Here is a 70745-nt window from a genome sequence, read left to right as displayed (position 1 = left end):
CTGCATTCTGTATTTATACTGTGAACTGTGTCCTGCTCAGGGACACAGGAATGCCTTTATATGATTTATTCGTTGTTATTTGCATCTGTATAGACTACCGTGGTGATAAATTCATAATATAATATCCCAGAACGTGATTGTGTTGTGTTTTATTAGGTGAGATGATTAAGGGAAAATATAAATGTAAACTCAGATCAAACCTGCACTCAGGAATGTGAATGAAAAGTGTTTCTTGCTGACAGACTCCCATACTCTTTATTTTCTTTTTTTAAACTTGAAAAGTATCCATAATAAATCTAAATGGGGGAAATAACAGATAGTGAAAGGGAAAAAAAATTCTAGAATGATCTTTATTTACAGTTATTATAAATGTAGAAAGATGTTTGTGGTCTTTTTGTTGTTGAGACCCACAATAAAACAAATTATAACTACAAGGCATATCATAAGATAAATATAAAACTTGTGAGTGACACACTCAACATGAATAATCTGTTCTTTGTCTTCACTCTGTTATGAAACTACAGCATACATTAATACACAGGACAAGATATTACTATCTCTTGTGCCATAATCCTAGGTAGAAACACATTTAGTAGTCCAATTCAGATTAACAACCAGTAACCAACCAAGTGATATTACAATCACTTGCGCACTCAGTGCTGTTGGTTCCGCATGGCATTCCTAGCTAAAACATAACAAGTCCCTCAATGAACTCCCCAGCTAACATGCTTCCTTCTCATCCACATCCACTCACTTCCTTGCTCTGCTGCCTGCGACATGTTTTTAGCTGCCAGTTTCAAGCTCCGTCCACGAATACCCAAGTCGCTTAGCAGAGCAAACACAGACTTTGCAACAAAACCACGAAAGCCGACTTCTACCGGTGGTACACAAGCCCTCCAAGCCCTCTGCTCTGAATCTGCCGCTAGCTCAGAATACCTATTTTTCTTGCACTCGTTGGCTTCCTCAACTCTGTCTTCCAAGGGGACAGTGAGCTCAATAAAGTACACAACCTTCTGTGTATCAGACCACAATAATGAATCTGGTTGTAGCTGGGAGCTAGCAATATGATACGGAATGGTTAGCTGCTCGGTTGAGTCAGCCTTCAAATTCCAGTCCTCTTAGCTGTCCTATCTGCTACTTAATTGAGTTAATTTTCCCTCCCTCACGTACAAATTCAATTTGTCTAACCTCCTTACCAGCAACTGAAGAATTTACTTCTATCTATTTTTCCTCGAGTGCAGCTGCCAAACGTTTCAATGCCTGGTTGTGACGCCAGGTATAACACCCTTGAGAGAGACTAGCCTTACACCCTGACAGTATATGCCTGAGTGTAGACACACTGGAACACAGTGGGCAGGCAGGATCCTCACCCAACCACTGATTTAGGTTTTGCAGAGATGGCAGAACATCATAAGTGGCCCCGAAAATAAATCAAATTCTGCTTGCCTCCATGCTACACAACTCTCTCCACTTCAAAATTCTCTTTTCTACGCTTTCCCAGTTCACCCACTGTCCCTGCTTTGCCTGAGACACTGCCTTAGTACATCTTACTACCTCCTGATGATGTATGTCTTCTACCACCATACCTCTCTTTTCTTTTGCTCTTGCCTTAGCCCACCCAGTTTTCCCAGCACACAGTCCTAGGCCCCCACTGCCATGCTGCACCTGACCCACAATGTCTCTGTGCCTAAGGGCTGCCTGACCCTGCTGCACTGCATCTTTTGGGTTCCATTTCTTCCCCGTTTTAACCGTAGGCCCTGAACCTCTAACCACTGGATCATTTCCAGGCAAACATTAGCACACTTGTACTCCTCTGACAGGCTAGATATTGGCAACTCCAATATACCTTCCCCATACAAGGTTACACTGCTTAGACAGCGTGGGACTCTGAGCCATTTCTAATAAATTAGTTGATGATCCTCTCCAACTTTTCTTTGAAATAGGAACCTCACACACTGTCAGTGGCCACATCAGCCTCGGCAACAACCCAAACTGCAAACACCACAACTTTAACTTTCCTGGGAGCCCTGACTTATCTATGCCTGAAATGCCTTGAATCATTTCCTGTCTCAACTCCTCATATTGGCCCTTATCGCTGAGGCTTGCATAATACCACCTTCCTAAACTTTTAATCGTTTTTTCTGTCACTGTTGGTATTACCTCCCCGTTTATGACAAACTTCTTGTCAACAATCTTCCCTTTAACAACTGAGATATTCCTAGACTTACTTGGTTTCACCTTCATTCTGGCCCACTGTAAATTACTATTTAACTTATCCAACAATCTACTGGTACATGGAGCTGTTGTTGTGATAGTCGTCATATCATCCATATAGGCCCTAATTGGTAGGAGGCGCAGCCCTCCCTGCAGCTTTTCTCCACCCACTACCCACCTTGAGGCTCTAGTAATAACCTCCATTGCCATAGTAAAGGCTCGTGGGGAAATTGTCCATAATGCCTATCTTCAACTGTTGCCAAGCAGTAGTGTACTCTGCTGTCGTAAAAACAGAGTTGCAAATCTACAAAGTAAGCTCTAACTAAACTCTTTATACTATATGGTACTTTAAAGAAATCAAAGACCTACCATATCAGACTATGTGGCATTGACCCGAAAGCATTTGCCAGGTCCAGGAAAACCACATACAGGTCTCTCTTCTCATGCCTAGCTGACTGGATCTGGTGCCATGCTGGTGTGCTCTAAGCACCTGGAGGATCCTGGGATTCCAGCCTTTTGCACCGAAGTGTCAATCAGCCTATTCTTTTCTAGGTAGCTAGACAACCTCTGTGCTACATCACGATAGAAAATCTTCCCCTCAACATTAAGTAGGCTAATAGGTCTAAATTGACTTATCTCTTCAGACTCCCTTTCTTTAGGAATGAAGATTCCCCCTTCTCTACACCATGCCTTAGGTATAACCTGCTTCTTCCACACTATCTTCATCAGCTTCCACAAATACAACAACACATCTGGCACAGACCGGTAGGGGACTCCATTCGGCCCAGGGGCTGAAGAGGCCCTTCCACGCCTTACTATCTCCTGAACGTCTTTCCGTCTTGGTGGGCTAACATCACACTGGCTGTCTATCTCACCAATAGGTGGCATATCAGGGGGGAGTGGTAGCTCTCTAAACCTTTCCTTATCTTTGTGCACTCCCTCCAAATAACCTTCAAGCTCCTACTTAGATGCAAGGCTACCGTTCTCCTTATTAAACAACATCTTCACAAACCTGAATCCCTCAACCAATCTTTGACATCTGCCTGTAAACCAATTTATTCCCTCCTTCTCATCCTCTCTGCCCTTCCTCCACTGCTTCTTAAGCTGTCTCCTCTCCCGAATAAGTCTATCCATCTCTTGTTGGCGCCTGGATTTAAACTACTTCAACCTCATGCTTCTTTCTTTTCTCAAAAGCGTCAAACCTCTCTGCACTATGATCATAGATGACATCTCCCATCTTGTCTAACTTCCTCTCCGTTCCTTTAAGCTTATCTAACACTCTAACCAAGTCACTGCTGATATCTTCCCACTTCTTAGTTTTGGCCACCCGTGGCCACTTAACTCTAGGTTTCTGTGCTCTAATCTTCTCTCTCTTTGGCTGGCTGGCCTCTCTACCCTCCTCAGTGCTAGGACTTACCTCTACACCAGGGGTGCTGATACCCTGCAAGCTATGGGTTCTTTCCTTTCGCTGGATTTCACCCGACTGACTTGACATACTCCTTAAGAAAATCATTTTCAATGCTGGGTCCCAGTGATGTTATGATGTATAAAATCAGTCCGATCAGCTGCAGCGTCTCTTCAATAACGGATATCCAGTCAGGGGGCAGGGTCACCGGTAAAAGACTTCCACAAAGGATGCTCTCCTGAATCCTGTGCATAGCTCCTCCGATATCCCTTCTCCATCCTCCCCTATCCTCATCCTCCCTCCTCCATCCACCCCCCCATCTTCCATCCTCTGTCCTCCATCCTCACTCCTCCATCCTCCAGCGGCAGTCCTGAGGCAGACTCAGAGGTCAGCCCAGAGCCCCACCCTGTCTGGAGGTTTGACTTTGCAATCTTTTCAACAGTTTCACATTGAGGACATCCAGGGGGATGTAGGGTGGTCATGCTGTAGAGGCCCAGCAATCAGGCTGCAGTACAAATCCCCACACACACATTAAGAAAATTCTCAGCCAAAGTAATCTGCCTATGGTGATAAAGCACGCTACATATATAATATATAGTCCTTCCCATTATATTTTTAGACATTTTAAATAAGGTGAACTTGTCAGTGGGGAGCTAACTAGTTCAGTAGTGGGGGCTAACTAGCTCTCTTACCCACTAGGTCTCTGTAGTCAGTCAAAGTTTACTATTTATCCTGTCAACTAATCAGAGGAAATATATTTACTGGTTGTCTACTTGTTATTATATGACTTAGCTTTCTTTATTCTTTTTATTTTTGTTTGACTTTGCTTCCCTGCACAAGTCCTTAGCACTGTAGTTGACATCTGCTGCAAATAAATGCCTCCAATAGCCTAATTATTGATTTACACTGATAAAAGTTATTTGTTTTTGAATACCTGCTTTATGGGGACCAAAAAGGGGCGGTACTGACCATATATGGTAGTGGTGTGTGTGAGAATCAGTACGTGCAGTACCAGCTCGGGACCTGTAGTTGGCGATACTGAGCAATCTGTGTGTGTGTGTCAAGATGGAAAATGGTGAATAATGGGCCAAAGCTAAAAATCACATAGGCACCTTTAGAATGACTCCAGCATTGATTTAAAATAAAAACCCTCATGGGGACCTCTATTTTGGTCCCCATGGTGTCTCAGGTCCCCACGGCGTGACTGTGTAAACAGATGAATGTCCCCACCAGTATAGGAATACAAGCACACACACGCACTCACACACACACACACACACACACACGCACTCACACACACACACGCACTCACACACACGCACTCACACACACGCACTCACACACACACACGCACTCACACACACGCACACACACACACTCACACACACGCACTCACACACACACACACACACTCACACACACACACACACACACACGCACTCACACACACGCACTCACACACACGCACACACACACACACACACTCACACACACGCACTCACACACACACACACACACACTCACACACACACACACACACACACGCACTCACACACACACACACACCTTAGAGTGTCTACTCTAAGGTAACAAATCAAGTTTGACAAGTTTTCTCATTTTGCATTGAAATGAATGGAGCCAAATGCTTCTGCAGCCGTCAGCGCCCCCTGCTGGAGTCTCTGACTGTAATCAATACTAATGTATTAGTGTGTGTGTGTGTGTGTGTGTGTGTGTGTGTGTGTGCAGTGTAACGTGGGCTGGGCTGGTAACGGGAACACGTGTGGACCGGACACGGACATCGACGGATATCCTGACCGCTCGCTGCCCTGCATGGACAACGACAAGCACTGCAAACAGGTGACATCATCGTTACATCATCATTACATCATCATTACATCATCATTACTATTGCATCTTCATCATTACATCATTGGATGTAAACGTCAATCACATGACGTCTGTCTCTGTCCACCAGGACAACTGTGTGTCCACGCCGAACTCTGGACAGGAGGACGCCGACAACGACGGGATCGGAGACCAGTGTGACGAGGACGCCGACGGGGACGGAATCAAGAACGTCGAGGTCAGTCTCTGTGTCCTCATGTGTCCTCTGGTGTCCGTCATGTGTCCTCTGGTGTCCCTATGTGTCCTCTGGTGTCCCTATGTGTCCTCTGGTGTCCCTATGTGTCCTCATGTGTCCTCTGGTGTCCCTATGTGTCCTCTGGTGTCCTCATGTGTCCTCATGTGTCCTCTGGTGTCCGTCATGTGTCCTCTGGTGTCCCTATGTGTCCTCTGGTGTCCCTATGTGTCCTCTGGTGTCCTCATGTGTCCTCTGGTGTCCCTATGTGTCCTCATGTGTCCTCTGGTGTCCCTCAGGATAACTGCCGGTTGGTCCCTAACAAGGACCAGCAGAACTCGGACAGCGACTCGTTCGGGGACGCCTGTGATAACTGTCCCAACGTCCCCAACAGTGACCAGAAGGACACGGACAGCAACGGGCAGGGGGACGCCTGCGACCAGGACATCGACGGGGACGGTGAGAGACCATCACTCTGTCTGTCCTCATGTCCTCATGTCCTGTCAGCACAGACAGAGACACGTGAACCTGGTCAGACCAGGTCTACATGAAGTCTGTCCCCGTGTCTTCAGGTATTCCCAACGTCCTGGACAACTGTCCCAAGGTGCCGAACCCGATGCAGACGGACAGAGACAGGGACGGGGTGGGGGACGCCTGTGACAGCTGTCCTGAGCTCAGTAACCCCATGCAGGTACACAAGAACCTGAGGACAGAACCATCCAGTCCTCTGTCTTCTACTGTCCTCTACTGTTCTCTACTGTCCCATAGTGTCGTCTACTGTCCTCTACTGTCCCCTAGTGTCCTCTACTGTTCTCTACTGTCCTCTAGTGTCCTCTACTGTCCTCAACTGTTCTCTACTGTCCCCTAGTGTCCTCTACTGTTCTCTACTGTCCCATAGTGTCGTCTACTGTCCTCTACTGTCCCCTAGTGTCCTCTACTGTTCTCTACTGTCCTCTAGTGTCCTCTACTGTCCCCTAGTGTCCTCCACTGTCCTCTACTGTCCCCCACTGTCCTCTACTGTCCCCTACTGTCCTCTACTGTCCCCTACTGTCCTCTAGTGTCCTCTACTGTCCCCTAATGTCCTCTACTGTCCCCTAGTGTCCTCCACTGTCCTCTACTGTCCCCTACTGTCCTCTACTGTCCTCTACTGTCCCCCACTGTCCTCTACTGTCAGAGACTCAGGATGTCTTTATGTCTGTCTTTCAGACGGACGTGGACAACGACCTGGTGGGAGACGTGTGTGACACAAACCAGGACACGTATGTCCAACAAACCTCCGTCCTTCAGTTTTATTTATTTTTGTTGTTGTGAGTCTGTCTCAGCCTGCTGGTGTCGTGTCCTCCTGCAGGGACGGGGACGGTCTCCAGGACAGCAGAGACAACTGTCCCGACATCCCCAACAGCTCCCAGCTGGACTCTGACAACGACGGCCTCGGGGACGACTGTGACCACGACGACGACAACGACGGCGTCCTCGACGACTACGACAACTGCCGACTCATCGTCAACCCCAACCAGAAAGACTCCGACAGTAACGATCAACAAACAACAACAATTAACACAAACATAAACACAACAATAAACACAACACTAACAACAATAAACACAACAATAAACATAAACACAACAATAAACCAACACCAACAATCTGACAATACAACCAGAAAGACTCCGACAGTAACGGCCCATAAACAACAACAACAAACACAAACATAAACACAACAATGAACAACAACAAACACAACAATGAACACAACAACAAACCACAACAAACACAACAATAATCACATAAATAAACAACAATAAACAACAACAAACACAACAATACATACAAACATAAACACAACATTAACAATCTGACGCTACAACCAGAAAGACTCGACAGTAACGACCCATAAACAACAACAACAACAAAACACAAACATAAACACAACTATAAACAACAACAAACACAACAATGAACACAACAACAAACACAACAATAAACAACAATGAACACAACAATAAACACAACAAACACAACAATACATACAAACATAAACACAACAATAAAGAACAACAAACACAACAATAAACACAACAATGAACACAACAACAAACACAACAATAATCACATCAATAAACAACAATAAACAACAACAAACACAACAATACATACAAACATAAACACAACACTAACAATCTGACACTACAACCAGAAAGACTCGACATTAACGACCCATAAACAACAACAACAAAACACAAACATAAACACAACAATAAACAACAACAAACACAACAATAAACACAACAATGAACACAACAATACATACAAACATAAACACAACAATAAACACAACACCAACAATCTGACAATACAACCAGAAAGGCTCCAACAGTAATGACTCATAATCAACAACAACAAACACAACAATAATCACAACAACAAACACAACAATAAACACAACAATGAACACAACAACAAACACAAAAATAATCACAACAATAAACATAACAACAAACACAACAATAAACACAACAACAAACACAACAACAAACAAATACAAATATGAGAGACTAACAATATGTCTGTCTCTCTCCGTCTGTCTGTCTGTCTGTCTGTCTGTCTGTCTGTCTGTCTGTCTCTCTCCGTCTGTCTGTCTGTCTGTCTGTCTGTCTGTCTCTCTCCACCTGTCTGTCTGTCTCCACCTGTCTGTCTGTCTGCCTGTCTCCGTCTGTCTGTCTGTCTGTCTGTCTACACCTGTCTGTCTGTCTGTCTATTTGTCTGTCTGTCTCCACCTGTCTGTCTGTCTGCCTGTCTCCGTCTGTCTGTCTGTCTGTCTGTCTGTCTCCACCTGTCTGTCTGTCTGTCTGTCTGTCTGTCTGTCTGTCTGTCTCCACCTGTCTGTCTGTCTGTCTGTCTGTCTCCACCTGTCTATCTGTCTGTCTGTCTGTCTGTCTGTCTGTTTGTTTGTCTGTCTGTCTCCACCTGTCTGTCTGTCTGTCTGTCTGTCTGTCTCCACCTGTCTGTCTGTCTGTCTGTCTGTCTGTCTCCACCTGTCTGTCTGTCTGTCTGTCTGTCTGTCTGTCTCCACCTGTCTGTCTCTCCAGTGAACGGTGTTGGGGACGTCTGTGAGAACGACTTTGATAACGACTCGGTGATGGATTTGATTGACGTGTGTCCAGAGAGCGCTGAGGTCACGCTGACAGACTTCAGAGCCTATCAGACGGTGATCCTGGACCCCGAGGGCGACGCCCAGATCGACCCCACCTGGGTGGTCCTCAACCAGGTGACCTCTGAGGACCACGTGGCTGACGTGGTTGTTGTTGTGTTTGTTGTTGTGTCTGATGTGTTTGTTGTTGTGTCTGATGGTTGTTGTGTTTCCAGGGTATGGAGATCGTCCAGACGATGAACAGTGACCCGGGTCTGGCTGTAGGTACGTGTCGTTGATCTAGTCTCTAGTTTTCCGGGTCTGGCTGTAGGTACGTGTCGTTGATCTAGTCTCTAGTTTTCCGGGTCTGGCTGTAGGTACGTGTCGTTGATCTAGTCTCTAGTTTTCCGGGTCTGGCTGTAGGTACGTGTCGTTGATCTAGTCTCTAGTTTTCCGGGTCTGGCTGTAGGTACGTGTCGTTGATCTAGTCTCTAGTTTTCCGGGTCTGGCTGTAGGTACGTGTCGTTGATCTAGTCTCTAGTTTTCTGGGTCTGGCTGTAGGTACGTGTCGTTGATCTAGTCTCTAGTTTTCCGGGTCTGGCTGTAGGTACGTGTCGTTGATCTAGTCTCTAGTTTTCCGGGTCTGGCTGTAGGTACGTGTCGTTGATCTAGTCTCTAGTTTTCCGGGTCTGGCTGTAGGTACGTGTCGTTGATCTAGTCTCTAGTTTTCCGGGTCTGGCTGTAGGTACGTGTCGTTGATCTAGTCTCTAGTTTTCTGGGTCTGGCTGTAGGTACGTGTCGTTGATCTAGTCTCTAGTTTTCCGGGTCTGGCTGTAGGTACGTGTCGTTGATCTAGTCTCTAGTTTTCTGGGTCTGGCTGTAGGTATGTGTCGTTGATCTAGTCTCTAGTTTTCCGGGTCAGACTCGGTGACCTGAGCGTCTCCGTGTGTCTTCAGGCTACACGGCGTTCAACGGCGTCGACTTCGAGGGAACGTTCCACGTCAACACGGTAACCGACGACGACTACGCCGGATTCATCTTCGGCTACCAGGACTCGTCCAGTTTCTACGTGGTGATGTGGAAACAGACGCAGCAGTCCTACTGGCAGTCTCTGCCCTTCAGTGCCCTGGCCCAGCCCGCCCTGCAGCTCAAGGTCTGTCCCCGAGTGTCCCCTAGTGTCTCCTAGTGTCCCCTAGTGTCCTCTAGTGTCCTCTAGTGTCCCCTAGTGTCCTCTAGTGTCCCCTAGTGTCCTCTAGTGTCCTCTAGTGTCCCCTAGTGTCCTCTAGTGTCCCCTAGTGTCCCCGAGTGTCCCCTAGTGTCCTCTAGTGTCCTCTAGTGTCCTCTAGTGTCTCAGGGTGTCCTCTAGTGTCCTCTAGCGTCCCAGAGTGTCCCCTAGTGTCTCCTAGTGTCCTCTAGTGTCCCCGAGTGTCCCCTAGTGTCCTCTAGTGTCCTCTAGTGTCTCCTAGTGTCCCCTAGTGTCCCCTAGTGTCCTCTAGTGTCCCCGAGTGTCCCCTAGTGTCCCCTAGTGTCTCCTAGTGTCCTCTAGTGTCCTCTAGTGTCCTCTAGTGTCCCAGAGTGTCCTCTAGTGTCCCAGAGTGTCCCCTAGTGTCTCCTAGTGTCCCCTAGTGTCCCCTAGTGTCCCCTAGTGTCCCCTAGTGTCTCCTAGTGTCCTCTAGTGTCCTCTAGTGTCCCAGAGTGTCTCCTAGTGTCCTCTAGTGTCCTCTAGTGTCCCAGAGTGTCCCCTAGTGTCTCCTAGTGTCCCCTAGTGTCTCCTAGTGTCCCCTAGTGTCCCCTAGTGTCCCCTAGTGTCCTCTACTGGTCCAGTCCTGCAGGTGCAGCTGTCTCTGCTTTACTTGAATGAATATTGAATAACATATAAAAATATATATTATGATATATTAAAATGTATTATAATATATTAAAAGTATTATCATATGTTATCATATATTTTAATATATAATAACATCTAATAACCTATAATAATATATAACATATAATAATGCATTTTAATATATAATAACACATAATAATGTATTATAATATGTTATAACATATTAATACATTAGACCCTGCAGTGTGTCTGTGCTGCCACCAGGTGGCAGTGTGTCTATTCAGAGTTCTGTGTTCTGATCAATAATCAATAATAATGTTCTGGTGCTGGTCCTGCAGGCGGTGAAGTCCCGGACCGGACCCGGAGAGTTCCTGAGGAACGCCCTGTGGCACACCGGGGACACGCCCGGGGAGGTGACTCTGCTCTGGAAGGACCCGAGGAACGAAGGCTGGAGGGACAAAACCTCCTACCGCTGGAAGCTCAGCCACCGGCCCCAGGTGGGCTACATCAGGTAGGACCTGGACCAGGATCAGGACCTGGACCTGGACCAGGACCTGGACTAGGACTAAGATCAGGACTAGGACCAGGACTTAGATTAGGACCAGGACCAGGGCCTGGACCTGGACTCTTTCTTTCTTTCTTTCTTTCTTTCTTTCTTTCTTTCTTGTAGAATTTTAGTCTTGTAGACTAGGACTAGGACCTGGACTTAGATTAGGACCAGGGCCAGGGCCTGGACCTGGACCAGGACCTGGACTAGGACTAAGACCAGGACTAGGACCAGGACTTAGATTAGGACCAGGACCAGGGCCTGGACTAGGACTCTTTCTTTCTTTCTTATTTTAGTCTTGTAGTCTTGTAGTCTCAGCTCTGCAGCGTCTCTAAACTCTCTAACCCCCCCCTCTGGTTCACTATTGTACTCGTCTCCATGACGACCACAGTTCTGGCAAGAATCTGCCTCGACAACCGTTGATATGCAGATCAGACACACACACACACACACACACTCAGAGGTTACCACGGCAACTTCAGGAGGTTGTCAATGCCGACAGAGGCCACAGGAACACTGAGACAAAGAGATCTTTCCTCTGAGTCACCTGGAGCTCCTTTCAGAATAAAACCAGGAGCTCCTTTCAGAATAAAACCAGGAGCTCCTATCAGAATAAAACCAGGAGCTCCTTTCAGAATAAAACCAGGAGCTCCTTTCAGAATAAAACCAGGAGCTCCTTTCAGAATAAAACCAGGAGCTCCTTTCAGAATAAAACCAGGAGCTCCTATCAGAATAAAACCAGGAGCTCCTTTCAGAATAAAACCAAGAGCTCCTTTCAGAATAAAACCAGGAGCTCCTTTCAGAATAAAACCAGGAGCTCCTTTCAGAATAAAACCAGAGCGTCAGCGTCACAAGGCCTTCCTCAACCTTGTCATGTGATTTTGGTGTTTCTACAGTAAATATTTTCCAGACGTGCAGTTTTAAAACAGGAGTCCGTCCTGGTTCTCTCAGAGAACCTTTGTATTCCAGCCAATGAGAGCAGAGAGAGGAACGTCTCCACTCTGAGAGATGACGTCACACACTCTGATCTCAGAATTTCTCCAGAAATGATCATGGTCATTGAACAGGGATTGATAAAAACTATATGACCTATGGAAACGTGGATTAATACACCGATACACAAGACTTGTGTCTACTGTTTAAAGTTTAAATGGAGTCTCTAGGTGAAATTATGCCGGAGAAGTAGACGTTTAAAAATCTACAATTATTGTTCTTCTTCCCTCATGTTTTAAATAATAATAATAATAATAATAATAATAATAATAATAAAAATAATAAAATGAAGTTGTGTCAGAATCAAACTGGAAAGTTATTTTAAATTCTCTGTCTCCCTACCTGTCTGTCTCCCTACCTGTCTCCCTCCCTACCTGTCTGTCTCCCTCCCTCCCTACCTGTCTCCCTCCCTACCTGTCTCCCTCCCTCCCTACCTGTCTCCCTCCCTACCTGTCTCCCTCCCTACCTGTCCGTCTCCCTACCTGTCTGTCTCCCTGCCTGTCTGTCTCCCTACCTGTCTGTCTCCCTACCTGTCTCCCTCCCTACCTGTCTCCCTCCCTGTCGGTCTCCCTCCCTGTCTCCCTCCCTACCTGTCTCCCTCCCTACCTGTCTGTCTCCCTACCTGTCTGTCTCCCTACCTGTCTCCCTCCCTACCTGTCTGTCTCCCTACCTGTCTGTCTCCCTGCCTGTCTGTCTCCCTACCTGTCTCCCTCCCTACCTGTCTGTCTCCCTACCTGTCTCCCTCCCTACCTGTCTGTCTCCCTACCTGTCTGTCTCCCTACCTGTCTGTCTCCCTACCTGTCTCCCTCCCTACCTGTCTCCCTCCCTACCTGTCTGTCTCCCTACCTGTCTCCCTCCCTACCTGTCTGTCTCCCTACCTGTCTGTCTCCCTGCCTGTCTGTCTCCCTACCTGTCTCCCTCCCTACCTGTCTCCCTCCCTACCTGTCTCCCTCCCTGCCTGTCTGTCTCCCTACCTGTCTCCCTCCCTACCTGTCTCCCTCCCTACCTGTCTGTCTCCTTACCTGTCTCCCTCCCTACCTGTCTCCCTCCCTACCTGTCTGTCTCCCTACCTGGCTGTCTCCCTACCTGTCTGTCTCCCTGCCTGTCTCCCTCCCTGCCTGTCTGTCTCCCTACCTGTCTGTCTCCCTACCTGTCTGTCTCCCTACCTGTCTGCCTCCCTGCCTGTCTGTCTCCTTACCTGTCTCCCTCCCTACCTGTCTCCCTCCCTACCTGTCTGTCTCCCTACCTGGCTCCCTCCCTACCTGTCTGTCTCCTTACCTGTCTCCCTCCCTACCTGTCTGTCTCCCTACCTGTCTGTCTCCCTACCTGTCTGTCTCCCTGTCTGTCTCCCTCCCTACCTGTCTGTCTCCCTACCTGGCTCCCTCCCTACCTGTCTGTCTCCTTACCTGTCTCCCTCCCTACCTGTCTGTCTCCCTACCTGTCTGTCTCCCTACCTGTCTGTCTCCCTGCCTGTCTCCCTCCCTACCTGTCTGTCTCCCTGCCTGTCTGTCTCCCTGCCTGTCTGTCTCCCTACCTGTCTGTCTCCCTACCTGTCTCCCTCCCTACCTGTCTGTCTCCCTACCTGGCTCCCTCCCTACCTGTCTGTCTCCTTACCTGTCTCCCTCCCTACCTGTCTGTCTCCCTACCTGTCTGTCTCCCTGCCTGTCTCCCTCCCTCCCTGTCTGTCTCCCTGCCTGTCTGTCTCCCTGCCTGTCTGTCTCCCTACCTGTCTGTCTCCCTGCCTGTCTGTCTCCCTACCTGTCTGTCTCCCTACCTGTCTGTCTCCTTACCTGTCTCCCTCCCTACCTGTCTCCCTCCCTACCTGTCTCCCTCCCTACCTGTCTCCCTCCTTACCTGTCTCCCTCCCTACCTGTCTCCCTCCCTACCTGTCTGTCTCCCTACCTGTCTCCCTCCCTACCTGTCTCCCTCCCTACCTGTCTCCCTCCCTACCTGTCTGTCTCCCTACCTGTCTGTCTCCCTACCTGTCTGCCTGTCCCAGGGTGCAGCTCTTTGAGGGGACCCGTCTGGTAGCAGACTCTGGTGTGGTGGTGGACACGTCGATGAGAGGAGGACGGCTCGGCGTCTTCTGTTTCTCTCAGGAGAACATCATCTGGTCCAACCTGCGCTACAGGTGTAACGGTACGACCCCTGACCTCTGACCCCTGACCTCTGACCCCTGACACTCTCAACAGGAAATAAACATTTTTTAAGAAGTAGTAGGTTAATAACTGTAATTAACTTCATTATTATTGTTGTTTATTTCAGACACGGTGCCTCAGGACTTCCAGGCTCACCGCAAACAAGTTATGATGCACATCCAGGTGTAAACACACCTGTGTGTGTGTGTGTGTGTGTGTCTGTGTGTGTGTGTGTGTGTGTGTGTGTGTGTGTGAGGTGGATCACTTTAGCTACTAAGCTGCTGATGACGAGATGTCTCAGTGGAATATTCTTCATGTTTCTGTTTTTATTAATGTACAGAATTTTTTTTGTTTGTTTGTTTGAATAAACTCCGTCAGTCACTTTCTGACAACAACAACTTTGTTTGTCCTGATTTCACACAATGTGTGTTACCTCGTCTGTTGGGGGGTCATGACCCCGGGGCCGGGGGGGTCGTGACCCCGGGCCGGGGGGGTCGTGACATTTACATTTACATTTAGTCATTCAGCAAACGCTTTTATCCAAAGAGACTTACAGGAAGAAAAAGCAAACAATGAAGGTCTAGTGGTCTAAGAGGTGTTAGTGAACCAATGAAGGTCTAGAGAGGATCTTTAAGGAGTAGAGTTGTGGTGTATTGTGGGTTTAGCAGGGAGGACCAGCAGGTCAGCTGTTGAGAGGTTCAGCTGGAGGTGATGTTCTTCATCCATGTGTTGATGTCTGAGAGGCTCAGAGACCCGAGCAGAGACCGATGGGTCATCAGGAGGAGATGACAGATAGAGCTGAGTGTCGTCTGCATAGCAGTGGTAGGAAAAGCCATGTGAGCGGATAACCTCACCCAGAGAGGTGGTGTAGATAGAGAATAGCAGGGGTCCCAGCACTGAGCCCTGGGGGACACCAGCACCAAGCCCTGAGGAACCCCAGCACTGAGCCCTGGGGAACCCCAGCACTGAGCCCTGAGGAACCCCAGCACTGAGCCCGGGGGACCCCAGCACTGAGCCCTGGGGGACCCCAGCACTGAGCCCTGGGGGACACCAGCACTGAGCCCTGAGGAACCCCAGCACTGAGCCCTGGGGGACCCCAGCACTGAGCCTTGAGGAACCCCAGCACTGAGCCCTGGGGGACCCCAGCACTGAGCCCTGAGGAACCCCAGCACTGAGCCCTGGGGGACCCCTGTGGAGAGGTGAAGTAGACAACTGTCCATGGCAGGATACACTGAATGAGCGTCCTTTGAGGTAGGAATCAAACCAGGACAGAGCCGAGCCAGAGGGAGTAGAGAGGAGGATGATGGGTAACTGAGTCCAACCAGCTGACAAGTCAAGCAGAATGAGAACTGAGGACTTTGCTGCTGTTCTTGCTTCTTTTAAGGCTTCTGTCACAGACAACAGAGCAGTTTCTGTTGAGTGACCGCTCTAGAAACCAGATTGATTTGGATCAAGAAGATTGTTCTGTAGGAGGAATTCTGAAAGTTGCTTAGCGACCGTGGGGTCGTGACCCGGGGTCGGGGGGGGGGGGGGTCGTGACCCGGGGCCGGGGTGGTCGTGACCCTGGGGTTGGGGGGGGTCGGGCGGGGTCATGACCCCGGGGTCGGGCGGGGTCGTGATTCTGGGTAGGGTCGTGACCCCGGGGTCGGGCGGGGTCGTGACCCTGGGTAGGGTCGTGACCCTGGGGTTGGGGGGGGGTCGTGACCCTGGGTAGGGTCGTGACCCTGGGGTCGGGGGGGGTCGTGACCCTGGGGTTGGGGGGGGGTCGTGACCCTGGGTAGGGTCGTGACCCTGGGGTTGGGGGGGGTCGTGACCCCGGGGTCGGGGGGGGTCGTGACCCTGGGTAGGGTCGTGACCCTGGGGTTGGGTGGGGTCATGACCCTGGGTAGGGTCGTGACCCTGGGGTCGGGGGGGGTCGTGACCCTGGGGTTGGGGGGGGGGTCGTGACCCTGGGTAGGGTCGTGACCCTGGGGTTGGGGGGGGTCGTGACCCCGGGGCCGGGGAGGCCGGGACGAGTGCAATATTGGATATGAGACAGGACAACAGTGCACCACATCCTGGACCTGCCCGACCCCGGGAACAAACAATACACATTCTGAAACACACACAGGAGCAGAGTCAACTACTAACAACACTATAAAACAACAACAACAACACTTTTCTTCATTAATACCAAAAATCTGATAATAATAAATCATATTTGTTCTGTGTTTTCAGACACTTTGTTTGTCACAGAAGTTATGAAAATAAGTTTTTTGATAAATGTTTGTTTCTGAATCGAACATTTTGCAGATTTATTATTCCTAAATACTTTTTGTTGTGTGTGTTGAAGAAACCAAACAGCTCGTGTTCCCGACATCAAGAGATTCTCAGAGATGAAATAAAAAGTTCCTAAACTCTCGAATAACAACTTAAATAAAAAATATACATATTTATATATAAAGAAAGAAGTGCTTTCAGTTTATAAAGAACATTAACAAAAATAAGACAGATATGATTCAGTGTTTTCAGCCTTTTGTTTCAGAAAAACAACAAATGTGTTAAAATTATATTTCTGAATAAAAAAACATAATTATCAGGTGTATTATTTAAACTTCTCCCCTTTTTTTCAGAAATGAAACAACATCAAACTAATAATAATGTAAAAATGTTTCCATAATAATAAAGTTTATTCTGTTACTGACGGATCAAAACAAAAAGTTTCTCAGAAATAAACAGAACTGAACTCACAGAGCAGCAGGTCCTGGTCTAGGTCTGGTCCAGGTCTGGTCCAGGTCTGGTCCTGGTCTGGTCCTGGTCTGGTCCTGGTCCTGGTCCTGGTCTGGTCTGGTCCGGTGGGTTCTGGTCTGTGGAGGGTCTCAGTCCTGTCCCCCTGTAACAAAGGCAGTGATGTGCTCAGCGAGGCGTGTTGGGGCCCCGCGGGGCTCTTAAAGGGCCACAGCACCTTTAAAACTTGATGACTGCAGGATTCAGCAGCTCAGTGCTGCCGCCAGCTGGACGCCTGCAGCTACTACAGCTCAGAGCTGTTAATATTCATATCATTATAGAATATTACTATTACTATTATTATTACTATTATTATTATTATTATTATTACTATTATTATTATTATTATATTATTATTACTATTATTATTATTATTATATTATTACTATTATTATATTATTATTACTATTACTATTATTATTATTATTATTATTATTATTATATTATTACTATTATTATTATTCAATTTATTGCTTTATTTATTATTATTGTTTTGCACACATTATGGCATTCTGTATACTATAATAAATATTTGTTAATTATGACCAAATTATTTGTACGTTATTTATAAAGTTGCAACTGATTATAATAATTTAATAAATAGTTTGTTTTATTATTATTTGTAAGTTTATTTTGATGCTAAAACTTTTTCACTTTTACTTCAGTAAAGATGAAAAAGTTTCAGAATAATAACGTCCATTAAAAAATATAACTTTAATGAAATAATAATCAATCCTTTATACTCATTATCATTTATGATTATTAATTACTTTAATTTATGTCTCATTTGTCTCTTTGTGTTTTTGTTCAACTGAAAGTTTTCAAATAAAGTTTCAACATTCAAGAGACAAAAATAACCTGCAGAGTGTGTGTGTGTGTGTGTGTGTGTGTGTGTGTGTGTGTGTGTGTGTGCAGCAGGTGCTGTGATTTATTTAGACCGTCTGAAGCTCTCAGTCAGCTGGGAACCGCCTCCAGGCCAACACAAGAAGACCAGGAGACCAGTAGACCAGGAGACTAGTAGACCAGGAGACCAGTAGACCAGGACCCAGAGGGGTCAGCTCAGACCTCAGAGTCCTGCAGGTTTTGGAGGTTTTGGGGGTCCTGGATGTGTCCCTGAGGACGGACTGAGGACATGGACAGACTCTGATCGTGGAGGTGAGAGACAAATCTGTTTGTTTGTTTGTTTGTTTGTTTGTTTGTTTGTTGAGAGAGAAACATTAAATCTTGTTCTGATGTTTCTGTGATATTTTGACTCTTTTTTTGCGATTTATTAAGTTTTTTTAAAACCATAAATTTCTTCAGATTATTATTCATAATAAAGTAAAGTTTATAAAAGATGATTTTATTCACTTCTGTGTTTTGTTTTGTTTTATGATTGATCAGGTATTATTGACGTTTTAAACTTTGTGTGAATAAAATCATTGAGTCATATTTACATATTGAGTAAAGATTCTTGTTAACATCTTATTTTGAAAAGCTGACACGTGTTTCCTTCCTGTGACATCACAATCAGCTGATCTCACACAAACATCAGCAACAAAACAAACGTTTGTTTTCTCTTCATCTGGAGAAAACAAACTATACAAATAACAAATTCTTCAAGATTAAAATATTAAGTTGTAAATGTATTTATTTAATTTCTGATAAGTTCTTTGTATTTTTTCTAACAATTATAATTTTTATTTTTTTGCTTGAAAATTTTCCCCAGCTTCATTATTATTATTATGATTATTATTGTTTTTTAATATAGATTTTTTAATTATTATAATTATTTTATTGTTAATTATTGTTTTTATTATTATTATTATTATTGTTGTTGTTTTTACTATTATTATTATTATTATGCTTTTTATTATTTTTATTTATTTCGATTAAAATGAGTATAAAACTCAGGAAGATATAAACACGATAAACATTTTATATATAATATAATCACACAAATAACATGAAATACAGTTGAAACCAGAAGTTTACATACACTATATAAAAAGACACATATGCTTTTTTTCTTTCTTTTCACTTTTCCTGTTTTAGGTCCGTTAGGATTAACAAAATTATTTCTATTTGCTAAATTCCAGAATAATGAGAGATGGATTTTTTTAGACAATTTTTTATTACTTTCTTTAAAGTCAGAAGTTTACATACACTAACATTATTATGCCTTGAAACTATTTGGGAAAGCCCAGATGATGATGTCATGTCTCTGGAAGCTTCTGATTGGTTCATTGACAACATTAGAGTTAATTGGAGACACACCTGTGGATGTATTTTAAGGCACACCTGAAACACACTGCTGCTTTGTGTGACATCATGGGAAAGTCAAAAGATAATTCTGGTAATAATAACGGACCTAAAACAGGAAAAGTGATTCTCTGATTTCATGTCAGACAGTGAGAAAAAAAGCATATGTGTCTTTTTATATAGTGTATGTAAACTTCTGGTTTCAGCTGTGTGTGTGTGTGTGTGTGTGTGTGTGTGTGTGTGTGTGTGTGTGTGTCTAAAGTCTATATTTAAACTCCAGTTGCCCCCCATAATTACACACACACACACACACACACACAGCTGTCGGTCAGCTGACTGCAGCAGCTTCCTGTTTTTTTTAATGTTTTTACATGATGATGTCATCACTCAGCTGATCATAACTTTATAAGAGTGATTGACAGGCTCCGCCTCCTGATGTCAGTAAGCCCCGCCCCCTCCCTGTCAGAGGTTTGTTTGTTTATTTGTTTGTTTTTATCAGGTATTCTAAAAACACAATGAAATCATATTTATTGTTAATACTCGAATAGAATAAGAAGCTCGTATTAAAGGATCTGTTACTGTGACGGTTGGACCAATGACAGAGCAGCTCTGCAGTAAGCCCCGCCCCCACCCCTGTAAGCCCCGCCCCCGCCGCTGTTTGTTGATCAAACAGAATCAGAGTCCAGCAGTCAGTGGCTGCAGCAGCAGGTACGTCTGGTTCTACTGATTATTATTATTATTCTGCTGTCAGGAACGTCTGGAGATCAATCAGCTGATCGATCAGCTGATTGATCAGCTGATTGATCAGCTTCACTCATCATTGATCAGCTGGTTCATTCAAAGCTGAACCAGTAAATCCTGAAACCTGTCTGACTCTCCTCTAGACGTGCTAGTGGATCACTTTGAAGACATTTACAAAGGTGTTCCTCGTTTTAGGACCTCAGAAAATCTAATGTAAATGGGTTCTATGGGTTCTCCAAGTTCTCTGAGTTCCCATGAGTCTCCTCTTTACAGACATGTATGCTGAAAACCAAATAATTATTGTTATTCAGCTCAAATATGTTATTTTCACTGTATTAGAATATTTCTGCACTATAAACACTATAGAACCCTAAACAGTTGAAGAATGGCATAAATAGAGAGAGAGAGAGAGAATAGAGAGAGAGAACGAGAGAGAGAGAGAGAGAGAGAACAAGAGAGAGAGAACAAGAGAGAGAGAGAGAGAGAACGAGAGAGAGAGAGAGAGAGAACGAGAGAGAACGAGAGAGAGAAAGAGAGAACGAGGGAGAGAGAGAACGAGAGAGAGAGAGAGAACGAGAGAGAGAGAACAAGAGAGAGAGAGAGAACGAGAGAGAGAGAGAGAGAACGAGGGAGAGAACGAGAGAGAGAGATAGAGAGAGAGAAGGAGAGAGAGAGCGAGAGATTGAGAGAAGGAGAGAGAGAGAGAACGAGAGAGAGAGAGAGAGAGAACGAGAGAGAGAGAGAGAGAGAGAACGAGAGAGAGAGAGAGAGAGAGAGAGAGAGAACGAGGGAGAGAACAAGAGAGAGAGAGAGAGAGATTTTTTTTTTTTTGATTTTTATAACAATACTTTATTCACATAAAGTTTAAACACATGTTCATTTACACATGTTTAGTAAAAACGGATCAGGAGGTTTGTATAAAAAACGACATCACTCTAAAATAGGTGTAAAAAACAGTTGGTCGTTTTCTATAAAACATAAAATCTTATTAAAACACCAGCACTTATTAAAAGAATCGAAGTCACCAAGATGTTTATAAAAGCGGTACTCCAGCCACAGTCTGGCTCTGACATTGGTTTTAAAAACAGCGATGGCATCGTCTCCATCTCTGTTCTCAACCCTGTTCTTTCGGCTAATGTAAATCGCCATCTTTGCTGCTGCACCGATAAAATTTAAAAGTTGCCATTTGTCTTTTTGTTTTCTATGGTATCCAGCCCCCATTATAAAAATCCCCCTACTGAATACCACGTTAAAAAAACTAAAAACTGTTTTTAAAAAAGTGAAGAGACTGGTCAGTCTCTTGCACTCAGTAAAAACATGATAAATAGTTTCTCTGGTGCAGCAGAAAGGACATTGGTCAGAAACGGTCGGGTTGAGAACAGAGATGAAGGCGTTGCAGGCAATGGCTCCATGTAAAATCCTCCACTGGAGGTCACCAGTCCTTTTCTTTAGGGGAGGCTTGTATAAAATCCTCCACTGTGGGCCGGGTCCATCCAGTCCCAGTTTCTCTGACCACACAGTGGGGGGTCTGTTGCTCAGTCCGGCCTGGTGGATGCTTTTCACACAGTTCTTGTAAAATGTTTCTTTGTTTGCTCTGTGCAGTGTCATTTTTAGTCCATTTGCTGCACAGAGCAAGGGGCCAGACCTATCGCCCAGGCTGGGGGTGAGGACCAGGTCCGGGAAGGGGTCTGAGGTGTCGGGTACAGTTCTTTTGTCGCAATAATCCTTTAGAAGAACTTTCTCCTTCCCGGACAGTCGGCCCTCCAGCGTGTTCAGGATCTGCTGGGCCACTCTTGTTGATCGTAGTCCCAGCAGAGAGCCCAAGGCCTGGGCGTCTCTGAGGTCCGGCCCCACTGCATCCACCAGCTGCTGTAGTCGAACGGTCCCAGACTGCATCAGCGCGGTGCTTAGTCCAGGTGTCCTCTGGCTGCTGACGTCTAGCCTGGCACCGTTGACCAGTGGTTCTTTCAACAGCCAGTGCAGAGAGTTAGCTGTAGGACTTCTGTTGTAATTAAAAAGAGTCCATGATTTAAAAACGCCTTGATAAAACAGAGGAAGCCCCTTTAAATTTAGAATTTTTGTGTCAGTTAAAAACAGAGAATCATCCAACCCCAGGTTATTAGCACGCCTCAGGATGCAGCTGGTCACATCCCTCCACACCGGATCTGCCACACTAGTTAAGTACTTTTGTATAAACTGCAGTCTAAAAGTGGCAGTCCGGCTGGCCAGGTGGATCAGACCTTGTCCCCCCTCCTCCCTGGCTAAAAACAGCACCCCCTGTGGCACCCAGTGTAGACCGTTCCAAAAGAAGTCCACCATTTTCCTCTGGATGTTGGCTAGGAGTCCTGGTGGAGGGTCTACACAGGTTAAGCGGTGCCACAGTTGGGATGCTACTAAGTTATTTAAAACAAGTGTTCTTCCCCGGAAAGACATCCAGGGAAGTAACCACTTCCATTTTAAAATTTTGCTTTCAATTTTTTCAGTGATGGTCTCCCAGTTCTTCTTAACGATACTATCTTTCCCTATATAAATCCCTAAATACTTAAGACCTTCTCTCCCCCACTTCAAATTTTCAGGAAGAACTGGAAGACCACCACACCACTCACCGACAGCGAGGGCTTCACTCTTCCGCCAGTTGACCCTCGCTGCCGATGCTTGATTAAAATCTTTTATAATCTTTACTAAAACGTCTACATCAGCCTGGCCATTAATAAAAACAACTAAGTCGTCTGCGTACGCAGATAAAATAATGTTTCTATTAAAACCAGGTAAAAGCAGGCCGTGCAGCTGTGATCTAATTTTTTGGAGGAGCGGTTCCAAGGAGAGTGCATAGAGCATCCCAGACAGAGCACAGCCCTGCCTGACACCTCTACACACTCTGAAGGGAGCACACAGACTGCCGTTAAACTTCAGCACACTCTCAACATCACTGTACAACACTTTGATCTTGGCTATGAAACCAGCGCTGAACCCAAACTTCTCCATGACGTGCCACAAGAAGCTGTGTTCAACGCGGTCAAAAGCCTTTTCCTGGTCTAATGAAAGCAGACCAGTATCTATGCCCAATGAGCTAGAGAGTTCCAAAACATCACGAATGAGGTGGACATTGTCCACCATTGACCTGCTGGGGACGCAGTAGGTCTGATCCCGGTGGATGACCTGCTCCATAGCTTTTCCCAGCCTGGAAGCCAATACTTTGGACAGGATCTTGTAGTCCACACAGAGCAGCGACACAGGGCGCCAGTTCTTGATGTCCTGCAGGTTTCCTTTTTTTGGGAGCAGCGTGACCACCGCTCTCCTGCAGGACGTTGGCATAGAACCAGAGGCCAGACTTTCATTAAATACCTCCAGGACATCGCGGCCCAGGAGGTCCCAGTAGGTTCTGTAGAACTCTACAGTCAGGCCGTCGATGGCTGGAGCCCTCCTGCTCTGCATGCTCAGCAACGCTGTCTGCAGTTCCTCGAGCAGGAGGGGGGCGTCGAGCTGTGAGTGGGACTCCTCAGCAACCTGTGGCAGTCCGGAGGTGAAGCTGCTGAGGATTTCCTCCTCCTCTACCACCTCACTCATGTACAGTGTACTATAAAAACTCACAGCTCGACCCCTGATCTGGCATGGTTCTGTCAGCTCCTGCCCTGTGTCTGACAGCAGTGTGTGGACTACTTTCCCCTGTCCGTTCTTTTTTTCCAGACTGAAAAAATAGCTAGAGGGAGCATCCATCTCTTTGATGTTCTGCACCCGGGATCTGACCATTGCGCCCTGGGTTTTACAATCCAGCAGGTCGGCTAAAGCCATTTTTTTGATTTTGAGGCTCTCAATATGTCCTCGATTTCCTGTGGACTCGCTAAGTCGCTCTAAGTCCACTATATCAGTCTCTAGGTCTTTAATAGATCTAGTGATGTCACTTGTGACATTGAGAGTATGCTGTTGACATAGCAATCTTATTTGTACTTTGCCGTGGTCCCACCACTGCCTAAGATTGTTAAAATCACCCTTCCTCTGTCTAAAAACATCCCAGAAATAAAACAGGCTCTGTCTAAAACTCTTATCAAAAGTTAAAACAGAATTAAAATGCCAGTATGCACTTCTAGGTAAAACATTTCTAATAAAAACATGAGATAAAACTAGAGCATGATCAGTAAAAGCGACAGGTAAAATAGTGCACTGTTTAAATATATTAAAATGATGCTTAAAACAATAAATACGGTCTAGCCTAGCTGAGGAGACCCTGCTCTCTCTGATGTGGGACCACGTGTACTGACGGCAGTCTGGGTGCAGCCTCCTCCATACGTCCACCATGCCCTGAGAGCGGACCAGCTGCTTTAAGGCGTGCTGAGAGGCTGGATGAGGCTCTGTATGATTGCGATCAATAATGTCATTCTCAGTGCAGTTAAAATCCCCACCCAAGAATAAAAAATCCTCTGTGGCGCAGTCGTTTAAAACATCATTGAGTTTCTCTAAAAACTGCTTCCTCTCTGCACCAGCTGTTGGAGCATAAATGTTAATAAAAACAGCAGCAAAATGGCCGAACTGAGCTTTGACCATGAGAAGCCTCCCTGGGATAAAGTGTTGGACCTCCAGCGAGTTAGGTTTAAAACCCCTGGAGAAGAGGAAGCCCACCCCCCCACTGAGGGAGGTGTTGTGGCTCAGAATGGCTTCCCCTTCCCACTCCATCTTCCATTCACACTCATTGCCTTCATCGCTGTGCGTTTCCTGCATAAAAAGTACTTCAACTTTCTTTGTCTTGGTGACTCCGTATATTAAATGTCTTTTCTTAAAATCCCTCGCACCATTTACATTTAACACACCAATTTTAAAACCATCCATAATAAGTGTTAAAAAGAGGGATAAAGACAAAATAAAAATATGCATAAGATTTTTAAAATAAACTGGTTCCTTTTTCATTCATACTTTGTCGTTTAGCTTTCAGAACCAGTTTTTTCAGTCTAAAAACCTCCTGATCCGTGAGGCCAGACTCCTCTCTTTGACTCATGTGGAGCCTGGCCGACAGAATAAAAGCCCCCAGATCATTAAAATGCTCCTCCAGTTTAACCCTGTGTTGATTTTTTGTTTGTTGTAGGAATATTTTTATCTTTTCAGCATTGATTACTTTCTTTTTCTGGCTGCCAGTAAAGTGAGTGACATCACTGCTGTCAGACAGCCAGTCCTCACTGTCTGTGACGTCACTCACTGTCTTATTTTCTGCGGTCTTCCTGGCTGACCTCCTGCGTTTTTTGTTTTTTGTGTTTACTGTTGCATTGTTTGTTAGTTCCATTTCCTCCTCCTCCTCCTCCACCTGTTCACTCCACGGTTTATTATTATTATTACAGTTTATGTTATCTGTGTTTTCCTCCCTTCTATCCTTCTCTGTGTTTGTACTGTCTGTCTTATCCTCCTGTGTCTGTGTGTCTGTCTGTGTGTCTGTGTGTTCCACCACCACCTCTAAGTGCTCACTGACTTTTTTTAGATTTTTTTCTCCCTCCACCTTTTTTTCAATGTGCTCTCCTCTCCTCTCCCCACATACACTCATGTCATTCACACAAATATCACCCTGTGTCTCCTCCACATTACTCACCCCCGGTGCCGGCTCGGCCATGGACCTGCGCGTAATGACGCGTGGAGCGGCGATCGGCCGCTCGGGGGGGGCGACCACACCGGCGATGACCGCGCCGGTGGCCGTCGCCGAAGCAGCCGCCGCGTCAGCGGCGGCCGCCTCAACGGCGACCGGTGTTACCACCGAGGGGCCGGCCGCTGGAACCGTCCGCCATGCGGAGGTTCCGCGCCGGTCCCGCGGCGCCGGCACCGCCCGCGTAGCCGCCCCAGCCGCCGCCTCTCCCTGGCCAGGCGGAGCAGGGCTCCGTGCCGTCGGGCAGTTCTTCACCGTGTGTCCCTCCTCCCCGCAACCAAAGCACTTCATCACAGATGATGTTGCATAAATCACGTAATCATAATCATCTACTCTGACTTGAAAGCGGAAATCAAAGACTCCGCTTCTGTCATTGAGTATCATAAACAACTGGCGTCTGTGAGACACCACGTGTTTCAGCAGCGGAGACTTACATCCAGACAACATCTTCCTGATGGGGGAAACCACTTTCCCGTGTCTGGACAGCTCCCTACAGAGGAACTCATCTGTGATGAAGGGGGGCACGTTGGACAGGATTACCCTGGTTGCGGGTTTGGACAGGGGCAGAACCTGCAGGAACTGCCCCGACACGGTGAGACCTACCTCGATGACACGGTTCGCCTTCTCCACCTGATCCAGGAAGATGACCACGGCTCCGTTCATCCGAGCGGCCGAGAGCACGCTGCTGTGGCCGACCTTTCCCCCCACAGCGAGGCTGATTTCCTCCACGCTGCAGGGGAAGGTGGCCCCGATCTTAATGCCGTGTTTTCTTGTAATGGTTTTCAGGTCCATGCCGGCCATTGTGGCGAACGCCACACACCACGAGGGTGAGGGGAAATGTGGTTAAAATAAACCAACAAAAACACCCAAGCACTGAAATATAACGTGAGAACAAAATGAAACTTATGAACTAAGTGAAACAAAAACTACGAGAAAAAACAAAAGATAATCAGAAAAAGTAACATAAAACAGTCACTCCTCCAGACGCTCACTCACACACACGCTCTCGCTCAGAGAGAGAGAGAGAGAGAGAGAGAGAGAGAACGAGAGAGAGAGCGAGAGATTGAGAGAACGAGAGAGAGAGAGAACGAGAGAGAGAACGAGAGAGAGAGCGAGAGATTGAGAGAACGAGAGAGAGAGAGAACAAGAGAGAGAGAGAGAGCGAGAGAGAGAGCGAGAGATAATCTAAGGGGGTTAATTTAAATGTAAACGACCTCAGAGCTGAGATCAGCTGATGATGATGTCATGTTCCGTGAGCGTGACATCATCACGTCTGTGTCCTATCAGAGTCCAGGTGATCTCCGTGACTCCGCCCCCTCCAGTCAGCTGATGGCGGCTCGGGCCGTGTCGTTACCATGGAGACGCTGCTTCCACCTGACGCTGCTGCTGGTCCTGATGAGGTCACCTGACACAGGTAAACACCCTTCAAAATAAAAGCCTACCCTTGTTGTTAAACATTTAAAACGAGCTGCAGGATGTAATCTGATTACTGAGAAGTTACTTTAATGTTTGCACTCCGACGACTCGACTCAGACTCTTCTCCACGACTCGGACTTTGACTCGAATGGTTAGAGAGAGAGAACGAGCGAGCGAGAGCAAAAAATTGGGAGAATGAAAGAGCGGGACAGCGAGAGAGAAAGAGAGAGAGTTAGAAAAAAGCAAGAGCGAGAGAGAGAAGGCGGGAGAGAGAGTGAACGAGAGAGCGATAGAGAGAGAGAGGAGAGAGAGAGAGGAGAGAGAAAAAGAGAGAGAAAGTGAGAGAGCGGAAGAGAAAGTGGTAGAGAGAGAGAGATAACGAGAGAGTGAGAGTGTGAGAGAGAGAAAGTGATAGAGCGAGAGAATGAGAAAAAGAGGGTTACATCGTTTCCTGTCTGAACTTCCTCTCTACAGTTTCTTCTTGTCGGATCCTGAAGTGTAACTCTGACTTTGTGGCGGCGACGTTGGACCTCGGCAGCAGCGGAGCAGCAGCAGAAGGAGGAGCAGGAGGAGGAGGAGCAGGAGGAGGAGGAGCAGCAGGAGGAGCAGTAGGAGGAGGAGCTCTGAGCAGGGAGGCGATGAACGCCGGTTACTGCAGTGCGCTGCGGTCGTACGCCATGTGTACGAAGCGGATGGCGCGGGCGTGCCGCGGCGACCTGGCGTACCACTCGGCGGTGCAGGGCATCGAGGACCTGCTGCTGCAGCACCGCTGCCCGCGGGCCGGGCCGACCGCCGGGCCGCGCCCGCTGCCGCAGGGCACGCTGACGGGCGACGCCTGCCTGTACGAGCGCAGCCTCGCCAGGGAGGGCCGCGCCCCCGAGTACCTGCACTGCGGCGTGTTCGGCGACCCGCACGTCCGAACCTTCAGCGACGACTTCCAGACGTGTGACGTGAGGGGGGCGTGGCCTCTCGTGGACAACGAGTACCTGTACATACAGGCCACCAGCTCGCCGGTCAGGGGGGCGGAGCACGCCACCGCGCTCACCAAGGTCAGTCACCACGGCAACCGGTCTGATTCTCTGAAAACAACACAGGAAACAAAACAGTCAAGAAGAGAGAAAATGCAACGACAATGAGAGAGAGAGAGACAGAGTAAGAGAGAGAGCGAGAAAGAGAGAGAGATAAAGGCAGTACGAGCGAGAGAGAGAGAGCAAGAGAGAGACTGAGAAAGTGAGAGAATAAGACAGAAAGTGAGAGAAAGAGCGAGAAAGAGAGCGAGAGAGAGCGAGAGAGCGAGAGAGCAAGAAAGAGAGAGAGAGAGAGAGATAGCAAGAAAGAGAGAGAGAGAGAGAGAATGAGAGCGAGAGAGAGAGAGTGAGAGAGCAAGAAAGAGAGAGAGAGAGAGAGAGAGAGCAAGAAAGAGAGAGAGAGGGAGAGAGAGAGAGAGAGAGAGAGCAAGAAAGAGAGAGGGAGAGAGCGAGAGAGAGAGAGAGGGAGAGAGCAAGAAAGAGAGAGAGAGAGAGATAGCAAGAAAGAGAGAGAGAGGGAGAGAGAGAGAGAGAGAGAAAGAGAGAGAGAGTGAGAGAGAGAGAGAGTTTTTCTTCTGTATAAACATGTTTGTCACTTTTTTCTCTTGTGTGTTAAAATGAATAATCAATAATTTATAATCAATAATCAATAATGTGTGTTTAGATCACGGTGATCTTTAAGAACTGGCGTCAGTGCATCGACCAGCAGCTCTACCAGGCCGAGCTCGACAACGTCCCCGCCGCCTTCGCCGACGGCTCCGTGTCGAGCGGCGAGCGGCGCGGCCACCACAGCCTGACGGTGCGCACGCTGAGCGCCGGGCGCCACGCCGAGATCCGCGCCGCGCACATCGGCACGCTGCTGGTGGTGCGGCAGAGCGGGCGCTCCCTCGGCGTGTCGCTGCGCTCGCCGCGCGGCATCGTGGAGGCGTTCGGCCCCGAGCACGACCTGCAGCTGTGTGTGTGGGGCTGCCCCGCCTCCCAGAGACTCAACAGGCTCCGCCCCCTGCCGCCGGACGCCCCGCCCTCTGCAGCGGCGGCGGCCCGGGCGCACTGCGGCGCGCTGCTTCCTGCCAGAGACGTTTACTACCAGGCCTGCGTGTTCGACCTGATCTCTAGCGGAGACCTGAACTCCAGCGCCGCCGCCGTCAGCGCGCTGCAGGACGCCGCCCACATGATGGCCGACACGCAGGCGGTTCACCTGCTGCCTGCCGCCGCCGCCGCACCGCGCCGGGCGCCGCCGCACCTGCTGCTGCTGCTGCTCGGCATGCTGGGAACTCTGGTCAACGTGGACTGATCCGGATCAGAGACGCTTCACACGGACTCAAACTAAAAGAATGTTTAAAGGTATTTTACAAGAACCTGAGACCAGGACCTGAGACCAGGACCTGAGACCAGGACCTGAGACCAGGACCTGAGACCCAGAACCTGAGAACAGGACCTGAACCAGAACCTGAGACCAGAACCTGAGACCCAGAACCTGAGACTCGGAACCTGAGACTCGGAACCTGAGAACCAGAACCTGAACCAGAACCTGAGAACCAGGACCTGAGACCAGAACCTGAGAACCAGAACCTGAGAACCAGAACCTGAGAACCAGGACCTGAGACCAGAACCTGAGAACCAGAACCTGAGAACAAGGACCTGAGACCAGAACCTGAGACCAGAACCTGAGACCAGAACCTGAGAACCAGGACCTGAGACTGGAACCTGAGAAAGAGAACCTGAGACCAGAACCTGAGACCAGGGGCAGTCCCAGACCTGGATCCACCTGCAGGGAAAGGGGTCCGGGGGGACCCAGAACCAGGACTGTCTGCAGTAACATCAGTTTGTCCTCCAGAATCAGAAACTTCTGTTGGTTCAATAAAAACATTCATGAATGTTTTATAAGAATTAAAGTTTTAATGGAACATTTGTTACAAAATACAAAATGGTTCTTTGGATTCAAGTGTTATTACAGAATTATTTTATAATTATTATATAATTATTATTATAGGGTTATCAAATAATTATTATAGAATTATTAGATAATTATTATAGGATTATTATAGAAATATTATAGAAATATTATAGAGTTATTATTGGAATAAAGAATTATTATATTATTATTACAGGGTTATTAGAGAATTATTTATGGAACTTCAACATAATAAAAGCCTCTAATTGTTCTAATATTTATGCCATATGCTTTACATTACATGACTTTTGTCCAAAGCGACGTACAATAAGTAAGATGGAAGATAAAATGAAATATGAAACCAAAAGTGATTTCATCACAGTGTTTAGGAGAATCGTTTTATTCTGGTGTATTATGAATAATAAGCTCAGCGTGACTTCCTGCGGATGCAGCCGCTCCGTGTTCAGACCTGCAGACGGCTTCAGGTAACGCTGACAGGAAGTCACCTGACTCCTCACCTCCTCCACACGCTGACTCAGCTCGGCCCCCGAGGGCCCCATGAGGACATGTAATGATGAAAGGCTCATTATCTTTAGGATCCTGAGAAAGAGACGATGGAAAACGTGTAGGAAGTTACCAAACGCCAGCTAGAGCAGCAGAGCATCATTTTTTTACATCATCATTTTAGCATAAAATAAATTACTTAAAAAAGAAACAAAATGACCAAAAACAACAACACAGTAAAGTGCCATTCATATAAACTCACATTAAACTTTCATCTCAAGGTGGGGGCCACAAAATATCGTCACGAGGGCCACAATTGGCCCACGGGCCGCCAGTTTGAGACCCCTGCTGTAGACCCGAGTCCTGGACTCCACATGTCCTTGTAGAGACGCTTCACACCGTCTGGGTGAGGAGTTCTAGATGGTTTTATGAAAAGGGTTGATAATAATTAATACCATCCTCCAGCTGGCCCCCTGCAGCTACCGGCTCCAGCACCAGCAGGGCCCAGCTGGTGGAGCTGGCTCCTCCAGGTCCAGGTCCAGGTCCAGGTCCAGGTCCAGGTCCAGGTCCACCAACACGGGTTCCCCACAGGGCGGCATCCTTTGCCCCGCCCGTTTACACCAACAGCTGCAGACGACACCACCCTATATATATATATATATATATATATGTATGTATGGGTGGTGTCGTCTGCAAACTATATATACATAAATGTGTGTGTGTGTGTGTGTGTGTATATATATACACACACACATATATATGTGTGTGAGTATATATATAGATATATATACACACACACACACACATATATATGTGTGTGTGTATATATATATATATATAAATATATATATAAATATGTTTCATGATGTTTGTGAGTGTAACATGGAGTTGATGAGCTGCATCTGTAGGACAGATGTGTAAATTCACTTCCAGTTAACCCACAAACATTCCTGAGTGATGCAGCGATTCCTATCAACCAGTGTGTGTGTGTGTGGGTCGGAAGTGTGTGTGTGTGTGTGTGGGTCGGAAGTGTGTGTGTGTGTGTGTGTGTGTGTGTCGGCAGTGTGTGTGTGTGTGTGTGTGGGTCGGAAGTGTGTGTGTGTGTGTGTGTGTGTGTGTGTCGGCAGTGTGCAGGTTAAAGCTCTGAATCACAGTTCAGCAGAAGAGTGAATAATGAAGCTTCCACACAAACATATCAATAATTCAATCAATGACAATAATAGAATGACTGTCTCCTATAACCACGAGATAATATATGATTTATAATACTTGATATATAATACTTGATATATAATACTTGATATATAATACTTGATATATAATACATCATTTATCACGTAGAGGATTAAGATTTATCCTTTATTAAACCCACAATTGGGGAAATTCAACCTCTGCATCTAAACCATCTTTTACAACAACACAGCATTCTGTGCAGCTGCTGCATATAGTTCCAGTGTTTATATTTCTGTGAAAATAATAAAAATTTCTTCAGTAAAGATTGAAAGAGAAATATATTGTAAATAATAATAATAATAATAATAATAATAATAATAATAATAATAAATATATATATATAGTAATTTTGGGTCTTTTGTGAGGAACTTTTGGGTCATTTTGTGTTGTTTTTTTCCATTTCCTGGTGAAAGTTCTGGTTTGCCAACGCCACCAGTAGCGGATTTCTCAATGGAGACTAGCGCCAACACCACCGTCAACACCCAACACACCGTCAACACCCAACACACCGTCAACACCCAACACACCGTCAACACCCAACACACCGTCAACACCCAACACACCGCCAACGCCAACAACACTACCAACGCCACCAATGCCCAACACTCCGCCAATGGCAACAACACTGTAAACACCAACAACACCGCCAACGCCAACAACACCGCCAACGCCAACAACACCGCCAACGCCAACAACACCGCCAACGCCAACAACACCGCCAACGCCAACAACACCACCAACGCCAACAACACTGCAAACGCAAAAACACCGCCAACGCCACCAATGCCCAACACTTCACCAACACCACCAACACCAGTTGCGGTTTCTTGATGGAGTCTGGTGCCACCGACACTTTGTGTCTTTTATTAGTCATTTTTGGTCATTTTGTGTCCTTTTTGGTCTTTTTGGATAATTTCCTGTCTTTCTTTAGTCATTTTGGGTCTTTTAAAAGAATGTGGGCCATTTTGTCTCTTTTGTGCGTCTCCTGGTGAGGGTTGTGGTGTTTGACCTCCTCCTTCACTGATTCTTGGTGTTTTATACTGTGAGTCACTGCAGACACACTACTATCTCTAGAATAACTAAACTATTTTTGCTTTACATTTTTTTTTACATTAAATTTAAAGTTTCACTGTAAGAAAACAGAAAGTTTCCTTTATTTTACTTTCAGGAACATGAATTTGTTGTAATTTAACATTCAGCAACATAAAACAGTTGAATAATATTGTAAATAAATTTTATGGCATTTGCACTTAATGTAGAATGTTTATGAGTATAAATACATAAAAAATAATGCACTAACTTTCTGTCTGTTCATATTTAAAGTTGTTTGTCTCTTGCATCATGATTTGATGCTAATGATGATGATGATAATGCTGGTTGATGATGAAGGTGCTTGTTCCTGCTGACACACCTTCAGCTGACTCAGCGTTCTCTGCTGGAAAGTCACTGTGCAACAACTGATGTCAAACTTTCTAAGAACTCTGAGTTTCTAAGAAGCACTGCAGGAGCATAAATATGAGCCCAGACCAGGACCAGGAGCACACCAGACCACATCAGACTAGATCAGACCAGGACCAGGAGCACACCAGACCACATCAGACCAGATCAGACCAGGACCAGGAGCACACCAGACCACATCAGACTAGATCAGACCAGGACCAGGAGCACACCAGACCACATCAGACTAGATCAGACCAGGACCAGGAGCACACCAGACCACATCAGACCAGGACCAGGAGCACACCAGACCACATCAGACCAGATCAGACCAGGACCAGGAGCACATCAGACCAGATCAGACCAGGACCAGAATCTTCTTCATCCTTCAGAGACACAAGTGAGTTTTTATCTTGTTCTCTTTCAGGATCAGCTGATTTTATTTTCTCTCCAGTTAAAACTAATAATCAATAATAAAATAAAATCATAAAGCATCAAAGTTTGGACTCATCTGGAATCTTTGGGAGATTTGATGTAAAATTAAAAAAAAGATAAATTAATAAAATAAACGTTTATTTTTTTGTAAATTTTAGTTTAATTTATCAACAATTTTCTCTTTAAATGAAACCTTGAAAATAAAGAAATACGAAATAATAATAAAAAAATACGATATAACATCTGAACAGACTAAAATGCTTATACTTGATCAAACGGCAGAAATAACAATAAATGTTTGTGTATTGAAGCTAACAAACAAACAATTAAACAAACCCTGTCCTCTTGCTGCTGCAGTGCATTGTGGGTACCTGTTCTTCCTGTGGCTGGCGTTGTGGGCGGAGCTTACAGCAGGTCGTCCCACGGCGAGCACCAACCCCGACGTGCAGAGCATCGTCGAGGACCTGCAGAAGGTCCTGCAGCGCTACAACTCCTTCATCAAGCAGAAGGTGAGACGGATGAAATCATACGAGCCCCCAGAACCTGAATATGAATTATTTATATGAATATGAGTTTGGAATCATTTGAATCTCTTAAACTTCTGGAGTCTCTAAAAGCTCCGAATCAGGACTTCATCACACAGCAGCGTCTCTTGAGGGCTTAAAGACGTTTGTCAGGTTTATTGATCCTCCGGCAGGTTTGAGAGGTTCTAAAGACGGTTCCAGTGGTTGTTAAGGGGTTCTAGAGGACTTTAAGAGGTTTAATTGGCTCCTTATTAGGCTCTACAGCAGCTATTCTCAACCTGGGGGTCCCGACCCCAATGGGGGTCACGAGATGATTTCTGGGGGTCGCCAAATCATTTTAGAAGTCAGCTCTGTCTCCACTGTGTTCATGTGTTCATGTGTTTTAGTCTTTTTGGTCATTTCGTGTCTTTTTTTTAAATAATTTTGTGTCATTTTGTGGTCAATTTGATTCTTTTTTGGGTAATTTTGTGTCTTTTCTGACAAATCCCAAAGTATCAAGTTATTACTGTCTTGAAGCTGACTGTTACACACTCAGGAGGTCAGAATGGACCTTTAGACTGATAGCAAAGCACTTAGATTAAAAGAAACAATAAAATATAAAAACATTTATAAATACACAGACAGAGAGATGTTTAAGTTGTTGTCTGCTTCATTATTTGTCCAAAATTCATCGTTTTAACTGAGTTTGTCTGATGTGAACTGTGAGATTGTGTTCAGTGAGACAACATGCTGGTTAAACTGGGGGTCAATGGGGTCAACATGCTGGTTAAACTGGGGGTCAATGGGGTCAACATGCTGGTTAAACTGGGGGTCAATGGGGTCAACATGCTGGTTAAACTGGGGGTCAACATGCTGGTTAAACTGGGGGTCAATGGGGTCAACATGCTGGTTAAACTGGGGGTCAATGGGGTCAACATGCTGGTTAAACTGGGGGTCAACATGCTCGTTAAACTGGGGTCGCCACTCAAAAAGGTTGAGAACTACTGGTCTAGAGGACTAAAAGACATTTATGGGGTTCATGGTGCCTTTATGAGGTTCTAGAGGTTCTAAAAGAGTTTTTTTCTGGGTCTCAGTGAGGCTTTAGGTCCAAAGGAAGTTTAGAGGGTTTCTTGGTTCGAGCAGCTCGGCTGATTCTCTCTTTTAGCTGCCAGCTTCCCTCTAAAGTTCTCAAGTTTCAGTTTGATGACAGAACAAGTAGAACCGGAGATAAGGTCCAATATATTTAGTATAAAATGATAGAACTGGATGTTCTCCTCATTTGACCTCTTCTATCTTATATTTGTAACCAACATTTTTAATTCTTCACTGAGCAGGATTGTGTATTGTGTCTAGTGGCCACCAGGGGGCGCCTCCAAACCTGCAAAAACCAGTCCAGTAGTCTGCTTTGTGTCTTTTATTAGTCATTTTTGGTCATTTTGTGGCATTTTTGGTCTTTCTTGATACATTTCTGTCTTTCTTTAGTCATTTTGTGTCTTTTTAAAGTCATTTTTGGGTCATTTTGTGTCTTTTTAAAGTCATTTTTGGGTCACTTTGGGTCTTTTTTAAGTCATTTTTGGGTCACTTTGGGTCTTTTTAAGGTCCCCTGGTGTCCTGGTGTGTGTTCCTCCCTCACTGACTCTTTGTGTCTGTGAGGTTCTAAGATCGGCCAAAACCCCAGAAGGTTCCCAGACGTGGTTCGTTGGTTCTGACTCTTGTTGTTGTTGGTTTGATGTTTCAGGGCTCCGCCAGCGGGATGCCGACCATGACCTGCAACGAGACCACCGCCGACCCCGACCAGGTACGCCCCTCACCTGCCACTCATTCTGCCTCTTTTTAATCATTCTGTCTCTTTTTAATCATTCTGTGTCTTTTTAAAGTAATTTAGTGTTTTTTCAGTCATTTTGTGTCTTTTTTTAGTAATTCTTTTGGTCGTTTTGATAGTGGCCCCCAGGTAATTAGAGTTTGAGAGCCCTGTGTTAAAGTGTGTTTTGTGTGTTAAAGTGTGTGTTGTGTGTTGTGTGTTGTGTGTTGTGTGTTGTGTGTGTTGTGTTTGAGCAGAAGCCGATTGTGGCCGACCAGCTGAGCCGCTACCAGCGCTGCGCCGACCTGCGCTCCTTCTGTAACGACGGCGCCACCGCCTCCGACTTCTGCGAAGCCGTTCGGCTCAACGGGGACCTGCTGCAGCACCTGGTGAGGGCCTCATTTAAAGCGACAGCGCGCATTTATCTCTTTAAAGCCACTGACACAAACACTCGTTTTATCTGACAAACAAAAAATCACCAGAATAACATCATTTATCATCATTTATCATCATTTATCATCATTTATCATCATTTATCAAACCAACAAACTGTAAAAACAGAAACAATCGTCAGATCTTTACATTCCTGACGCTCCCGCAGACAAAATAACTCAATCGGACTTTATGATGATATTTCATCATAAAGTCTGATTGAAACTGACAGCGTCCTGTCATATAATAACATGTGAAGTGATTTCTAATGTGTCTAAACAGATTTTAGTCAATGAAGAAATGAAACATAATGATTTAGTTTCTAATCACATTAATGTGTTTGTTTGTTTGTTTGTTTGTTTGTTTGTTTGTAGAGAGAATCATCTGAGAGCGTCACAGCCTGCCCCACCTCCCCCTCCCCCTCCTCCTCATTAGACTTTAATGTGATCCGTGACTCCATCCTGTGTGTGGACTGTTGGAGCCTCCAGGTCAAGGCCCTGCGCAGATAACACACACACACACACACACACACACACACATATTTTTTATGACTAATCATGTGTTTGTACATGATAATTAATACATGTTTTTAAATCTGAACGTTCTTTACAATAATGAGACTTTTAGTTTTATACATTGAAACTTTTCAGGAATTATTTTTATTCATTATTTATTGTTATTGTGTTTTTTATGTGTGAAGATGTATTATTCTTATTATTCTTATTTATATCCAAAATAATATCTCTATATTTATATGATATTTGACATATTTCCTGGTCCTGAATGTTTATTTATGATTGACACTGATAATAAATGTTTTTAACAAATGTTTATATTACATGGTTGTCAACATGTTGAATTGTTTTTAATAAAGTTTTATATTTAAAAAAAGAAACTTCAGTGTGATGAATTCAATGTGTGTAATGTCATTCAATTTAAAATACATTTATTTATCCCCAAAATTCAGTTTGTCTGTTAGCTCTTCAACTGAATACACACACACACACACACACACATATACATACACATAAATACATACATACATATATGTACATATGTATGTATGTATTTATGTGTGTATATATATATATATATATATATATATATATATATACACACATAAATACATACGCACACACACATACACACATAGAGAGAGAGAGAGTTTGGTTGGTTGGTTCAGTTTAATCTGATTTATTAACTGAAAACTTCAGCAGTAAAATAATTCATTTCTTCACATATTTGATTTATTCCAGAATTTGAATTTAGACAAAATTAATAGAAATAAAAACTAAACAGATTTAAAAGTTGTAAACTGTAAACTCTTTGTTCTCTTTGATCTCATTAAATGACTCGATGATAAATTTATCAGCCTTCAAATGAAAAATATTAACAATGAATTATAATTCAATAAAATGTGACAAACATTGAGTTTGTTTGCTTCTTTATTTACTTTCCTGTTTATTTATTTATTATGACATTTATTTGTGCATTTGTTTTATAGGGTTAGAATAATAAAAATATAATAATAAAGTAGCAAATTAAAACTAAAACATCACAGACTTGTTAATGGAGTCATTCACTGATTTTATATTTAATCAGCTGTTCTGGTCGCCATGGCGATATGACAGATCGGCGAGGTCGACAGAGTTCTGGTCGTCGTGGCGATACGCTGGATGGGCGGGGTCGTCGTAACCGCCGTCAGGATCCACGAAGCCAAAGTTCTTCTCGCCGTCGTCCTCGTCGCCTCCAGCGCCGCCCGCCGCTTTCTGCAGCGCCGCCATCTGCAGCGCCGCCATCCTGCGGAGCGCTCGGTGCAGCGCCAGCGCCAGCGCCACCTGGACCAGCTGCAACAACAACAACAACAACAACAAACAGTTAATACACACTAAAATACATTAAAAAATAAAATATACATAGTAAATACACTGATGTCACTACTAACCCTAACATAGCATGTGTTAGCTCTACTGCTAATGTTAGCTAACATAGCATGTGTTAGCTCTACTGCTAATGTTAGCTAACATAGCGTGTGTTAGCTCTACTGCTAATGTTAGCTAACATAGCGTGTGTTAGCTCTACTGCTAATGTTAGCTAACATAGCGTGTGTTAGCTCTACTGCTAATGTTAGCTAACATAGCGTGTGTTAGCTCTACTGCTAATGTTAGCTAACATAGCGTGTGTTAGCTAAGGTTTGGTTACCTCGACGACGATGACGGTGAGCTGCATGCCGACGACCGTCAGAGAGTTTTCCATCAGCCAATGAGAGAACTGATTCTGACAGCCCTGAAAACAAACAATAACAACAACAACAACAAAACAAACATTAAAACATCAGAACCAACAACAAGAGACAGAGTCAGAGACTAGGAGACAGTGACTAGGAGTCAGGGACTAGGAGACAGAGTCAGGGACTAGGAGACAGAGTCAGAGACTAGGAGACAGAGTCAGAGACTAGGAGACAGGGACTAGGAGACAGAGTCAGGGACTAGGAGACAGAGTCAGGGACTAGGAGTCAGAGTCAGGGACTAGGAGACAGGGACTAGGAGTCAGGGACTAGGAGACAGGGACTAGGAGTCAGGGACTAGGAGACAGAGTCAATGACTAGGAGACAGAGTCAGGGACTAGGAGACAGAGTCAGTGACTAGGAGACAGAGACTAGGGGTCAGGGACTAGGAGACAGAGTCAGAGACTAGGAGACAGAGTCAGGGACTAGGAGACAGGGACTAGGGGTCAGGGACTAGGAGTCAGTTTGTTTGTACCTGATCGTAGCTGCTTCGTGTCCCTTCGCACCAGGGCGAGTCCCCTCCAGGACTCGTTGACTTGTTGAAGCAGGAGCAGGGCAGCAGGTCCAGGTCCGGGTCTGGGTCGGTCCGGTTCTGGACGTATAAGTTCTTCTGCCAATCAGCAGGCCCCGCCCTCCCACAGCACGCCTCCTTCAACAGGCAGCCAATCAGGTCAGGCCTCTGTGCCATGTTGGTGTGTTGTGTTGTGTTGTTGTGTTGTTGTGTTGTCATGTTGTGTTGTTGTGTTGTTGTGTTGTGTTATCATGTTGTGTCATATTGTTTTGTGTTGTTGTGTTGTCATGTTGTGTTGTTGTGTTGTGTAGTTGTGTTATTGTGTTGTTGTGTTGTCACCTATTGTTGTTGTGTAGTTATGTTGTGTTGTTGTGTTGTGTTGTTGTGTCGCCATGTTGTGTTGTTGTTGTGTTGTTGTTGTGCTGTTATGTTGTTGTGTTGTTGTTGTGGTGTTGTGTTGTGTAGTTGTGTTGTTGTGTTGTCATGTTGTCGTTTTGTGTTGTTGTGTTGTTGTCGTGTTGTGGTGTTGTTGTGTTGTTGTCATGTTGTGTTGTGGTGTTGTTGTGTTGTGGTGTTGTCATGTTGTTGTGGTTGTGAAGGATGTGTGGTGTCTCCTGTCATGGTGGACATGAGGGAGGTGTTGTGTGAACTCAGACTGTAACTGTGATAACACAATGTTAGAGGGGAACGTGTAGTCAGCTCTGTCCTCATGTGATGTATAATATATATTAGGATTGTGCGGTGTATGGGTTAGGATTGTGCGGTGTATGGGTTAGGATTGTGCGGTGTATGGGTTAGGATTGTGCGGTGTATGGGTTAGGATTGTGCGGTGTATGGAATACAGATGTGCTAATAAAACCTGCTGAACAGAGAACAGAGTGCTTTGTGTTTGGACGGCTCACCCAACAACAACACAACATGGTTGTGTTGTTGTTGTGTTGTGTTTTTATGTTGTTGTGTTATTGTGTTGTTGTGTTGCTGTTGTAATGTTGTGTTGTTGTGTTGTTGTTTTGTTGTTTTGTGTTGTTGTGTTTTTGTTGTGTTGTCATGTTGTTGTGTTGTGTAGTTGTGTAGTTGTGTAGACTCACATGTCTCTGTATCTTGTTGTGTAGTTGTGTAGTTGTGTAGACTCACATGTCTCTGTATCTTGTTGTGTAGTTGTGTAGTTGTGTAGACTCACATGTCTCTGTATCTTGTTGTGTAGTTGTGTAGTTGTGTAGACTCACATGTCTCTGTATCTTGTTGTGTAGTTGTGTAGTTGTGTAGACTCACATGTCTCTGTATCTTGTTGTGTAGTTGTGTAGTTGTGTAGACTCACATGTCTCTGTATCTTGTCCATCAGTGAATCTTCTCTGCTGGTTCCTCGATACTGAACGATGATCTGATCTACAGTCAGATCCAGATCACTCTGGACCTGGACACACACACACACACACACACACACACACACACACACATTGTTGTTGTTGTTGTTGTTGTTGTTGTTGTTGTTGTTGTTGTTTTTGTGTTGTGTTCCTGTAGTTTGTTCTTCTGTTTTTGTTGCTTTGTCAAATTTTAAAATGCTAAAAATGGGTCAGTTATAGTCTGTTGGTGCTTGTCGTATTATAGATTGTTAAACATTTTTGAAAAAACACCAGATTATATATTAACACCAGATTATATATTAACACCAGATAATATATTAACACCAGATTATATATTAACACCAGATTATATATTAACACCAGATAATATATCAACACCAGATTATATATTAACACCAGATTATATATTAACACCAGATAATATATCAACACCAGATTATATATTAACACCAGATTATATATTAACACCAGATTATATATTAACACCAGATAATATATCAACACCAGATTATATATTAACACCAGATAATATATCAACACCAGATTATATATTAACACCAGATTATATATTAACACCAGATTATATATCAACACCAGATTATATATTAACACCAGATTATATATTAACACCAGATAATATATTAACACCAGATTATATAGTAACACCATATTATATATTAACACCAGAATATATATTAACACCAGATTATATATTAACACCAGATTATATATTAACACCAGATAATATATTAACACCAGATTATATATCAACACCAGATTATATATTAACACCAGATTATATATTAACACCAGATTATATATTAACACCAGATAATATATCAACACCAGATTATATATTAACACCAGATAATATATCAACACCAGATTATATATTAACACCAGATAATATATCAACACCAGATTATATATTAACACCAGATTATATATTAACACCAGATTATATCTTAACACCAGATAATATATCAACACCAGATTATATATTAACACCAGATTATATATTAACACCAGATAATATATTAACACCAGATTATATAGTAACACCATATTATATATTAACACCAGAATATATATTAACACCAGATTATATATTAACACTAGATTATATATTAACACCAGATTATATATTAACACCAGATTATATATTAACACCAGATTATATATTAACACCAGATTATATATCAACACCAGATTATATATTAACACCAGATAATATATTAACACCAGATTATATAGTAACACCATATTATATATTAACACCAGAATATATATTAACACCAGATTATATATTAACACTAGATTATATATTAACACCAGATTATATATTAACACCAGATTATATAGTAACACCAGATTATATATTAACACCAGATTATATATTAACACCAGATTATATATCAACACCAGATTATATATTAACACCAGATTATATATTAACACCAGATTATATATCAACACCAGATTATATATTAACACCAGATTATATATTAACACCAGATTATGGGATGTCATACTATAGTATGTCGATTTTTGTCAAAAAATGACGATTTCTAAAATGCTTCAAACGGTCAGTTCTAGTCTGTAGATACATGTGGTGTTATAGTGTTATAGTTAGTCCAAAAACAGTGAAAAACACCATGAAATTAAAAACCAGTCATACTGTAGCATGTCGACATTTTTCATGAAAAAGTCCTAAAATGTTTATGTCTTCTGAACACTGGATACAGGCTCTGCCCGCCAAAATAAAAGCCTTTGTCTCACTTTGTCTCTACTCAGCAGCATCAGCAGGATGACGAACAGCTGAGCCAGGATCAGCACGCTGAAGGAGCCCGCGTACTGCAGGACAGGGGTCAGAGGTCAGAGGTCACAGCAGAGCTCACAGCAGAGGTCAGAGGTCACATCACAGAGACTCACCCACGGCAGCACGGAGGGCCGAGCCCCGGGCGCCAGGAGACAAACCACCACCGCCATCAGCACGCCGGTCAGCATCATCACCACGCCCACTGTGACCAGCTCTTCTACACACACACACACACACACACACACAATGCTAATGTTTAGTTAGGTGGTTAGCAGGAGGTTATGCTACAGTTTCCAGTCTTTGTGCTTAGCTAAGCTAACAGTTTCCCTACCCTCCCAGTCTTTGTTCTAAGCTAGGCTAACAGTTTCCCCCTGCTTCCAGTCTTTGTGCTAAGCTAAGCTAACAGTTTCCCTCCCCTCCCAGTCTTTGTTCTAAGCTAGGCTAACAGTTTCCCCCTGCTTCCAGTCTTTGTGCTAAGCTAAGCCAACAGTTTTCCTCTGCTCCCAGTCTTTGTGCTAAGCTAAGCTAACAGTTTCCCTCTGCTGTCAGTCTTTGTGCTAAGCTAAGCTAACAGTTTCCCCCTGCTTCCAGTCTTCGTGCTAAGCTTGGCCAACAGTTTCCCTCTGCTCCCAGTCTTTGTGCTAAGCTAAGCTAACAGTTTCCCTCTGCTCCAAGTCTTTGTGCTAAGCTAGGCTAACAGTTTCCCTCTGCTGCCAGTCTTTGTGCTAAGCTAGGCTAACAGTTTCCCTCTGCTCCCAGTCTTTGTGCTAAGCTAAGCTAACAGTTTTCCTCTGCTCCCAGTCTTTGTGCTAAGCTAAGCTAACAGTTTCCCTCTGCTCCCAGTCTTTGTGCTAAGCTAGGCTAACAGTTTCCCTCTGCTGCCAGTCTTTGTGCTAAGCTAGGCTAACAGTTTCCCTCTGCTCCCAGTCTTTGTGCTAAGCTAGGCTAACAGTTTCCCTCTGCTGCCAGTCTTTGTGCTAAGCTAGGCTAACAGGCTAGCAGTTGTTACTTGATTGGAGGACGGTCATCAGGTTGTCGTCACCAAACAGGATAAAGAGTCCGAAGCCGATTCCAGCCGAACCTGTGAGCTGCAGTCAGAGGTCAAAGGTCAGTTTTTAAAGAAATAAACAAATAAAGTCTCCTGGTTGAAATAAACCGATGACATCATCACTGCTGTCACATGATGTTCATTATAATAAACCATTTCATCGTACAACATCGTTTTCTGTTGTTTGCCCTTAAAAAGACATAGAATCATAAAGAAAGAACAGAACAAGAAACAGATCAAAGAAATGTGCAGGAAAGATTAAAAAACTCCCTCTTCAACCTATAAATAACTCTACTTTACTTAAATTAGATCGCTAGATGAAAATAAAATAATAAAACAATATATAAACAAAACAATAATACAGGTGATTAGAACGTCTGTAGGATATTTGAGTTTGTTCTTTAAAGTATTTAAAGAGGAAATGATTCTAAATATCCAAAATGAATCAAACCAGGAGAACAATAACAGCTGAGTTAAGTTTAAATCAGTGGCGTTACCATAGCAACTATATTTCATTTACTCACACGGGAACAACAGCAGAAAGACTTTCACTGAAGGTTCTCACCAGAAAGAGGCTGTTCAGAACCCCCACCGCGTAGTTCAGGGTCTCCACCTGCACCTCCAGCTTCATCTCAGCTGGTTCTCTGGTTCCCTGGTTCTCTGGTTCTCTGGTTCCCTGGTTCTCTGATTCCCTGGTTCTCTGCTTCTCTGGTTCTCTGATTCCCTGGTTCTCTGATTCCCTGGTTCTCTGCTTCCCTGGTTCTCTGGTTCTCTGTGTTCTCCGGCTGAGACGTCTGTGGTCAGAGTCCACTTCCTTATTGTCTTTAAACATTAAACCATCTGACGTCTTCACAGAAAAACACAGTTTTATTGTTTCCTGAAACAAAGTAGCACCAGACTGAAGAACAATGAATTATTATTATTATTATTATTATTATTATTATTATTGTTATTATTGTTATTATTATTATTAATAATAATAATAATAATAAATTATTGTTATTATTATAATCAATATTATTATTATTCGTATTGTTATTATCACTATTATTATTATTATTTAGCCTAGAGTAAACAAGTAAAACTTTTGTTACTTTAATATTTACCCAATATTTAAATCTTAATGTATACGTCATTTTATTATTAATTTATTTAAAAATTCTTTCCTATTATTTATTTTTATGATTTTTTTTACATTTCTTTATGTATATATATATCTATATCTATATCTATATAGATATAGTTATAGATATAGATATAGTTATAGATAGATAGAGAATAAACATCATTTTAATTAATTATTTATTTCAAGCATTTTATTCTTTGTAATATTAATAATAATACATTTTATTTGGAAGGTGCCTTTCTTGGCACTCAAGGACACTCTACAAAAAAGATAGAAACAGAAACAACAATGAAATACACCGAATGAAAGACAAATATAACATAATATATTGGACAGATGTGATCAGAGGGAGCAGGCCGTTCTAAACAGATGTGTTCTGACTTGTGATTGGGTTCTAGTATTGAGGGAAAAGCTGTCGGTTCTGGATAGAGTGGATTTGGTGCCAATGAGGAGAACCTCTGTTTTATTACTGTTTAATTGAAGGAAGTTTGAGGGGAACATCAGGCCTCATGTTGGGCCCCTGGGGGTCCTCAGGCCTCATGTTGGGCCCCTGGGGGTCCTCAGGCCTCATGTTGGGCCCCTGGGGGTCCTCAGGCCTCATGTTGGGCCCCTGGGGGTCCTCAGGCCTCATGTTGGGGCCCCTGGGGGTCCTCAGGCCTCAGGTTGGGCCCCTGGGGGTCCTCAGGCCTCATGTTTGGCCCCTGGGGGTCCTCAGGCCTCATGTTGGGGCCCCTGGGGGTCCTCAGGCCTCATGTTTGGCCCCTGGGGGTCCTCAGGCCTCATGTTGGGGCCCCTGGGGGTCCTCAGGCCTCATGTTGGGCCCCTGGGGGTCCTCAGGCCTCATGTTGGGCCCCTGGGGGTCCTCAGGCCTCATGTTGGGCCCTGGGGGTCCTCAGGCCTCAGGTTGTGAAACAGGACCCTGTTCCAGATGCAGTGAGTGTCTCAGGGGTCAGAGGTCGCGGCTCGTTCCCACGTCTGTCAGCAGGTTTTACTGTCGGGCAGACGGCCAATCAGACGTCCAGCCTGGTAACCACGGCGACGCCTCAAACACTTCAGTCTACAGCCGTAAAATAAAAATAATTTATATAATACACTCCATACATTAATATTAATACACACACACACACAGACACAGACACACACACAGACACACACACACACACACACACACACAGACACAGACACACACACACACACACACACACACAGACACAGACACAGACACACACACACAGACAGACACACACACACAGACACACACACACACAGACAGACACACACACACAGACAGACACACACACAGACACACAGACACACACACACAGACACAGACACACACACAGACACACACACACAGACACACACACACAGACAGACACACACACACACACAGACACACACACACACAGACACACACACACAGACACACACACACAGACACACACACACACACACACACACACACACAGACACAGACACACACACTCTCTCTGCTTGTCCTGATCTGTTTCTTCTCTTCGTGTCTGAACTGATTTCAGTCTCAGTTTCTCCTGCAGTAGAGTCACTATAATATTTAATAATATATAATAATATTTTAATAATATATAATAATATAATAATATTTAATAATATTTAAATCTGTTATGAAACCTGACACTGATTGTTTCTGCCCTCAGTTGAGTCTGACAGGCTGCAGGTGCAGCTAAAGGGTTAATGTAGCAGCAGATAGAGACACTCCCCCCCTCTGACTGTCTGTCTGACTGTCTGTCTCTGTGTGTCTCAGTCTGTCTCTGTGTGTGTGTCTGTCTCCAGCATGGACGTGCTGCTGTCTCTGTGTCTCTCTCTGATGGTGATGATGTCGTTCTGTGGCGGTGAGTGACCCGCGACCTTTGACCTCTGCACAGTTTTTAATGTGAATAACTTTTAACTCTCAGAAATCAGCGTGAAACTTCTGCACTTTATTCAACTTAACACGTGTTCAAGTTCTTGTATCACAAGTCTTCTGAACATTTTATTATTTAACTTTATTTTATTCTATTTTTATTTCATCTTATTGTATTTTATGGTTTTATTGTCTACTTTTCTGTTTTATTGTTATTTATTTTTATTCTGTGTAAACCTTGTTTACTATAAACAGGACAAGGACTCTGAGATGTTTAAATATGCAAATGAGTCATTAAATATGTATCATTAGCAAATATTTCAATCGGAACACAAAGTTATTATTTTATATGAAAGTTGTTTATTTTTTATCATTTCATAAATCAGAAAATGCTGTCAGAAGTCTTAAAATCAGTTGTTGGTGTTTTTATGAATGAAGGAGTTTCAGTTTGGTGTTTTTAACTGTTTGAAGAGAAAACATTAATTAATTAAAATTTAAGATGTGAATCAGGAGAGTCACTTTACTGAGTTTATGTCAAATAAACAGAAATTATTTTCTTCACGGGAGAAAAAAATCACAAAACCTCAAAACATGTTTCTGTCTGCAGAGTCATTCAACGTTTTTATTAAAATGTTTCTATTAATCTGTGATCCGAGGCTCCGTTTGATGGTTAGAGTTATTTATTTTATTTTCTGACTTCATGAGTTGTATTTTAATATAAAAACTGAAGTGATTTTACTCTGAAAACAGAAACGAAACAAAATGAGGAACAAAGAAAAACTTTCTGTAAATAATTCAAACTGAAGATAAAATCATCAGTTTGTCTTTAGAATGAAAATTATTTACCGACAGCAACAATTGGTTTATTTTATTTATGATTCATATTTACACTTTTAACTGTGAAAACAAATATTATATTTGTTTTTTTGACACAAATATGTGATTTAATGCCATTAGATTATTCCATAATCTAAACAGACTGACTACTAGCTGTTAGCCTAGCTTAGCACAATGACTGGGAACAGAGGGAAACTGTTAGCCTAGCTTAGCACAAAGACCGGATGCAGAGGGAAACTGTCAGCTAACGGTTAGCTTAGCACAAAGACTGGCAGCAGAGGGAAACTGTTATCCTAGCTTAGCACAAAGACTGGAAGCAGAGGGAAAATGTTAGCTTAGCTTAGCATAAAGACTGGAAGCAGGGGGGGACTGTTAGCCTAGCTTAGCATAGAGACTGGAAGCAGAGGGAAAATGTTAGCCTAGCTTAGCACAAAGACTGGAAGCAGAGTAAAAAAATGTTAGCTTAGCTTAGCACAAAGACTGGAAGCAGAGGGAAAATGTTAGCTTAGCTTAGCACAAAGACTGGAAGCAGAGGGAAAATGTTAGCTTAGCACAAAGACTGGGAGCAGAGGGAAACTATTAGCTCAGCTTAGCACAAAGACTGAAAGCAAGGGGAAACTGTTAGCCTAGCTTAGCATAGTTACTGGTCGCAGAAGGAAACTGTTGGCCTAGCTTAGCATAGTTACTGGTCGCAGAAGTAAACTGTTAGCCTAGCTTAGCATAGTTACTGGTCGCAGAAGTAAACTGTTAGCCTAGCTTAGCATCAGTCTGAAATTAATCTAGAGTTGATGAAGGTTTTCTTTGTTCGTCTCCAGAATTCTTTCTGAGTTGAATCATGAAACTTTATCGGCTGGATGAGCTCAGACAGGAAACATGAACCAAGTCTGTCTGTCTGCCTGTCTGTCTGTCTGTCTGTCTGTCTGTCTGCCTGCCTGCCTGCCTGTCTGCCTGTCTGTCTGCCTGCCTGCCTGTCTGTCTGTCTGTCTGTCTGCCTGTCTGTCTCTCTGTCTGTCTGTCTGTCTGCCTGCCTGTCTGTCTGTCTGTCTGTCTGTCTGTCTGCCTGCCTGTCTGTCTGTCTCAGTCTGAGGACAGACAACAGTTCACGTCTTTATTAACCGCTGCAGCTGTCAGCACCACTAACGTTAGCTTAGCATCAGGCTGTCTGTCTCAGCAGAAGTGAACAGTTTAAAGTGTGTTCTGGGATCCCTGAGTTCAGGCTGCAGGCGAGTCCCGACTCGTCCAGGACTCGTCCAGGTGTTTGTGTCTTATCTCTGATCATCTTTCACCGTTATTGTGAAATATCTTGAACCCTCTGAGAGCCAGACAGGAAGTCAGTCTCAGGTTTCATTCTGTCTCTCAGGTTGTTGCAGCGTGTTTCTGCTGAGAAACAGAAAACCTCTAAAACTCTGAAAGGAATCAGTTCAGACACGAAGAGAAGAAACACATCAGGACAAGCAGAGAGAGTGTGTGTGTGTGTGTGTCTGTGTGTGTGTGTGTGTGTCTGTGTCTGTGTGTGTGTGTGTGTGTTTGCACCATAACATTAAAATGTTATTTAAAAACATCTCAAATTTCTGTCTTGTTTCCACAAAAAGAAGAAGACAGAAACAAAATGTTTTGTTTAGCCTAGCTTAGCACAAAGACTGGATGCAAAGTACAACTGTTAGCCTAGCTTAGCATAAAGACTGGAAGCAGAGGAAAACTGTTAGCCTAGCTTAGCACAAAGACTGGAAGCAGAGGAAAACTGTTAGCCTAGCTTAGCACAAAGACTGGATGCAAAGTACAACTGTTAGCCTAGCTTAGCATAAAGACTGGAAGCAGAGGAAAACTGTTAGCCTAGCTTAGCACAAAGACTGGAAGCAGAGGAAAACTGTTAGCCTACCTTAGCACAAAGACTGGAAGCAGAGGAAAACTGTTAGCCTAGCTTAGCACAAAGACTGGAAGCAAAGTACAACTGTTAGCCTAGCTTAACATAAAGACTGGAAGCAGAGGAAAACTGTTAGCTTAGCTTAGCATAAAGACTGGAAGCAGAGGAAAACTGTTAGCCTAGCTTAGCATAAAGACTGGAAGCAGAGGAAAACTGTTAGCCTAGCTTAGCATAAAGACTGGAAGCAGAGGAAAACTGTTAGCTTAGCTTAGCATAAAGACTGGAAGCAGAGGAAAACTGTTAGCCTAGCTTAGCACAAAGACTGGAAGCAAAGTACACCTGTTAGCCTAGCTTAGCATAAAGACTGGAAGCAGAGGAAAACTGTTAGCTTAGCTTAGCATAAAAACTGGAAGCAGAGGGAAACTGTTAGCCTAGCTTAGCATAAAAACTGGCAGCAGAGGGAAACTGTTAGCTTAGCTTAGTATAAAGACTAGAAGCAGAGGGAAACTGTTAGCCTAGCTTAGAATAAAGACTGGAAGCAGAGGGAAACTGTTAGCCTAGCTTAGCACAAAGACTGGATGCAAAGTACAACTGTTAGCCTATCTTAGCATAAAAACTGGCAGCAGAGGGAAACTGTTAGCTTAGCTTAGTATAAAGACTGGAAGCAGAGGGAAACTGTTAGCCTAGCTTAGAATAAAGACTGGAAGCAGAGGGAAACTGTTAGCCTAGCTTAGCACAAAGACTGGATGCAAAGTACAACTGTTAGCCTAGCTTAGCATAAAGACTGGAAGCAGAGAAAAACTGTTAGCCTAGCTTAGCACAAAGAATGGAAGCAAAGTACAACTGTTAGCCTAACTTAGCATAAAGACTGGAAGCAGAGGAAAACTGTTATCTTTGCTTAGCATAAAGACTGGAAGCAGAGGGAAACTGTTAGCCTAGCTTAGCACAAAGACTGGATGCAAAGTACAACTGTTAGCCTAGCTTAGCATAAAGACTGGAAGCAGAGGAAAACTGTTAGCCTAGCTTAGCATAATGACTGGAAGCAGAGGAAAACTGTTAGCCTAGCTTAGCATAAAGACTGGAAGCAGAGGAAAACTGTTAGCTTAGCTTAGCATAAAGACTGGAAGCAGAGGAAAACTGTTAGCCTAGCTTAGCACAAAGACTGGAAACAGAGGAAAACTGTTAGCTTTGCTTAGCATAAAGACTGGAAGCAGAGGAAAACTGTTAGCCTAGCTTAGCATAAAGACTGGAAGCAGAGGAAAACTGTTAGCCTAGCTTAGCATAAAGACTGGAAGCAGAGGAAAACTGTTAGCTTAGCTTAGCATAAAGACTGGAAGCAGAGGAAAACTGTTAGCCTAGCTTAGCACAAAGACTGGAAGCAAAGTACACCTGTTAGCCTAGCTTAGCATAAAGACTGGAAGCAGAGGAAAACTGTTAGCTTAGCTTAGCATAAAAACTGGAAGCAGAGGGAAACTGTTAGCCTAGCTTAGCATAAAAACTGGCAGCAGAGGGAAACTGTTAGCTTAGCTTAGTATAAAGACTGGAAGCAGAGGGAAACTGTTAGCCTAGCTTAGAATAAAGACTGGAAACAGAGGGAAACTGTTAGCCTAGCTTAGCACAAAGACTGGATGCAAAGTACAACTGTTAGCCTATCTTAGCATAAAAACTGGCAGCAGAGGGAAACTGTTAGCTTAGCTTAGTATAAAGACTGGAAGCAGAGGAAAACTGTTAGCTTAGCTTAGCATAAAGACTGGAAGCAGAGGAAAACTGTTAGCCTAGCTTAGCACAAAGACTGGAAGCAAAGTACACCTGTTAGCCTAGCTTAGCATAAAGACTGGAAGCAGAGGAAAACTGTTAGCTTAGCTTAGCATAAAAACTGGAAGCAGAGGGAAACTGTTAGCCTAGCTTAGCATAAAAACTGGCAGCAGAGGGAAACTGTTAGCTTAGCTTAGTATAAAGACTGGAAGCAGAGGGAAACTGTTAGCCTAGCTTAGAATAAAGACTGGAAACAGAGGGAAACTGTTAGCCTAGCTTAGCACAAAGACTGGATGCAAAGTACAACTGTTAGCCTATCTTAGCATAAAAACTGGCAGCAGAGGGAAACTGTTAGCTTAGCTTAGTATAAAGACTGGAAGCAGAGGGAAACTGTTAGCCTAGCTTAGAATAAAGACTGGAAGCAGAGGGAAACTGTTAGCCTAGCTTAGCACAAAGACTGGATGCAAAGTACAACTGTTAGCCTAGCTTAGCATAAAGACTGGAAGCAGAGAAAAACTGTTAGCCTAGCTTAGCACAAAGAATGGAAGCAAAGTACAACTGTTAGCCTAACTTAGCATAAAGACTGGAAGCAGAGGAAAACTGTTATCTTTGCTTAGCATAAAGACTGGAAGCAGAGGGAAACTGTTAGCCTAGCTTAGCACAAAGACTGGATGCAAAGTACAACTGTTAGCCTAGCTTAGCATAAAGACTGGAAGCAGAGGAAAACTGTTAGCCTAGCTTAGCACAAAGACTGGATGCAAAGTACAACTGTTAGCCTAGCTTAGCATAAAGACTGGAAGCAGAGGAAAACTGTTAGCCTAGCTTAGCATAATGACTGGAAGCAGAGGAAAACTGTTAGCCTAGCTTAGCATAAAGACTGGAAGCAGAGGAAAACTGTTAGCTTAGCTTAGCATAAAGACTGGAAGCAGAGGAAAACTGTTAGCCTAGCTTAGCACAAAGACTGGAAACAGAGGAAAACTGTTAGCTTTGCTTAGCATAAAGACTGGAAGCAGAGGAAAACTGTTAGCCTAGCTTAGCACAAAGACTGGAAGCAAAGTACAACTGTTAGCCTAACTTAGCATAAAGACTGGAAGCAGAGGAAAACTGTTAGCCTAGCTTAGCATAAAGACTGGAAGCAGACGGAAACTGTTAGCTTAGCTTAGCACAAAGTGTGGTAGCAGAGGGAAACTGTTAGCCTAGCTTAGCATAAAGACTGGCAGCAGAGGGAAACTCTTAGCTTAGCTTAGTATAAAGACTGGAAGCAGAGGGAAACTGTTAGCCTAGCTTAGAATAAAGACTGGAAGCCGTGGGAAACTGTTAGCCTAGCTTAGCATAAAGACTGGAAGCAGAGGAAAACTGTTAGCTTAGCTTAGTATAAAGACTGGAAGCAGAGGGAAACTGTTAGCCTAGCTTAGAATAAAGACTGGAAGCAGAGGGAAACTGTTAGCCTAGCTTAGCACAAAGACTGGATGCAAAGTACAACTGTTAGCCTAGCTTAGCATAAAGACTGGAAGCAGAGGAAAACTGTTAGCCTAGCTTAGCATGGAGACTGGCAGCAGATTTAAACTGTTAGCCTAGCTTAGCATAGAGACTGGCAGCAGAGGAAAACTGTTAGCCTAGCTTAGCACAAAGACTGGAAGCAGAGGAAAACTGTTAGACTAGCTTAGCATAAAGACTGGAAGCAGAGGAGAACTGTTAGCCTAGCTTAGCACAAAGACTGGAAGCAGAGGGAAACTATTAGCCTAGCTTAGCATAGAGACTGGCAGCAGAGGGAAACTGTTAGCCTAGCTTAGCATAGAGACTGGCAGCAGAGGAAGACTGTTAGCCTAGCTTAGCATAAAGACTGGAAGCAGAGGAAAACTGTTAGCCTAGCTTAGCATAAAGACTGTAAGGAGAGGGAAACTGTTAGCTTAGCTTAGCATTAAGACTGGAAGCAGAGGGAAACTGTTAGCCTAACTTAGCTCAAAGACTGGAAGCAAAGGGAAACTGTTAGCCTAGCTTAGCATTAAGACTGGAAGCAGAGGGAAACTGTTAGCCTAGCTTAGCATAAAGACTGTAAGGAGAGGGAAACTGTTAGCTTAGCTTAGCACAAAGACTGGAAGCAGAGGGAAACTGTTAGCCTAGCTTTGTATAGAGACTGGCAGCACAGGGAAATTGTTAGCCTAGCTAAGACTTAAATCCACCTTTACTCAGGTCTGATCTTCTTCTTCTTCTTTATTTCTGTTGTTAGGAAGCCATGAAGAAGAGTCGACCACCTCTGTGTACGAGGACTACTCAGAAACTCCAACACCAGACTATGACTACAGCGCCACCTTCGACTACTACTTCGGTGAGTACCAGTACTACAGTATCAGTACCAGTACTACAGTACTACTACTACGGTCAGTACCAGTACTACAGTATCAGTACCAGTACTACAATACTACTACTGCGGTCAGTACCAATACTACAGTAGTACTACTACAGTCAGTACCAGTACTACAGTACTACTACTGCGGTCAGTACCAGTACTACAGTATCAGTATCAGTACTACAGTACTACTACTGCGGTCAGTACCAGTACTACAGTATCAGTACTAGTACTACAGTATTACTACTACAGTCAGTACCAGTACTATAGTACCAGTACAACAGTATCAGTACCAGTACCAGTACTACAGTATCAGTATCAGTACCAGTACTACTACTACGGTCAGTACCAGTACTACAGTATCAGTACCAGTACAACAGTACCAGTACCAGTACCAGTACTACAGCATCAGTATCAGTACCAGTACTACAGTATCAGTACCAGTCCCAGTACCAGTACCAGTACTACAGTATCAGTACCAGTACCAGTAATACTACTACGGATGTTCTTGATTTTTTCTGTGAAAAAGGAGATAATATCACTGCAGGAGGAGATTGTGTATAATATAATATAATATTATATTATATATATTTAATATTATATTATATATATATAATATTATATATATAATATAATATTATATATATAATATTATATATATATAATATAATATTATATATATATAAAATAATATTATATATATATAATATAATATTATATATATAATATATTAAATATATAAATTATATAATATTATATATATATATAATATAATATTATATATATAATATATGTATCAGTTGATTAGATCAAAGGAAGACAAAATCAACCTGGAACAATAAAAGTTAAAAGTTCGGCCATCATGTTGTTGTGTACTGTGTGTAGTACTGTGTTGTGTATTATTGTGTGTTGCAGTGACCGGTCTGTATCCTCCTGCTGCTGATGTCAGTAGTACTGTGTGTAGTAATATGTGTTGTTATTGCGTACTGTGTGTAGTATAATGTATTGTTGTGTATTATTGTTTATTGTTGTGTATTGTTGTGTGTTGCAGTGACCGGTCTGTATCCTCCTGCTGCTGCTGATGTCGGCTCGAAGGTAAAAACATTATCATGTTTATTTATTATAAATGATTCAGTGATCAATAACGATTGGCAAGATGTCAAATGATGTAACCACAAAAAATGATCAATATTAAATACTTAATTAGTGGACTTATACATATAATTACTATGTTTTAAAAACATCAAATGTTGTTTTGTTGTTTTGCCATTTCTACATTCACACATTTTGTGAATATTTATGTTTATGGGAAGAAAATGACCCAAATATGTAAAGTATTAAATAATAAAAATGTCTTATTTAAAATAAAATAAAATATAAATATATTTAAACACATAATATAATATAAAATATAACTATATAAATCTCTGATATGAAATATAAAAAATTATAAATATTAATATATTTTAATAAATAATATAAATTAAAATACATGTTTCATGTAACATATATTATATATTTTACCTTATACATTTAATAAAATTTATATTTACTTTACAATTATATATGAATATTGTCCTTTTATGATTATATATTATTAGTAAATGTAAACCATAAAGTTCTGCTTTTTTATGTGAATAAAATATAAATAATTTCTGTTTACTCTGATATTTACTGCAGAATGAAAATAAATACATTCAAGTAAACGTTTATTAAACAGGAGCTGAAATAAAGATTAAAACTTTTAGAGAATACTAAATAATATTAAAGAATATTAAAGAATATTATAAAAATATGAAATAATATAAAACATTCAATAATATTCTCTAATATTATAAAATATTCAATACTAGAAAATATTTTAAAATATTCAATACTATTAGAGAATACTATAAAATATATAAATGTGTAATTTAAAAGAAAATATAACTATATTTAAATACATATAAAAAATAAGTAATATTCAATAATATTATAAAATATTAAATAATATGAAAGAATATTATACAAAATATTCAAGAAAATATTCAATAATATTAGAGAATATTAGAGACTGATCAGTTGGTTTGAACAAAGCAGTGATTTAAACTCTGTGACCTTTGACCTCAACATGAGTCATCGTCGTCTGATTGGTCGGTTTGGTCACGGTGTCTCTTCAAAATAAAGCGTCTCTGTTCTGTTCAGAGACGCCCGAGGGGACAGGAAGTCCATCAGAGACATTCATCACAAAACTAGAACATTTCTAAATAAATCTCTCATCCGTACATTATTAACTGATGAGAACTTTACAGTTTATTATCTCTACCGGCTCTACAGGCTCTGGTAGCCTAGCAACCAGGGCCAGGTGGCAGCAGCCAATCAGAGCAGAGCGATCGACTGAAATCAGCTGCTGCTGTGACATTTGATGCCACTGAGAGAGAAAAACAGCTGAAAGTATTTTAGTCCAAACCGGAGCTCCTATCAGTGATCCCACTTCACTCTGAGCATCCTCACTTCTTCACTCTGAGCATCCTCAGTTCTTCACTCTGAGCATCCTCAGTTCTTCACTCTGAGCATCCTCAGTTCTTCACTTTGAGCATCCTCAGTTCTTCACTTTGAGCATCCTCAGTTCTTCACTCTGAGCATCCTCAGTTCTTCACTCTGAGCATCCTCAGTTCTTCACTCTGAGCATCCTCAGTTCTTCACTTTGAGCATCCTCAGTTCTTCCTCAACGTCTACATGTGTGTTTAGTGAAGAAAAATGAAGAAATAGTTTTTTAGAGCGATCAGAAGAAACTGGTAGCTCTGCTTTCCTCCAGAAATGTTCCCTCTTTTTCCCATGGAGGTCTATGGGGCTGTGGGTGGTGTTGGTGGATCAAACTAGAACTCTGACAGCTTTACCACACCAATGAGAGGGACAAGACTCATTTTACTACGTTTCTATCTATAAATTATTTCTCTAGAGTGGTATCTGAGGCCTCGAGCGCAGTTTCTCTCTCCCTCTGCACTCTAGAGATGATGTCATCACTCTAGCCTCTCCATAGGGGAACATTAGGGGGATTTTTTGCTGTGTTTATGACGAATAATTAGGTTCCTGCACATCTGAGAGATGTCCTTTTGTGTCTTTTTGGGTCATTTTCTGATCATTTTCTGGGAGGGTTTGGTCATTTTGTGTATTTTTTGGTCATTTTGTGTCTTTTTTGGCAACTTGGTGTCATTTTTTGGTCATTTTGTGTATTTTTTGGCAATTTGGTGTCATTTTTTGATCATTTTGTGTATTTTTTGGCAATTTGGTGTCATTTTTTGGTCATTTTGTGTATTTTTGTCTTTTTCTGATGATGTCATCACTCTAGACTCTCCATAGGGTTACATTGGAGAGATTTTTTGCGGTGTTTTTGCCCAATAATTAAAAAAACTGTTTGTCGAAACCCTTAGAAAAGTCAAACAGACCTGTCATGGCCGAGCCACTCTGGGAGTCGACTGAAGAAACATGGAAGAATAATAAAAAGAAGCGAGCTGCAGAGAATATAGTGACAAACAGTCAAATATTAGAAATATTAGAGACGGCTTTGAACAAAGCAGTGATTTAAACTCTGTGACCTTTGACCTCAACATGAGTCATCGTCGTCTGATTGGTCGGTTTGGTCACGGCGACTCTTCAAAATAAAGCGTCTCTGTTCTGTTCAGAGACGCCCCGCGGGGACAGGAAGTCCATCAGAGACATTCATCACACAATAAAAGCCTCTGAACTCTTCTGTCCCAACAGGCCAATCAGGCGGCGCCCTGCCGCTCAGGCCCCGCCCTCCTGCTGGGATTGGCTGTCCACCTGATCTGGACCTGACAGGGGGCGGAGCTAAGACCAGCTGCAGACAGGTGAGAGCCAATCAGGTTCATCCTCCTGATGTCAATCAGATTAAAGACATAAAATATCATTTAATACAATAAAAAAACCTCAGAAATAATGAATCTGTTTGTTAATGATTTATTATCACAGAGCTGATCAGCATGTCAAATATTACAAACACCTGAATATTAATTAGTCCACAACAACAACAACAACAGCAGCAGCATAAACAAACAGCTGTTTGTCTGTTTTTAAAGTCACATGAAACTGAAAGTCAAATTACTAAAGAAAAGAAACTGAACCATCAAATATTAATGTGGATTTCTATAAACAACAACATATTCATTTGAAAAACTGTTGGATAAACATGATCCGTGTAAATATTATAACTTATTATTACTGTCGTTAAAAGGACTTGAAGGATTCGAAACTGTAGGACTTGGACTTGTCGGTCTTGACTTGAGACGAACTTGTGACTTGCAGAACAATGACTTGGTCCATCCTCTGGTAAATGTACTCATGTATATATATAAATATAAATATATATATATATATATATATATATATATATATATATTTATATTTATATATATATATATATATATTCATATATATATATATATATATATGAATATATATATATATATATATATATATATATTTATATATATATTTTTTTTTTTCAGTATATTTGAGTCTTTGTCTCAGTTTGTGAAATAATGAAACAAATGTTGAAGAAGAAAACTTCAGATTATATTAAATATGAATTCAAATTAACTTTCTTCACTTTGTGTCTTCAAGTTGAACAGAAACAGAAACTCTGAGTGTTTATGAATAATAAATAATAATAATAAACGTTGAGCCGTTCAGTTTTACTGTTTCCTGTAGACGTGTAGAAAACCTCCCTGCGGGGACTCGTTGGGACTCTGACCTTTGACCTCCTGCTTCCTGCCTGTTTACGACTTGGAGTTTTCCGTCGAGTCTCAAAGCGACCAAACATTCATGTGAAAACGTTTCAGTCGTTTAAAACAAGTCTGGAAGAAAAAACGTTAACCTGTGAAAAACTAAAGTAGAATTTTGTTTTTAATTCACAGAACGGTGACCTCTGACCTCTGAGCTGCTGACATCACTTCCTGTCCTCAGAGCGCCTGACTGACACGTTAACCTCACTTTGTTTCATGTGTTTTATATTGATGTTATTGATGTTTATTGATGTTTATTGACGAGTCTCTGCTGCCTCCTGCTGGACACTAACTCACTCTCACCATCACACTCTTTATATCATATTTTATATTTTGATATTATAAAAACCTTTCTGCTGTTGAACGACGACTCATTAACTGTCTGCTGATCGTTGAATCTTCTCACTGATGATATGAAATATTAAAGTCTCTGATCCAGTTTGTGATGGATCCTGTTGGTGCCGAGTGTTTCCTCTGGTAGAACACATCGAGTCACTGATGAACCTCTAGTGACTCGATGGACCATCAGCTCACCTGTCAATCATTTCACAACAACACAAACTCATTTCACTCTTTTATTGACTTGAAATCTAGAAAGTCAACAACAGATGCTTTGATTCTAAATATACAGTCATGGAAAATATGATCAGCCCTCCTTGTTTCCTTCAGGTTCTGGTTCATTTTAATGTCTGGTTCAACTGAAGTTCATTAGTTTAGAAAAACATAATAATAACAACAGAAATATCTGATGAGAGTTTAATTATAGAGACATTTAACATGGATTATTCATCATGATTTTGGTTATTATCAAGAATGTTTCCATGACTGTAGATGTAAAAATGACTAAAAAAGACACAAAATGACCAAAAAATACAGTAACAGCTGATATCTAGACATTTAACATGTTTTTCTTGATACTAACTAAAATAATGATGAATAAAACCATGTTAATGTCAGATATCAGCTCTATAATTAAACTCTTATCAGATATTATTGTTGTTATCATTATATTTGTCCAAACAAATGAACCTTTAGTTGAACCAGACATTAAAATGAACAAGAAACTAAAGAAAACAATGTCTAATAATATTTACCATGACTATTTAAATATAACGCAGATAACGGATCATTATAATAAATTAAAGTAAATACTTTCATCACTGAACAACATCAGTCAGCAGGAAACTTCCTTTAATCAAAAAATAGAGTCAGTAAACACAATCCAGACGTCCCACACACGGCGAGGTCAGTGAAGTACACACGGCTCAACACAAACAGGTTCAGGAACAAACAAACAAACAAACATCCAGGTGAACCTGCTTCAACACACCTGGACTCACCTGAGACCTCAACTAAAGTCAGACTCCATCAGTGACCTCCCGCCAAACTAAACCTGCTGGAACCTCGTCAGACGGGAGGGAAGACGGGCGCCGCCGCCGCCTCGCTCCAGGGCGCCGCCGCCTCGCTCCAGGGCGCCGCCGCCTCGCTCCAGGCCGCCGCCGCCTCGATCCAGGGCGCCGCCGGGCTCGTCTGTCCCGCCTTCGCCATGTAGTCGTCCAGCTGGGCGTCCAGGCGGCTGCGGGACATGGACATGTAGTCGTCCAGCTCCGCGTCCAGCTCGCTCCGGGTCGGGACCTGGGCTCTGCTCAGGCCACGCCCCCTGGAGGCAGTGGCCCCGCCCCTCCGCAGGTGCGTCCGTCCTGCAGGAGAAAGACCAAACAGGTAGTTACTGGAACACCTGGACACTGACAGGTGAGTGTGACAAATGAGTCTGCCAGGTGAGTGACAGGTGAGAGTGACAGGTGAGAGTGACAGGTGAGAGTGACAGGTGAGAGTGACAGGTGTGTGTAGTTTAACTGACCTGCAGGAAGTTTCTTGACGTTTCTCTTCCTCACAAATCGCCTCTGAAGGTTACCTCGCCCTGCACAGGAAGTACACAGGTAACTACAGGTACAGGTGTAACTACAGGTACAGGTCCAGGTGTAACTACAGTTTCAGGTGTAACTACAGGTACAGGTGTAACTACATGTACAGGTGTAACTACATGTACAGGTGTAACTACAGGTACAGGTGTAACTACAGGTTCAGGTCCAGGTGTAACTACAGGTTCAGGTGTAACTACATGTACAGGTGTAACTACAGGTACAGGTGTAACTACAGGTACAGGTGTAACTACATGTACAGGTGTAACTACAGGTACAGGTGTAACTACATGTACAGGTGTAACTACAGGTACAGGTGTAACTACATGTACAGCTTCGGGTGTAACTACATGTACAGGTATAACTACAGGTAAATGTACAGGTGTAACTACAGGTACAGGTATAACTACAGGTAAATGTACAGGTGTAACTACATGTACAGGTATTACTACAGGTAAATGTACAGGTGTAACTACATGTACAGGTATAACTACAGGTAAATGTACAGTTGTAACTACATTTACAGGTATAACTACAGGTAAATGTACAGGTGTAACTACATGTACAGGTATAACTACAGGTAAATGTACAGGTGTAACTACATGTACAGGTATAACTACAGGTAAATGTACAGGTGTAACTACATGTACAGGTGTAACTACATGTACAGGTATAACTACAGGTAAATGTACAGGTGTAACTACATGTACAGGTGTAACTACATGTACAGGTATAACTACAGGTAAATGTACAGGTGTAACTACATGTACAGGTATAACTACAGGTAAATGTACAGGTGTAACTACAGGTACAGGTTCAGGTGTAACTACAGGTACAGGTGTAACTACATGTACAGCTTCAGGTGTAACTACGTGTACAGGTATAACTACAGGTAAATGTACAGGTGTAACTACAGGTACAGGTATAACTACAGGTAAATGTACAGGTGTAACTACATGTACAGGTATAACTACAGGTACAGGTATAACTACAGGTAAATGTACAGGTGTAACTACAGGTACAGGTTCAGGTGTAACTACAGGTACAGGTGTAACTACAGGTACAGGTTCAGGTGTAACTACAGGTACAGGTGTAACTACAGGTACAGGTTCAGGTGTAACTACAGGTACAGGTTCAGGTGTAACTACAGGTACAGGTGTAACTACAGGTTCAGGTGTAACTACCGGTTCAGGTGTAACTGCAGGTACAGGTGTAACTACAGGTACAGGTTCAGGTGTAACTACAGGTACAGGTGTAACTACCGGTACAGGTTCAGGTGTAACTGCAGGTACAGGTGTAACTACAGGGACAGGTGTAACTACAGGTACAGGTATAACTACAGGTAAATGTTCAGGTGTAACTACAGGTTCAGGTGTAACTACAGGTACAGGTTTATCTACAGGTAAATGTACAGGTGTAACTACAGGGACAGGTGTAACTACAGGTACTGACCCCGGTAGGTGGAGATGAAGCCTGTTCTCCATCTGTACTTGTTCCTGAAGCTCCAGAAGCCTCGAAGTCTGTAGGTGGAGAAGCGCCGAGTCACCTGCTGCCAGCCGAGTCGAGTCCACACGCTGCGCCTCGTCTTACACTGACACGAGTCACGAGTCTGAAATCGGTGAACCAGGTGAGTTTAGAGGGTGAGCCAGGTGAGTTTAGAGGGTGAACCAGGTGAGTTTAGGAGGTGAACCAGGTGAGTTTAGGAGGTGAACCAGGTGAGTTTAGAGGGTGAGCCAGGTGAGTTTAGAGGGTGAAGCAGGTGAGTTTAGGAGGTGAACCAGGTGAGTTTAGGAGGTGAACCAGGTGAGTTTAGAGGGTGAGCCAGGTGAGTTTAGAGGGTGAACCAGGTGAGTTTAGGAGGTGAACCAGGCGAGTTTAGAGGGTGAACCAGGTGAGTTTAGGAGGTGAACCAGGCGAGTTTAGAGGGTGAACCAGGTGAGTTTAGAGGGTGAAGCAGGTGAGTTTAGGAGGTGAACCAGGTGAGTTTAGCGAGTGAACCAGGTGAGTTTAGGAGGTGAACCAGGTGAGTTTAGAGGGTGAGCCAGGTGAGTTTAGGAGGTGAACCAGGTGAGTTTAGGAGGTGAACCAGATGAGTTTAGCGAGTGAACCAGGTGAGTTTAGGAGGTGAACCAGGTGAGTTTAGAGGGTGAGCCAGGTGAGTTTAGAGGGTGAGCCAGGTGAGTTTAGGAGGTGGACCAGGTGAGTTTAGGAGGTGGACCAGGTGAGTTTAGAGGGTGAAGCAGGTGAGTTTAGAGGGTGAGCCAGGTGAGTTTAGGAGGTGGACCAGGTGAGTTTAGGAGGTGAAGCAGGTGAGTTTAGGAGGTGGACCAGGTGAGTTTAGAGGGTGAAGCAGGTGAGTTTAGGAGGTGAAGCAGGTGAGTTTAGGAGGTGGACCAGGTGAGTTTAGGAGGTGAACCAGGTGAGTTTAGAGGGTGAGCCAGGTGAGTTTAGGAGGTGGACCAGGTGAGTTTAGGAGGTGAACCAGGTGAGTTTAGAGGGTGAGCCAGGTGAGTTTAGGAGGTGGACCAGGTGAGTTTAGGAGGTGGACCAGGTGAGTTTAGGAGGTGGACCAGGTGAGTTTAGAGGGTGAAGCAGGTGAGTTTAGCGAGTCCGTCTGTGACTCACCAGCAGAAGCACCGCAGAGGAGCCACGCCCCCTCCTGGACCTGGTCCGCTGGTCCACCAGCACCTGAGAGAAGCTTCAGACAGACAGATGGAGAGAGAGACAGACAGACAGACAGACAGACAGACAGACAGACAGATGGAGAGAGAGAAAGACAGACAGACAGACAGACAGACAGACAGATGGAGAGAGAGAGAGACAGACAGACAGACAGACAGATGGAGAGAGAGAGAGACAGACAGACAGACAGACAGACAGACAGATGGAGAGAGAGAGAGACAGACAGACAGACAGACAGACAGACAGATGGAGAGAGAGACAGACAGACAGACAGACAGACAGATGGAGAGAGAGAGAGAGACAGACAGAGAGACAGACAGACAGACAGATGGAGAGAGAGACAGACAGACAGACAGACAGACAGACAGATGGAGAGAGAGAGAGACAGACAGACAGACAGACAGATGGAGAGAGAGAGAGAGAGACAGACAGACAGACAGATGGAGAGAGAGACAGACAGACAGACAGACAGACAGACAGACAGATGGAGAGAGAGAGACAGACAGACAGACAGACAGACAGACAGACAGATGGAGAGAGAGAGAGACAGACAGACAGACAGTATTGTATATTTAGTGTTTCTGGATGAACTGATGACATCATTAGTTGTTTTGATCCTCTTTGTGGTGATTCATGACAAAGAAAGAAACTAAAAATAAAATTCATGTGAAGTGAATTAAATGTGAATTAAAACTTGTTTTCCCAGATGTGATGACCTGTCTGTCTGCCTGCCTGTCTGTCTGTCTGTCTGTCTGTCTGTCTGTCTGTCTGTCTGCCTGTCTGTCTGTCTGTCTGCCTGTCTGTCTGTCTGTCTGCCTGCCTGCCTGTCTGCCTGCCTGCCTGTCTGCCTGCCTGCCTGCCTGTCTGTCTGCCTGTCTGTCTGTCTGTCTGTCTGTCTGTCTGTCTGTCTGTCTGCCTGTCTGTCTGCCTGTCTGTCTGTCTGTCTGTCTGTCTGCCTGTCTGTCTGTCTGTCTGTCTGCCTGCCTGTCTGTCTGTCTGCCTGCCTGTCTGTCTGCCTGTCTGTCTGTCTGTCTGCCTGCCTGTCTGTCTGCCTGCCTGTCTGTCTGTCTGTCTGCCTGTCTGTCTGCCCGTCTGTCTCTCTGTCTGCCTGTCTGTCTGCCTGTCTCACCGCTGGTTGAGGGACACAGTGGAGGTGCTTCTCAGGAACAAGGAGCCTGCTGCTGATGAATCCATCTTCCTCATCATCTCACGAAAACACGGCTGGAAAAACACGCAGCTGGTGGATCTGGTGGATCTAGTGGGTCTGGTGGATCTAGTGGATCAGGTGGATCTAGTGGGTCTGGTGGGTCTGGTGGATCTAGTGGATCTGGTAGATCTGGTGGGTCTGGTGGATCTAGTGGATCTGGTAGATCTGGTGGGTCTGGTGGATCTAGTGGATCTGCTCACCTGCGGCTGATTACCAGACAACCCTCCAGCTGATCTCCGACAGACAGACAGACAGGCAGCAGAAACACCGTTGAAAGTGGTTTTAAAGTGAATACCAGAAGCTTCTCTGATGTTTAAATCAGAGCCGAGTTTAACAGCAGACCTCAGAGTCTCAGGTGGGATGCGGATTTACCTGTAAAGTGTTTTATTTTGGCTGTTTGACTTTAAAGTTTCACTGCTTTAAAAGGGATTCGCCGCAACGCGTGGAAACACGGGCCGGTTACAGCCTCCAGACTGTCTATAAGAAGGTTTAAAGTGAATATTAGAGCTGATCTGTGTTCAAATCAGAGCCGAACTTAAGAGAAGACCTCAGAGTCTCAGGTGGGATGTTCCTGTTTCTATAAAGTCTTTTATTTTGGCTGTTTGACGGTGAAATATCAAAGTTTCACCGTTTTTAAAGGGGATTCGCCGCAACTCACATGTATAGCATTAGCTTAAAACACTGCCTCCTGTTAGCTTCATGTTTACAGTTTATAGTTCGTTACTTCACTAATGTTGTCAGAACTTCTTCATGAAGGCTAAAAAAACTAACTTTACACAAGAGAAACGTTAATTAATCACAAGTTTAAGCGAAGGCTAATGTTAAATTAGCAGCTAATGTGGCTAACTGCCGTTAGCATGTCTCACCTGTAGCTGATTGTTGTTCACACTGAAACTATGACGTCAAAAATACTTTGAATGTTCTCAAATGTCAAAACTCAAAATGTCCAAAAATGTCCCAATAAAACCAATAAAACCAATAAAACCAATAAAACCAAACAGTTCCATCCAACAGCAGCTACAGCATCACATCAGTGTCTGGACCTGCTTATAGATTATATATGTTTATATGATATATATGTTTATATATATTTGTTTATATGATATATATGTTTATATATATTTGTTTATATGATATATATGTTTATATATATTTGTTTATATGATATATATGTTTATATATATTTGTTTATATGATATATATGTTTATATATATTTGTTTATATGATATATATGTTTATAGATTATATTTGTTTATATGATATGTTTATATATTATATATGTTTATATGATATGTTTATATATTATATTTGTTTATATGATATGTTTATATATTATATATGTTTATATGATATGTTTATATATTATATTTGTTTATATGATATGTTTATATATTATATTTGTTTATATGATATATATGTTTATATATATTTGTTTATATGACATATATGTTTATATATATTTGTTTATATGATATATATGTTTATAGCTTATATTTGTTTATATCATATATATGTTTATATATATTTGTTTATATGATATATATGTTTATAGATTATATTTGTTTATATGATATGTTTATATATTATATATGTTTATATGATATGTTTATAATTATATTTGTTTATATGATATGTTTATATATTATATTTGTTTATATGATATGTTTATATGATATGTTTATATATTATATTTGTTTATATGATATGTTCATATATTATATATGTTTATATGATATGTTTATGTATATATTCTAGATGTTTCTATATTCTACATGTTGCTGCAGTCAAAGGTTTTGAATGTTGGTGAGCTTCAGTGTATCCGTGTTGAATGATCCTGATCCTCCAGTCATAAACCATATTACTGTCATTATGAGACATGCTGAGTGTTATTGTTATGACATACAGGTGCATCTCAATCATAATGATTGTGGTTATTATTTTATTTTGACAGTGTTTATTTGATATGGACATAGTTCCATTAGACAGTATTGTGCTGATTCACAACATTTGTCCATAGAGCAATAAAATAATAACAATAACAACAGGAAGACAGACAGGAAGAGAACAAAAGGAAGAGATCTTCAATAAGGAACATGAAAAGACAACAGAGCAAACAGAACGGTTCTATGAAGAACTCTTCATGTGTTCAGTGTTGATGAGACTTTGTTCAGAGCTTCTGCTGGTCCGTGATGGTTTCTGCCTGATGTCTATGGAGACCTCAGGTCCTCAGGTCCTCAGGTCCTCAGGTCCTCAGGTCCACAGGTCCACAGGTCCTCAGGTCCTCAGGTCCACAGGTCCACAGGTCCACAGGTCCTCAGGTCCACAGGTCCACAGGTCCTCAGGTCCTCAGGTCCTCAGGTCCACAGGTCCTCAGGTCCTCAGGTCCTCAGGTCCTCAGGTCCTCAGGTCCACAGGTCCACAGGTCCTCAGGTCCTCAGGTCCACAGGTCCACAGGTCCACAGGTCCTCAGGTCCACAGGTCCACAGGTCCTCAGGTCCTCAGGTCCTCAGGTCCTCAGGTCCTCAGGTCCACAGGTCCTCAGGTCCTCAGGTCCACAGGTCCTCAGGTCCTCAGGTCCTCAGGTCCTCAGGTCCTCAGGTCCACAGGTCCACAGGTCCTCAGGTCCTCAGGTCCACAGGTCCTCAGGTCCACAGGTCCACAGGTCCTCAGGTCCTCAGGTCCACAGGTCCTCAGGTCCTCAGGTCCACAGGTCCACAGGTCCTCAGGTCCACAGGTCCTCAGGTCCACAGGTCCACAGGTCCTCAGGTCCTCAGGTCCTCAGGTCCACAGGTCCTCAGGTCCTCAGGTCCTCAGATCCTCAGGTCCTCAGGTCCACAGGTCCTCAGGTCCTCAGGTCCTCAGGTCCTCAGGTCCACAGGTCCTCAGGTCCTCAGATCCACAGGTCCTCAGGTCCTCAGGTCCACAGGTCCACAGGTCCTCAGGTCCTCAGGTCCACAGGTCCACAGGTCCTCAGGTCCTCAGGTCCACAGGTCCTCAGGTCCTCAGGTCCACAGATCCTCAGGTCCACAGGTCCACAGGTCCTCAGGTCCTCAGGTCCTCAGGTCCACAGGTCCTCAGGTCCACAGGTCCTCAGGTCCTCAGGTCCACAGGTCCACAGGTCCTCAGGTCCTCAGGTCCACAGATCCACAGGTCCTCAGGTCCTCAGGTCCTCAGGTCCACAGATCCTCAGGTCCACAGGTCCACAGGTCCTCAGGTCCTCAGGTCCACAGGTCCTCAGGTCCTCAGGTCCACAGGTCCCCAGGTCCTCAGGTCCTCAGGTCCACAGGTCCTCAGGTCCTCAGGTCCCCAGGTCCCCAGGTCCCCAGGTCCCCAGGTCCTCAGGTCCTCAGGTCCACAGGTCCTCAGGTCCTCAGGTCCTCAGGTCCACAGGTCCTCAGGTCCTCAGGTCCTCAGGTCCACAGGTCCTCAGGTCCTCAGGTCCTCAGGTCCTCAGGTCCCCAGGTCCTCAGGTCCTCAGGTCCTCAGGTCCTCAGGTCCTCAGCCGTAGGATCAATGAGAAGTGGAGGTGTGCAGCTTGGTGTGACAGCTTCCTTCTGATAAAACAAACAGTTCAGATTTGGTATTATCAATAAAACCATGTTCAGATATTGATGTCATTATATTTATCCAAACAATTGAACCTTTAGTTGAACGAGACATTAAAATGAACAAGAAACTGAAGAAAACAAGGGATTAATCATTATTTCCATGACTGTATGTATCAGAATAATATTGTTTTTTTAATTGATATTTTATTCTTGTTTAAGCAATATTTTTGACACATTCTTTTATTTCTTTTTTTAACCTTTTTCTTATTTCTGATGTGGTTATATGTTAATTGGGTGAAATCATATTTGATGCTCATGATCTATGTGTTATGATGATATTACAGTGTTTCTGGGTGTAACGTGTCTCCGCCAGCAGATGGCGCTAAGCCCCGCCCCCTCCTCCTCCAGCTGCCAATCACCGGGGCAACCACACAGGCGAGCAGCTGATTGGCTGCCTCGCACGCTCAACAGGAGTCACGCGCACAAACAAACTTTGTAAAAAGAAAAAAGAAAAAGTTCAGAAAGCGGCGGAAACCCGGGACCTCCAAAATAAAAGCTTTACAAGGGCACAGAACTGAATGAGAGGAGGATGTGAAGTTTATTTTTATTTAATTTATTTGTTGAGTGTGGACGTCTGAAAGTATTTAGCAGGGTTTATAGATTATTACTATTATTAGATGTTTTCAGTGAAGTACCGCAGAAATAGTACTAATAGCACCGTGTATAAATACTCTGTTATAAGAAGTATTGGAAATATTACTCAAATTATGATCAGCAGGATTGTCAAAATATGAGTAAAAGTATCCGGAGTGAAGCAGTTATTGTGCATAATAATAATAATAATTATTATTATTAGTCTCACTTTTATTGTGATAAAGCGTCCAGGTGGCTGACTTCCTGTTATGTCTGGCTGTCTGGTGACCCCCCCCCCCCCCCCCCCCCCCCCGGGCTGACTCTGAGTCCAGGACTCAGTCAGTCTGGAGGAGGACACACACACACACACACACACACACACAGGCAGACAGACAGGCGGACAGACAGGCAGGAGCCGGTCTCACCGCTACAGGCAGCTGATCACAGCCGAGCGGAGAGAGCCGAGACCCGGGGAGGAGGAGAGGAGAGACCCGGGGAGGAGGAGAGGAGAGACCCGGGGAGGAGAGCCGAGACCCGGGGAGGAGGAGAGGAGAGACCCGGGGAGGAGGAGAGGAGAGACCCGGGGAGGAGGAGAGGAGAGACCCGGGGAGGAGAGCCGAGACCCGGGGAGGAGGAGAGGAGAGACCCGGGGAGGAGAGCCGAGACCCGGGGAGGAGGAGAGGAGAGACCCGGGGAGGAGAGCCGAGACCCGGGCAGGTGAGGAGAGAGGAGCCGCTGAGGCTCCGGAGCCCCGAGAGACTGGAGGTAAGACTGTCTGTCTGCCTGTCTGTCTGTCTGTCTGACTGACTGATTGTCTGTCTGTCTGATTGTCTGACTGATTGTCTGTCTGTCTGACTGATTGTCTGTCTGTCTGACTGATTGTCTGTCTGTCTGTCTGTCTGTCTGACTGATTGTCTGTCTGTCTGTCTGTCTGTCTGTCTGTCTGACTGATTGTCTGTCTGTCTGCCTGTCTGTCTGACTGATTGTCTGCCTGTCTGACTGATTGTCTGTCTGCCTGTCTGCCTGTCTGTCTGTCTGACTGATTGTCTGTCTGTCTGTCTATCTGACTGTCTGCCTGCCTATCTGTCTGTCTCAGATTTTGATGACATCACTGAACCCTAATATTTCACTGTGACGTCATTAAACTGAATAATAATAATAATAATAGTGATCAGTGTGTGTATTGATCACTGATCAGCTGTTCCTCTCTCTTATTAATATGATCATATTTTTATCATCAGACATCACGTTCTGTTGTAAAGACTTCTGTTGACTCCTCCCCCTCCAGGTGAGCATGTCGGGGCTAGGCTCCGCCCCCAGCAGCGGCGACGCCTGCCTCAGCATCGTCCACAGCCTGATGTGTCACCGTCAGGGCGGCGAGAACGAGGGCTTCGCCAAGCGCGCCATCGAGAGCCTGGTGAAGAAGCTGAAGGAGAAGAAGGAGGAGCTGGACTCGCTCATCACCGCCGTCACCTCCTCCGGCCTCCACCCCAGCAGCTGCGTCACCATCCAGAGGACGCTGGACGGACGGCTGCAGGTAGGACGCCACGCTCGCCACCGCACACGCTCAGACCGCCACCATCACATGACACAAACACCTGGAGCTGCAGCTGGTTCAGATCTCACTAGAACCACATTATTAGGAATCAGCTGATTCACTGGGGGGACATGAGTCATTAGCTGCAGATATTTTGAAGCTCAAAATGTGCATTTTTGGCCGTCGACATCTTGGTTTTTTGAAACCAGAAGTGACCATATATGGACAGGAGGGCAGAGCGATAAGCTAAACGCTAAGTTATCAGCTAACCTCACTTTAACTGTGATATCAACCATTCAGAGAGCTCCGAGTCCAGCAGGAGTCTGACTGCATAGAAGTCTATGAGGAAATCATCATGAGTTCCAGTCAGTTATTATAAAGATCAAGAACCTTCTGTTAAAAGTTTTCAGGTTAAATTTTGTCGTTGATGTTCTCTGGTGTTCTCTGATGGTCTCTGTGTTCTCTTGTGTTCTCTAATTTTCTCTGATGTTCTTTGTATTCTCTGTGTTCTCTTGTGTTCTCTGTGTTCTCTGTGTTCTCTCATGTTATCTCATGTTCTCTGTGTTCTCTGTATTCTCTCGTGTTCTCTTGTGTTCTCTGTATTCTCTCGTGTTCTCTTGTGTTCTCTGTGTTCTATGTGTTCTCTCGTGTTCTCTGTGTTCTCTGTGTTCTATGTATTCTCTCGTGTTCTCTGTGTTCTCTCATGTTATCTCATGTTCTCTGTGTTCTCTGGAGTTCTCTTGTGTTCTCTGTGTTCTCTGTGTTCTCTGTGTTCTCTCGTGTTCTCTGTGTTCTCTGTGTTCTCTGACGTGGAACCAGCAGCAGACTGGGTGTGTCTCAGTGTCAGACAGTAATTATCAGACTGAACGTGTCAATATGAGTTCAGCTTCTCATCTCATTCATGACTCATCTAGAACCCACAGAACCTGCTTCACTCCAGAGAACCTTCAAACTGCTCATACACCTTCCTGAAGAACCTCTGACGGTTCTCACAGAACCTCAGTGAACAGTTGAACTCTCTGGGCGAAAACAAACAGAGAGTGAGTTTATTAGAGTGATGAGAGGAGAACCGACTCCAGATCAGCTTCAGTTTAACCTCTTAAAGTGACGCTACGTTTCTTTATTCACTGTTTGAATGTTTCACATGTTTCAACAACTTTATCAGAAGGTTCTTGATCTTTATAATAACTGACTGGAAC

The 70745-nt window shown here is 43.6% G+C and overlaps 5 protein-coding genes and 1 long non-coding RNA gene across 7 annotated transcripts in view; 4 read left to right on the top strand and 2 right to left on the bottom strand.

Annotated features, from left to right (window-relative positions):
• thbs3a (thrombospondin 3a) overlaps nucleotides 1-14733 on the top strand; it is a 32749-nt gene extending 18016 nt beyond the window's left edge. The window contains 12 exon segments of the mRNA XM_059339943.1: nucleotides 5366-5476; nucleotides 5595-5702; nucleotides 5996-6155; nucleotides 6269-6387; nucleotides 6903-6955; nucleotides 7045-7226; nucleotides 8786-8964; nucleotides 9063-9111; nucleotides 9783-9979; nucleotides 10996-11168; nucleotides 14197-14336; nucleotides 14463-14733. Coding sequence (XP_059195926.1) covers nucleotides 5366-5476; nucleotides 5595-5702; nucleotides 5996-6155; nucleotides 6269-6387; nucleotides 6903-6955; nucleotides 7045-7226; nucleotides 8786-8964; nucleotides 9063-9111; nucleotides 9783-9979; nucleotides 10996-11168; nucleotides 14197-14336; nucleotides 14463-14524 — 1533 coding nt within the window. The 3' untranslated portion in view covers nucleotides 14525-14733.
• Nucleotides 14734-20031: 5298 nt separating this feature from the next.
• On the top strand, nucleotides 20032-29824 carry hjv (hemojuvelin BMP co-receptor). 2 transcript variants are annotated; one of them, XM_059339961.1, is made up of 4 exons: nucleotides 20032-20050; nucleotides 26994-27120; nucleotides 27597-28171; nucleotides 28815-29824. In XM_059339961.1, exons 2-4 carry the CDS (start codon nucleotides 27036-27038, stop codon nucleotides 29442-29444), a joined length of 1290 nt encoding a protein of 429 aa, XP_059195944.1. In that variant the 5' UTR covers nucleotides 20032-20050; nucleotides 26994-27035; the 3' UTR covers nucleotides 29445-29824. The 2 variants fall into 2 exon arrangements, with proteins under 2 accessions (XP_059195944.1, XP_059195943.1); XM_059339960.1 differs by lacking the exon at nucleotides 20032-20050 and having other exon boundaries at nucleotides 26911-27120.
• Nucleotides 29825-37556: 7732 nt separating this feature from the next.
• Nucleotides 37557-44064, bottom strand: LOC131976104 (tetraspanin-19-like). Its single transcript, XM_059339019.1, has 8 exons — nucleotides 43984-44064; nucleotides 43380-43458; nucleotides 42484-42587; nucleotides 42331-42405; nucleotides 40506-40601; nucleotides 39152-39325; nucleotides 38592-38675; nucleotides 37557-38236 (listed from the first exon to the last, which is right to left on the bottom strand). Exons 1-8 carry the CDS (start codon nucleotides 44047-44049, stop codon nucleotides 37988-37990), a joined length of 927 nt encoding a protein of 308 aa, XP_059195002.1. The 5' UTR covers nucleotides 44050-44064; the 3' UTR covers nucleotides 37557-37987.
• Nucleotides 44065-46372: 2308 nt separating this feature from the next.
• On the top strand, nucleotides 46373-54172 carry LOC131976817 (uncharacterized). The gene is made up of 3 exons (XR_009394824.1): nucleotides 46373-46415; nucleotides 53113-53211; nucleotides 54148-54172. It is a non-coding gene; the product is annotated as an uncharacterized LOC131976817 (long non-coding RNA).
• Nucleotides 54173-59423: 5251 nt separating this feature from the next.
• Nucleotides 59424-63884, bottom strand: LOC131976103 (uncharacterized). The gene is made up of 5 exons (XM_059339018.1): nucleotides 63750-63884; nucleotides 62564-62636; nucleotides 61391-61547; nucleotides 59878-59937; nucleotides 59424-59716 (listed from the first exon to the last, which is right to left on the bottom strand). The coding sequence occupies exons 1-5, from the start codon at nucleotides 63824-63826 to the stop codon at nucleotides 59424-59426; spliced, it is 660 nt and encodes a 219-aa protein (XP_059195001.1). The 5' UTR covers nucleotides 63827-63884.
• A 4769-nt stretch (nucleotides 63885-68653) lies between these two features.
• Nucleotides 68654-70745, top strand: part of LOC131976102 (mothers against decapentaplegic homolog 4-like) — a 12058-nt gene continuing 9966 nt past the window's right edge. Inside the window, exons 1-2 of the mRNA XM_059339017.1 lie at nucleotides 68654-68774; nucleotides 69298-69546. Coding sequence (XP_059195000.1) covers nucleotides 69304-69546 — 243 coding nt within the window. The 5' untranslated portion in view covers nucleotides 68654-68774; nucleotides 69298-69303. The remainder of the gene's footprint in view (nucleotides 68775-69297; nucleotides 69547-70745) is intronic.

Source organism: Centropristis striata, chromosome 8 (assembly GCF_030273125.1).
Source record: "Centropristis striata isolate RG_2023a ecotype Rhode Island chromosome 8, C.striata_1.0, whole genome shotgun sequence".
NCBI lineage: Eukaryota > Metazoa > Chordata > Actinopteri > Perciformes > Serranidae > Centropristis > Centropristis striata.
The sequence above is the reverse complement of the archived record's forward strand: the minus strand, read 5'-3'. Positions and strand labels throughout refer to the sequence as shown.

Excerpts from the sequence above, each read along its gene's own strand:
- hjv (XM_059339960.1), top strand. The coding sequence starts at position 26,952 with ATGTTCCGTGAGCGTGACATCATCACGTCTGTGTCCTATCAGAGTCCA. Across the intron at positions 27,121-27,596 it reads GATGAGGTCACCTGACACAG|TTTCTTCTTGTCGGATCCTG; the intron begins GTAAACACCCTT and ends TCCTCTCTACAG. Across the intron at positions 28,172-28,814 it reads ACGCCACCGCGCTCACCAAG|ATCACGGTGATCTTTAAGAA; the intron begins GTCAGTCACCAC and ends ATGTGTGTTTAG.
- LOC131976104 (XM_059339019.1), bottom strand. The coding sequence starts at position 44,049 with ATGAAGCTGGAGGTGCAGGTGGAGACCCTGAACTACGCGGTGGGGGTT. Across the intron at positions 42,588-43,379 it reads GATGACCGTCCTCCAATCAA|AAGAGCTGGTCACAGTGGGC; the intron begins GTAACAACTGCT and ends GTGTGTGTGTAG. Across the intron at positions 38,676-39,151 it reads CACGAAGCAGCTACGATCAG|GGCTGTCAGAATCAGTTCTC; the intron begins GTACAAACAAAC and ends GTTTGTTTTCAG.
- LOC131976103 (XM_059339018.1), bottom strand. The coding sequence starts at position 63,826 with ATGATGAGGAAGATGGATTCATCAGCAGCAGGCTCCTTGTTCCTGAGA. Across the intron at positions 62,637-63,749 it reads ACTGTGTCCCTCAACCAGCG|CTTCTCTCAGGTGCTGGTGG; the intron begins GTGAGACAGGCA and ends GTCTGTCTGAAG. Across the intron at positions 59,938-61,390 it reads CTTCATCTCCACCTACCGGG|GGCGAGGTAACCTTCAGAGG; the intron begins GTCAGTACCTGT and ends CTTCCTGTGCAG.